Source organism: Quercus robur, chromosome 3 (assembly GCF_932294415.1).
Source record: "Quercus robur chromosome 3, dhQueRobu3.1, whole genome shotgun sequence".
Taxonomy (NCBI): domain Eukaryota; kingdom Viridiplantae; phylum Streptophyta; class Magnoliopsida; order Fagales; family Fagaceae; genus Quercus; species Quercus robur.
Genome location: NC_065536.1, coordinates 39,764,354 through 39,824,884, shown reverse-complemented (window position 1 = coordinate 39,824,884; position 60,531 = coordinate 39,764,354). Strand labels below are relative to the sequence as shown.

Sequence of the window (60,531 nt, the reverse complement as noted above, 5' to 3'; positions counted from 1 at the left end):
CTCCACTCAGACTCTGACTTTGGTACCACAAAATTATGTGAATATGTGAGAATGGCGTTGTTCAAACTGTAACATGGGTCAATATAGTTGGTCGCATTGAGATGCAGATCTTGAAGAACTTTAATTGCATGTGAACAAGGGATCTTCAAGTTTTGCCACTTTCTGCAACCACATGTTCTAGCAAATATGCGCACTTCATGACTGTGGTTTCCCCCTCCACCTCTATGGTCATTGTACGGGGTAACCACCTGATATACACGCTCTGCATGATTAAAATTCCTCACAGTGTGTCCTGCAATTTTCTGCTCATTTCTGCTATAGATCTCCATTGCATAATCACTCCACACCTTACCTCAAGAGAGATCAGAAGTAATTTGTTTATGTCGATCGTGGAAATATGCAACAAGTTTGCACCAAGTGAAATGAACCATTGCAGCAATGGGCAAACCGCGGGCACCTTTAAGTACCCCATTAAAGCACTCGGAGATATTGGTTGTCATTGCCCCATAACGTCTTCCACCATCATGTGACTGGGTCCATTTCTCCACATCCTCACTCACTAGATATGTGTATGGCATATAACGTTCAATCCGCGTATCAGTAGGGTCTACACCCCTCAGTAAATTAATCTCGGCCTCCTTAATGGTTTGCATTATGGACTTAAATTTAGCTTCATTACTCGCATATCCAGCTTTCAAGGCCAATGTCTTTAGAATCGGGTTATCAAAGTGTCTGTTGAAGTTGCTAGCAACATGTCGAAGGCAATATCGGTGATATACCTGTTCTCTTCCGTCCTCACGTCTAGGCCACTCTCGAATGGCACATTTGATACCTTTGTGTCGGTCAGAAATAATACAAATGCCATCGTTAGGTATGACATGCTCTATGGAAGTCCTGAGACACTCTAAAAACCACCCCCAACTAGCCCCTGACTCCTTGTTCACAACAGCGAAGGCGAGAGGCAAAACCTTTTGGTTAGCATCGGTTGCCATTGCAATCATCAATACCCCTTTGTATTTACCATACAGATGAGTCCCGTCAATACTAATCACTGGCCTGCAATATTGGAATGTAGCAATGCATGGAGCGAATGCCCAATATACATAGCGTAGTACCGCAGTACCTTCGTCTGGCCTAGGTATGGTGTGATAGCTGTACTGGGTACCTGAGTCCTCATCCAAGTATGCCAACAACAACTTTCGCAACTTTTGGTAAGACTCCTCCCAATCCCCAAATATCTTAGCAATTGCCTTTTGTTTTGCGTCCCATACTTTATAGTAAGAAAGCTCATGATTATACTTAGTACGTATGATCTCCCATAGGTCATCAATACGTGTAGTGTGATTTTTTTGCAATTTTCCCACAATTTCTGATGCAACAAAATGCGAATCCATCATTCTACCATCTCTTTTTAGGCCAAAGGGTATACAAGTGTGTGGACCCACATAAGACGTAACCATCCACATACCATTGAATTTAGTCTTCATGTATGCCCCAACATACCACATGCAGTTGTCATCAACACATGCGGCGCACAATTTCGTTTTGGTCGACCTCCGGATTATAAAATTTCTATTATCCTTTGCTGCGTATATTATCAATGCATGCTTCACCGCATCTTTATTTGCAAAAGTCAACCCTTTAGAAAAATGCATCCCATCTTCCCAAGTAGAGACAAATGGTATCTGAAGACGTGAAGGATCAACCATATCTTCCCACGTATTTGAGTAGAATGACTCAGCAGGAGGTCTGTAGCCAGTGGTCGTATTTCTATTATACTGGACACCAATATCATCATTTGCATCACCTTCATCATGGTCCTCCATATTTTCCTCTTCAAAATTGGGAACGACTTCATGTTCATCCACATCGTTCTCAAAGTCGCCTTGCTCAATCCTCTCTTCGTACTCATCCACAACCTCAACATTTTCACCATCATTCGCAACATGATCTTCGTCTTCGTCTTCCTCCTCTAAATGTGTCTCTTCACGATAGAGGGTTTCACTAGTATTAGCAACATGATCTTGAGATGGGAGCGTATAACCTCCCATCGTATACCCTTGTGCAGTATACCCTCCCATCGTATACCCTCCCATTGTAGTGCATCCATCATCTAGGGCTGTAAATTGTAAAGCCGTAGTTGTTTCTTGCACCACCTCAATAGTGTTATCTGCAGGCGCCTCCAAACTTACATACAACTCAACAGCATTTACTTGGGGCATTTTCTGGATCCTATTAAACATCATCTTTACATGTTTATCTTCTTTGATCGCCATATACCCATAATTTATCCGTTCATGAAGGACTTCTTGTGGGTAACGATAAATAATCTTGATGTCATACCAAGCAGGATTCAATTTCAATTCGTCCATTATTTTCCTCTTCAAATCATTCAACGTCTTCAACTTACGACATAACATCATGTAGTAGCATTCGATACCCTCCCCTCTAAATGGGAATCCGTCAATCCCTTCAGGATTGTGAAGGGGTCCACCGAAGTATACATTTATATCAATATTCTTCAAAGATTGTGAACCTATTAGAGAGCCAAGCCAAGGAAATTTATGTTAGTGACATATTTTATCTCTTTCATTTATGTTCGAATTACAAAACCTTTTCTATCTACTCAAAGTACAAAAATTACAAGGGATCTAAAAGTGTAACAATTGCATATACTCACCCCACATCACATACAAACACACTCAATCATTATAATTTCGTACTCAAACAAATAAAAAAACTAAAAACAAAACTCACCCCCATTACAAATTTTAAACTCAGCTCTAACAAAAATATAAATAAAAATATCATCATTCCAGTGCTACGGAAATTAATGGCATACCCTATTACACTACTATTAATGAAACAACATAGAGCAGGGTTCATCAGACAAAAGAAAAAAAAAAAAAAAACACTAATGTGAATATGATCATGATCAATCAAATTAGACATATCATCTAATTTGAAAATCAAGGCATTAATATACAGTGAAATATACTAGATGTGATATACAAACTCAAATTTTGACTCTGAATCATAAAAATCATACAATAAAAAATCCGTCATGACAGTAAATTTGTTTCGAATCTGCTAATATGTCATCAGCTTTATGTCATCCAGAAAATGGAAAAATGCTAGCTGCTTAATTAGGTGCAACTGGACCGGTGACCCAATTATTTTCATAGCTTTTACTGTATTCAATAATGTCTTTCTCATGGTTGGAATTTCATAAAAGTTGGAGGTTGCACAATTCTTTGAACCTGTTTCTTTTTTCTTTCCTTATGTGTCTATTATTTATATATTTATATAAATATATAAATATATAGTTGTATAAATATATAAATATAAATATATAGTTGTATAGATATATAAATATAAATATATAAATATAAATATATAGTTGTATAAATATATACATTTATTTATATTTCTATAAATATGTACATATATTTATATTTATATAAATATATAAATATAAATATATAAATATAAATATAAATATATAAATATATAAATATAAATCTATATATTTATATAACTATATATATATATAACTATATATATATATAACTATATATATATATATTTATATTTATATTTATATTTGCATTTAGTTGTATAAATATATAAATATATAGTTGTATAAATATATAAATATATTTCTATAAATATATAAATATATAGTTGTATAAATATATAAATATATTTCTATAAATATATAAATATATAAATATAAATCTATATATTTATATAAATATATATATATATATATATTTATATTTATATTTGCATTTAGTTGTATAAATATATAAATATATAGTTGTATAAATATATAAATATATTTCTATAAATATATAAATATATAAATATATTTCTATAAATATATAAATATAAATAAAAATATATATATAAATATTTAAACATATAGTTGTATAAATATAAATATATATACATATTTAAACAACCAACTAATATACATAAGGAGCCCTGCTTGGGCTTCCAGGCCGGTTACTCAAAAAAAAAAAACTAATATTATGAAACAAATATACATATTTAATACAAACAAATATCTTATTACGAAACAAATATAAATATTTAATACAAACAAATATTTTATCAAGAAATGGCATGACAAATTCAATGCAAGCAACACTTTTTAAAGCAGCTATATACACTAAACAACCAACTAGATAGTGAGGAGGAGACCCTTACTTGACATGAGGATGAGCAAATATACTGCTGAGATTGTATGAGACTGAGAGGAGCAATGTTTTGCTGCTGATGTATGAGAGTTTATGAGAGTTGTATGATGTTTTGTGAGAGTTGTTGAGAGAGGTTTTGTGAGAAGTTGTTGAAGGTGTGAGTTGTGTGAGGCAGTGAAAATATTTTCTGAGAGTTGTGTGAGAGGTTGTGTGAGAGTTTTTTATTACAGACCAATCACCCAAAAATAAAACACGGATATGACCAACGCCAAAACAGTGCTGGTCAGACTTTTCTTTATAAGCTTTGCACATTCAAAATGACATAACCCACTCAAAAACAAATACTTGATGGCACGCCCAAAGGAGACCAAAAATACAACACAGTAGCTGGTCAGCTTTGCACAAAAACACAGACTTGATGGACTTGATGGCACACCCAAAAGAGACCAAAAATACAACACATTAGCTGGTCAGCGTAAGGTTCAAAAACAGACTTCATGTCAGATATTCTCTGCATGGACTTGATGGCACGCAAGAGACCAAAAATACAACACAGTAGCTGACTTGATGGCACGCAATAGACCAAAAATAATACAATACAGTAGCTGGTCAGTTCAAAAACAGACTTCATGTCAGATATTCTCTGCACGCCTGCACGCCCAAGACAAAACATAGACACGACCAAGACGTGTGAGCTGGTTTGACTGTGTGAAAATCGAGTCTCTAAGACTCGATTTCTCTTTAAGTAAATCGAGTCTCATAGACTCGATTTCTACGTGTTCTCCACGTAGAAATCGAGTCTCAAACACTCGATTTCTACGTGGAGTACACGTGGAAATCGAGCCTCAGACACTCGAGTTCTGCGTGTACTCCACGTGGACTTTTCGCATAGGAAACCAGGTAAACCGAGCCTTAGAGGCTCGATTTACAGGTTCTAAATCGACCCTCTAAGGCTCGAGTTGTTACAATTACAAATTGTTTGCAAACGGGGCCAACTAACTGAATAGTTAGTTTTTAAATGCTAGTTTCCTACAATCTCCAAAAAAAAACCCGCTTCCCAGTTCCTTTCAAAAACACTTTGTTTCCAGTTACGCTAAAACGATCTTTTTGGGCCAAAATGGCCAACTGGCCCTAAAATCGCAACTATTTGGTTAGTAGGTTCCGTTTACAAACAATATCAGTTACTAGCATCTCGAGTCTTTGAGGCTCGATTTTCGCTTATAAATCGAGTCTCAAAGACTCGATTTCCATGTTCTGATCTGGCAAATGTTGCCCACCTGGAAATCGAGTCTCTAAGACTCGATTTATAAACCAAAAAAATTTGAAAAAATTCCAAGTCTCACAGTCTCTCGTACAAGCCAAATACCCAAAAAAAAAATTTAAGAAGTCCAGCAGGAGATCAGAGGGAGAAAGAAGACTCAGTCCAGCAGGAGATCAGAGGGAGAAAGAAGACTCAGATTAGAGGGAAAAAGAAGAATCAGATCAGATAGGAGCCGAAGCAGGCCTGGGCCGCGCGCGACCTGGGTCTCGCGCGGCCTGGGTCGCGCCCCGTCGCGACCTGGGTTGCGCACGATGCGCAGCCTCCGTCGCGCACCGTCGCGACCTGGTTCGCGCACGATGCGCAGCCTGCGCGCGACCCAGGTCGCGACGGGGCGCGACCCAGGCCGCGCGCGAGCTGGCGCTGGTTCGCTCACGGTGCGCGGCCTGGGTCTCGCGGCGGTGGTGTTTTTTTTTCTGTTTCCAATCCCGCTCTTCTCTCTTTCTATTTCTGGTGTTTTTTTTTTTTTTTTTTTTTTTTTCTGCTCTGATGAAGTTCTGGCTGGGCTGTGGGTTGTTGTGGTTATAAAAGTTAGAAATCGAGTCTTTAAGACTCGATTTCCATGTCATCGCCACGTCAAAAAATATGTCAGATCGGACCATGGAAATCGAGTCTTTGAGACTCGATTTATAAGCGAAAATCGAGCCTCAAAGACTCGAGATGCTAGTAACTGATATTGTTTGTAAACGGAACCTACTAACCAAATAGTTGCGATTTTAGGGCCAGTTGGCTATTTTGGCCATCTTTTTGCTTTTTGATTTTTCCAGAAAAAGAAGCAGAAGAAGAAGGAAGATGAAAAACAAAATCCAAAACTTAGATGAGAAAGAAGTAAGCGATCAGAGGTGCCATCTCCGATTCTCTCACACAATGGCCACCGATTCATCAGACCAACTCAATCTCAACCCTACTACTACTACAGAAGAAAACCCTAAACAAACCCTAGACGACGACACTACTACTGATGTCACGCCCATCAGATCGCCTCGAAGAAGAAGAAAAGGAAGAACCAATCGATGAGGCTTCCGATCAGCCTTCTGTAACCACCGTCGATTCTGATGCGAAGTACGGCGAGGATTCAAAGAGCACTATATCCGCTGCCTATAGCAGGGGATGTTGTTGATGTGGATCCAGCTTCCAATCGTTTCACTCCGCACTCCAAGTACAAATTTAGGTTTTTGTTTTAACTCTCTCTTGGATTCAGTTGTAGATTTCATTTGTCATTGATTGATTTCAATTTCGATCTGTTTAATAAAAAAGTAATGGGTTTTTCTTTAGCTTTTCTTTTTTTGGGTATGTAGATGGAAAGGCAAATCATTGGAAATTCTGTTCTTAATTTTAATTTCTTGGGTTTTGTTTTGTTGATTATTGTTTTTTGGTTAGAACTTTTTTTTCCCTATTTGGTAGATTTTTGTTAGATTTAGTTCCTGTTTGCACCTGAAATTTGAATTCATTAAATTGTAGCATAAAAAACGGTTAAGAATTATGCACCAATTTCTTTTCTTCATACCCTTTTCTTATTTACTTAATTTTCTGTTTTATTTCAGATTATGAGAGATTTAATTTTTCTGTATATAGGTTATGGTTTTATAATCTCTGAGCATCCTAAGACTCTTATATCAACATGAATTGCAAGTGTTGCAATATATGTGATTCTAAATTTGAACTTGGTTGTAAATGTAGATTGCAATTCATTTGCCTTAGATTGCCGTTCTGTTCAGTGCAGCCTTATTTTGGGAATACAAGATTGATGAAAATTGAGAATGCTATGAGTGTAATATCTGTTGAATGCTATTTACAGGGGACTGAGTGTAATATTTGTTGCTGTTTCTGTGATGTATGTCCATGGGCTGTATTTCTGTTGCTGCATATTTTGTTTTCTGCAGAACAGGTTCAGGATTTTCTGCATAATTTGTGCTTACAGGGGGTAATTCTAATATCTGTTGCTGTTTCTGTATTGTATGTCCATGGACTGTATTTATTTTGTTGCATATTTTGTTTTCTGCAGAACAAGTCTTTGTTCCCCTGTATTTATGCTTACAAGTTTGTTATGTGTTTTTACATGGATTTCCCTTTTATGAAATAAAATTTCTATCTTTATCTTTAAAAAAAAAAACTTTGCAAATACTGCAGACTGCAATCGTTGGCATCGTTTGGTTTTGTTGAACGTCTCATGGGTAGTTAGCATATCTTCTCAAACTTTCAAATGTCATTTATCTAAATCACTAATTTAAATTTTTTCCCTGCCAGAAAAGTTACTGGATTCTCTAATAGGAGAATTACCGTTGGTTTCTCTACAATAAAATGAAAGGTATGATAGCCTAAATTTTCCTCCTTATTTCATTGTTCAATGAAATCTCTTTTCCGTTTGCAATTGCTTTGATTTAGGACAAAGATTTCCTTAACAGCAACACAAATAAGACTATAAGTGCAAACGTTTTCTGGGAAAAGAAAATCTTAGAAAAGGAGATTTTAAGAACTTAACTGGAACTTAAAATAGATGGGTACATTTAAGGTTTTACTGTTAAGGTAGAAAACGTTGGAGGAACTATTGTCGGGAGAAAGGAAGGAATTGATCAAATGGGAAGTAAAACCAAACTTCAAAACATAGATTTATGACAAAGAAAAAAAAATTCAAAAACAAAAACAAAATGAAGATTATCAAATTAACACAGTTAGACTATTAATTTCAAATTAAGCATATGGGCCAACATCATAATGAAGATTATTTATTATGTGACTAATTAGTTAAGGTGAGGGAAGAGTACAAAAAATTAAAATGAAAACTTACTAGGAAATGAAAGAGCAGCCAGTTGTTGGCATGACAGCCCTTCTCTTTTTCTTATGTTTTTAGCACATATTTTCTTTCTGTATTTCTTTCTCTTTCTTTGCTTACTTTCCCATATTTTTTATAGTTTTTTTTTTTTTTTGGGCTAAATTTTAGTTGACTGTAGATTTTATTTTTAATTCTTTTGCTAAATGTTTTCCAATTGCAGTTTTTTTTTTTTTTTTTTTTTTTTTTTTTTTTTTTAGGATCTAACAGTAGATTGGTCATGAATAAATGTGTCATTTTATTGGGTTTGGGATGGTATCTAATCTGTTAGAAATTGACATGTCACATATATGTCTATTTTATAGAAAAGATTTAATAATCAATATATTGCTTGGCTTTAGGTCTGCTATTTATAAATAATGTCATGTTACATTATTGGATGACATTTTCCAGAAAAAAGTAGGTGAAGTATATTGAGCTAAGTGTAAATTTCTTTGAAAATATTTAAAAGACAAACAACTATATAAGTTTTGATTGTCTTCTAATACGTAAATGACTAATAATGTTATATAGACTCAACCTTTAGATGAATCAAAGGACTTTTTTAGAGAGTGAAGACAAATAAATGTACCGAATATTATGTAAAGGTTGCTTTAGTCATCTGGCTTAAATAGTAGAATTATTAATAAAAAAAAAAAAAAAATTCAGATAGTAAGGCAATGTGCGAACTTTGGCAATCATGCGTTGTCAAAGATTGGTTTGAAAATGTTGCTGATAAAAGGGGTTGGTATGTTACTAGGGATAGAGTTTAAAATTTCATTGATAGTATTCATCCTCCCCCTGGTACTAAGTCCACTTTTTAAGGCTTTTGCCACTGGAATAAGCATTAAGTTATGTTTTTATATTAAGGTATATTTTTATACTTTTTGGTATCATTTTGTTATTTAGCATTGGAGTATTTTTTGTTAAGATAGAAATGGGATTACTTTATGATTGTGTACGAAATTTGTGAGGACTTTCTTAGTGACTTCTCCTCCACTATAGAGTTATGTACATTTTTTGTATGTACCCTTGGTCTGTCTAATTGGAAGCCTTTTATTCTGGTTTTTCTTGGGTTTGAAAGGTTGATTGGTTTGGTAACAAACACATTGTTAATTGGCTTATAGTATGCATCTTAGAGTTTGATAGGTTTCGTATTTTGGATGATGTATGTTAGATTGTTGGGCTCTTCTACTTTAATGAAGATTTGGAATTTTCTTGAAGAGAATACTAAAAAAAATTAAGTATCTGCAATATTTCATTATGTAGCACTGATGCTTGATGTGGTAGATAATTTGCAGGTGGTTCATTGTGATAACTTTTTTTTCTCTCTCCAATCTTTCTCTTATCTATATTTTTTTTTCTTCCTCAGGTCAAAGCTGACTGGTTGTGTTATGTGGAATCTACAACTGTATAGGAACCTTGCTTTTTTATAGTTTTAGAGTTAAGATAAGGACAGGTTCCATGTGCTTTTCCATCTTGCAAGTTCCTAGATGTAGAATTCCCATTTTAGCTACTTTTTGGAGGGAAAGCTTCCACAGTTTGAGTAGGACTGACAAAAACAGTTTAGCTTTAGGCTACTTGGTTCTAATATCTATGGGCTTGAGAGAGGTTACAATAGAAAATGGACTCGAAGTCCTATATTTACAAAAAGTGATACATTTAGTGTAAATAAGACAGAGATTAGTCAATTCCACAATAATGAATATTGTGAATCATAAGATTCACTTCCTATAGATTATTGAAATAAAACAAAAAATATGTGACTACCTTCAAAAGAATAATCTACGGTATGATTGTTTTTATTGTGTATGTCTTAGTGTTTTGGATTTGAGTACTTATAGATGATTTACTTTTATTTATTTATTTTATGAATAGATGATTACATAATAATGGGTGAAAAGTTTCATGATTTCCATAACTTGGGTGTGTGTATAATCTAATATATCTATTTTGTTTATCACTACGAGGTTTGTTGTTAACAAATTTTCTCTATATCATTGCAGCTTTTTCGGGATTGTGAATTTTTTTTTTTTTTTTTTTTTTTTTTTTTTTTTTTTTTTTTTTTGCAATTGAAATTTAGGGTCAAGATTAAGATTCAATGTTGTTTTTATGGGTTATAACTTATGAATTGGTTTGGTTTTAGAATTTGAGATTCCCATCTACTATTGATTATGCATTTTATTTGTTGTAGGTGGAATTCTATTTTGTTTATATATTGTGGCTTGATTATGCACTACAACTTTTTTTCCTTTTGCAATGTCCCTTTTAAGGGTTATCTATTGGTTTGGTTTTAGAATTTGATATTCCAATGTACTATTGATTATGCATTATTATTTGACTAATATTTTTCTGACTTTCTGTTTCACAAACCAGTAGCCATTTTTCTCTTTTAAACTTTTCGGTTGTAAAATTCTCTAACCTCATGGTTTATTTCATTGTGGTTCCTAGGAATAGCAGACTTGCTATTTGAAATTGTCATGTAAGTTTTAATTGCTTATAGTCAGATTCTTTTTTTTTTTAATCTCTCATGACAGGGAAGTACACACGAGTGATTTGAAGAAACTAATTTCTAAAAATTTAGGAGATATTGGATACTATATGCTTAAATATACTATGTTATTTAATATGTAAAATGATCCTGCGCATTGCGCGGGTTAAACACTAGTTTATTTAAATTAAGAATATTTCCCACCAAAAAATGGGACCATTAATCCCACTCACCATTAAAAAGTGCAAATACGGCACATCAAGCTCCTAGATGGATTGAGCTATAAGATGTATTCCTCCCATCCACCCTCGTGTAAAAGTAAATTTCGATGGGGCTACTTTCAATTTTCTCAGGGTGCTGCTAGTCTTGGGATTGTTATCCGAGACTCCACAGGTGGTGTGCTCAGTGCTATGACAGAACGGGTTCCTCTTCCTTCATTCCCGGCTAGAGTATGGTCATGTAATACAAGATGTTTTTATGTTAGATGCAAGTTTTCATTCTTGTATTTTCTCTCATGTTAAACACAGACAATACTGTTGCCCATTTCTTAGCCAGAAAAGCTGTTTCTGGCAATGAGCTACAGGTATGGATTGGTTCCTCGCCTGCTGATATAGCTCCCTTTTTTTTTTACTGAAGAAGGTAGCTGATATAGCTCCCTTAGTCACACGTGACTCTTTATAATTTTTTCTTACTGCAATAATACTGATTCTCGGGTCTGGTTTCTCAAAAAAAAAAAAAAAAAAAAAAAAAAAGCTCCTAGATTAAATAATATATAATAATGGTAATAATAAATAGATAACCGGCTAGGAAGATCATAGCGGAGAACTAGCACGAAAGTCTGGTCTATTACAACCAGTGCAGTTCACATCATATTTCATCTTAACTATGTTTTCCATCATTCACACAAAGCCTTTAGTGTCTTAACGGCTACCTCGCTTAAAGGTGAGTTAATGAAAATGGAGACGAAACAACAATAACGTCCAAATTAGTTTTTGGAATGAGTGGAAAAGGGATATAGACATCAATAACATGTCTTGCAAAAGACTATCAAAGAAAAAAAATTATCACCCGAATCAATAGCACCAAATAATTCGATGGATGATATAAAATGACACCAATATGTCAATGACAATAAAGAAAAGAGCACAAGTGGGATTCAAAAATTTTAAGCTAATAAATTTCATGTGCTATCAAGACTCAAGAGGCAACTATATAAAGAACAAGAACATAAAAAATTTTGTGCTGATTTCATTTAGTCAATCCAATCCTTAAAAAGTAACATCATGTAGAGAGGAAGATTCACTGCAGCAATGATAGTAAGCATTCGGAATGTCCGCACCAATCTCTGAATCGCGATCTTTGTCTTTGATTTGCTTGTTCTAGTTGTCATTTTTAACATAGAATCAACATCTGCACCCAAGTCCACATTCATAGAGGCTTCTATATCCTGAGAGATATGTTTCTTAGCTGTTGGCCGCATTACAGCATTACCCCTGCTACAAAAAGTCAGACATTTTAATATGAAAAGGCAAATACAAAGAATGGTTATACAAATAAATGAATAACTACCTAAGTTTAACTTAAGGGGACTATAGGGTATGTCTGAAAATTGGAATGTCTAGGAACCCACTGCAGAAGCTCTTTAAGAGGTCCTTAAAGCTGAAAACAGATTTTAGGAAATTTGGAGCTTTTATGAAAAAGGTCTACGGGTGCATTTGGGTAAGCTGTTGCTAAACGGTGTTTTGGGTTTAAAATAAGCGTCTGTAAAAAAATTTGAGGAAATGTTGTTGCAAAATGGAATTTTGGGTTTTAAAACGCACTCTTAGGCTCCCAAAACGCCTAACCAAACAAACCCTATAATTCACTGTGCATGCAAATCAAAAACTTAAATGCACTATTCACTTTAATTTGACAAACACTCAAAACACCACAGTGCTTTTCAATTAAAGCTCTACTTTCTACCATAAAGCCAAACGGGCATTATAGATCCGTTATAACATACAATCAAATGACATAATTTGAGTGCCTACCATGTGCAATATATATTTCTACCAAAAATAATAAGAAATTAGAGCAGAAAGCACCTTTCAACCAAACCCCTTTCACTTAAATTAGCAATTGGGGCATTCAAAGCTTTCTTCACAAGATGCATCGATCCTTCTGCATCCCAAATCATTTCATATTCGCAGTTCTCATCTTCATTTTTCTCCTTTGTTCCACCTCCAAAAATGTTGCAACTTACTATTAAATTGCTACAATGGTTCCAAACACTCAAGCCACTTGTAGGCCAAAGAAGGAGGGCAAGAAGGGTCAGAACAAATAGTGAAAGATACCTGACATTTTCAGCAACGGAGATTTAAGAACAAATGTCAACTGACAAGTTCTATTATGTATTTATTACTCTCAAGTCAACTCAGAGTTACCATATGTAGATGTGTGTTTGCATTGGAAGAAAGCACAGATGAGTTGAGATTGCTTCTTCTGGATGGGATGCATTTGGAAGTGTAAAGTTACTAGCAGATAATAGCATGAAAGACGGGTATAAGTTTCCCATCTGCCAACTTATGGTCCCTACAGTTTGCTGCATAGTATCATCAAATAAATGTCATACCATGGGTAAAAATAACAAAAGATTAAACATCAATACTTGCCTCTTTTATGGACCCAAATTTTGAGTTGTGGCTGACTGTGCACTGATCATGATCGTGACCAGATAAAATGAGTACCTGAAATGGCCTCACAGTATGAGCAAAAGTTTTTTGATAAGTAGAGTATAAGCACAAGTGAAATTAACTCCCCTAAATATCTCCTTTTTTTTCAAAAAATTGTTTTTCTGCCATATATCTTCTTTCTTAATCTTTACTTCTTTTGTCTTATATAATTTGTCCTTTCCAGTCAATCCAATAGCAATGACATTTCAATGATGGAGTCATCTGAATTGTTCCAAAACACAGAAAGTACTTTGAAACTTTCCAGGAACGGGCCTGACACACTTGGGCCAACATGGAGCTGGCAGAAATAAACATGCACAGGGGGCATCAAGGAGAGGTTTGGCAAGTGTATCCATCTCACCTCTGTATCATTATGTCCAATACGCAACAAGGAGGGGGAAGAAACTTACAGGCTTTATTAATTCCAGCAGGTGGTTTGATGACTCTTCAAAGACATAATTTTGGTACCTGTATTATTGGGCCAACCATCAAGTGGGACTCCTCAATTATGAATACCCAACTTTACAACTTCAAATAATTCTTATTGTGTCCATTTCAGAGAAGCGAGACAAGAATCTTACACTACTTCTTGACTATCAACAGCACGCAAGACCCGCTGGACATGAAAAATCAGACTCATATTATAAGGTCAAGAACCAACAGGAATATATCAGCATTTTAATCTTGAAGCTATGATATTATAATGATATTTACTATAATGCCACAAAATTTTTACTAACAGCGACTATAAGTGGAGTAAAAATTGGTAGAACTTTTTACCCTATCACTGTTGTTTCCACAAAAATTGTACTAATCATAGTTGTTATTATCGTATGAACTATAAAAGTATTGTATCATAGATACATTGACCATGCTCATGAATCGAACAATACATAGATGCATATCATACGAATCTTATGCATATCAGACCATTACATATGAAATAGAAGAACAAGAGATAGTAGATGTTTGAAATGATGAAGAAGAAGATGGACCAAAAGATGTCAATGAATAAATTATTTTGCAAATTGATGAAAATGATGATAACATTAACTTGAACTATGGAGATGAAATTGATTAGGCCAAATGATGAGAAAAAAAATATTATTTTTTTGGCTTATTTATCATGTATTATCACTTTTAAGTTTGACCAATTTTAATGCAAATATTAAAGATATATTCTAAATTGAATTATTTATCAGCTTTGTTAAATATTATTACATAAGTGATGATTAAATTAGTCATTAGTTGAATGTGTTCCAAATTTATAATAATTATGCCTTAATTTTAAAGTGTTTATGTATCTTATCGTACAAAATATGATATGATTAAAAAAATAAAAGATCATTCTACGATTCACGTTTTTACAATTATGTTTACTTATTATGGGAATAAAGCTAGGGGCAAAACAGTAAACTCATGTATACCTATATATATATATATATATGTATCAATAATATGTTTCATGTAAGGGTTAATTGGAAATAACCCTACATATGTTTTATCAACAACATGGAATCAGAGCCATAGCCACCACCATTAACCCCACCTGCCACAGCCCATCCCTTTTCCGCTGCCGGTCACCTTCATCGTCGACGCTGATCAACACTACAACCTCAGACGACTGACTCATTGGTCTCATGGCACCATATTGCCATCACTTGACCAAGATTCAGTCCTGGTTCAGGTCGCCTCCCTCCGGCAACACATACTAGCCACCAGCCGTCGCTTCTATCCTTGCTCTGCCGCTGGATTTGTCAGTCTAGGGCTCTGTTACTTTTTCTCTGGCGTATCATTTCCTCTGCCTATTATGAGTTTATAAGCTTCTTTTTTTTCTGGTTGCTATCGATAGTCATGGTTGTTGGTTGTTGGCTGTTCTCAATGGTTGCTGGGATTGTTGAGTGTTGATGGTTGAGTTGTTTAATTGTATTGTTGATTCTCTGGTTTAGTTGCTCTCCACAGGCCCGTTGGCTTTATTTTATTCACTGTTTGTTGGTTCTTTTACCTAAGTTTCTTTTGTTATGGATTTGAAAGGTGCTGCTCAACAGCATTTTATGTTATCTCCTGATATGCTTTCGATTACCTCCATTCGCCTTGATGGGAGTAATCATGCACAATGGGCTCAAGCAATTGCAGTGTTTCTTCTTGGTAGAAAGAAATTCGATTATGTGATTCAAGAACCCCCTGTGTCTATAGACTCTAACTATGCTGATTGGAGACCCAAAGATGCACAAATTAGGAGTTGCTTGTGGAATAGCATGGAGTCTAAGATTAGTTGTAGTTTGGTTTTCTTACCAACTACTAAACTTGTTTGGGAAAAAGCCAAGGAACTTTACTCTGGTATTAACAATTTGAAGCGGATTTATGATCTTCATCAAAATTATTTCAATTTGAGCTTGAGTGATTTGTCTTTGGAGGACTATTATAACAAGTTTAAGAGTGTATGTGAAGAACTCAATATTTATCAGCTCATCTCCTCCGATGTTTAAACTTTGAAGAAACAACGAGATTCTATGCATGTTGCTCGCTTCCTCTTTGGATTGCCTAAAAGTTTGAATCTAGTAAAATCACAAATTTTAGCAAGTCCAGACCTCCCTTCATTGAGTGAAATTTCTGGTAGACTTCGACAGGCCACATTATCTGACTCTAGTACTGTCTCTTCCTCCAATACTGATGCATTACCTTCTAATGATAAATCTTTCTTTGCCACTTATAAGAGGAGTAATAGAGGTGGTCGTGGAGGTGGAGGTGGAGGTGGAGGTGGAGGTGGAGGTGGAGGTCGTGGGGGCCGAGGCCATGGAGGTTGTGACCAAGGGGGTCGTGGAAGTGAACAAGGGGGTCGTGGTAGAGGACATGGTCTTCGTAAGTGCACTAATTGTCATGGTGAGAATCATACAGTAGAATTTTGTTGGGAGTTGTATGGTGAACCTTTGGCTCACCAAGCTAGTTTTCAAGTTGAAGAACCACCTTCACAGTCACTTCCACCAACATCTAGAGTAGTCTCTATTCTTGAGGAAGAGTACAATCACCTCCTGTCTCTGCATTCCAACCCTGTTGGGTTTGATTCTATTGCTACTTTGGCCCAACAAGCTACTTCCACTGCTTGTCTTGCCACTCAGGACCCTTGGGTCATTGACTCAGGTGCTAATGATCATATGACAGGTACCTCAAGCTTAGTCTCTAACCTTGAGCAATCTAGTAGTCTTCCCAATATTACATTGGCAGATAACTCAGCCACTACAGTTTCTGGTTTGGGCATTACCAATCTCAATCCTAATCTTTCTCTCTCTTCTGTCTTATATATTCCTAGTTTTACTTTTAATCTTTTGTCAATTAGTAAGCTTACTAAGCTTTTGAATTGCGCTGCCATTTTTTTATCCACTCATTGTATCTTTCAGGATCTCAAGACAAGGAAGATTATTGGAGGGCATGAAACCGGTGGACTTTATTACCTGGATTGGCGTGGTTCTTCCACTTTAGTGGCTTCTCATTTGTCTATCTCGCCTCTTCAGCATCATTTGTCGCCTTGGTCATCCATCTCTCCAGAATTTGAAGTCATTAGTTTCGTCGTGTCGTCAAATTGAGTCCTTACAATGTAAAGCATATCAATTGGGTAAACACCATAGGGTGTCTTTTGCCTCTAGGCATGAGAGTCGTGTTAGTAGTCATTGTCATTTAGTTCATTCTGATATTTGGGGTCCAATAAACACTCCCTCATTGTTAGGATTTAGATATTTTGTCATTTTTGTTGATGATTATTCTAAAGTCACCTATCCTTATCTTATGAAAGAAAGGTTTGAATTGTACTCAATTTTCAAATCATTTTATATGGAAATAAAGACTCAGTTTAATGCTTCACTTCATAATTTTCGGTCTGAGAATGCTCATGAATATTTTCATACATCTTTGTCTCAATTTTTTTATGATCATGGTATAATTCACCAATCTTCATGTCCTAATACTCCGCAACAACATAGTGTTGCTAAACGCAAAATGCATCATTTGTTAGAGGTCACTCGTGCCTTAAAGCTTCATATGCGCGTTCCCAAATCATATTGGAGTGATGCTATTCTCACTACCTGTCACCTGATTAGTCATATGCCTTCCACTATTCTAGGTGGTCAGATCCCTTATATTGTGCTCTCTCCTGATGCACCTTTGCTTCATCTACCTCCTAATATTTCTGGTTGTGTGCTATGTTCATATCTTAGGTCCAAGAAGTAACAAACTTGATCCTAGATCCATTAAACATGTTTTTCTTGGGTATTCTCATACTCAAAAGGGATACCGATGTTACTCACCTACTCTTCGTCGTCATTTCATTAGTGCTGATGTCACATTTGATGAATCTCAATCTTATTTCTCTCCTTCGGTTGCTAGTGACAGTTCTCCTCCTTGTCTTCCTCTCCTACCACATATGTCTCCCACTAAATCTCCTCAAAAACCACTCCAGGTATATTGTCATCGGCAAAAACCTCCAACACAGACTTCTTCCCCACCTAGTGATCCGCCTCTTGATCTTGGCTCTCTTCCAATTGCTTTGGGCAAAGTTAAGCATTCTTGTACCTCTCATCCTATCTCTCAATTTGTCTCTTATGGTCACTTGTCTTCATCTCTCCATGCTTTTACCTCATCCTTGAATTCTACTGTTGTTCCAAAGTTTGTCAGGAGGCTATGTCCATCTCTAGTTGGAAGTCAGCTATGGAGGCAAACATGTCTGCCCTATCTAAAAATGCTACTTGGTTTTTAGTTACTCATCCTCCAGGGAAAACTATTGTTGGTTGTCTTTGGGTGTATACTATGAAGTATTTGCCTGATGGTTCTATTGAGCGTTTGAAGGCTCGCTTGGTTGCCAAAGGGTATACCTAGACATACGATGTCGACTACGCTAAGACATTATAACCTGTTGCTAAAATTTCTTCTGTCCAGATTTTGATCTCGTTGGCTGCTAATTTGGGCTGGCCATTATTTCAGTTAGATGTTAAAAATGCCTTCTTGAATGGCGATTTGAAGGAAGAGCTGTATATGGAGCAACCACCTAGGTTTGTTGCTCAAGGGGAGTCTGGAAAAGTGTATAGGTTGCATAAGGCCATCTATGGTCTTAAACAATCTCCAAAAGCTTGGTTTGGTAAATTTAGTGAAGTAGTGTTAAAGTTTGGATTGCGACGTTGCCACTCAGATCACTTTGTGTTTTCTCGTATCGTACCTTTGCAAGAGGAAAGATTTTATTGATAGTATATGTTGATGATATTATAATTACTGGTGATAACAAGAAGGGTATTGATGATTTGAAAAGATACCTTCAAAATTCCTTTCAAACTAAGGATCTGGGTAAACTTCGTTATTTCTTGGGTATTGAGGTAGCACGATCTAAAGAAGGCATCAGTTTATTACAAAGGAAGTATGTGTTGGATATTTTGGAAGAAACTAGCTTGTTAGGATCTAAACCAATGGAGACTCCTATGGATCCTAATGTCAAATTGTATGAAGATCAGGGGGAGCTATTATCTAATCCTAAGAGATATCGTCGTCTAGTTGGCAAACTGAATTATCTCACAATTACTCACCCAGATATATCATTTGCAGTTAGTGTTTTGAGCTAGTATATGAAAGATCCTCACCTTCCATATTGGGAGGCAATTATTCGAATTGTGAGGTATCTTAAAGCACATCCAGGCCGTGGTCTTTTGTATAAAGCCAATAGTCACCTACGAGTAGAAGCCTACTGGGTAATTGGGCTAGATCACCGTCAGATAGAAAATCCACTACTGGGTATTGTACTTTTCTGGGAGGAAACCTAATTACTTGGAGAAGTAAGAAACAAACTGTTGTTGCCAAATCTAGAGCAAAGGTTGAGTATAGAGCCATGGCACACACATCATGTGAGCTTATGTGGATTAAGCATTTACTTGAGGAATTAAGATTTGTTGTGAAGATGCCTATGACTATGCATTGTGATAATCAAGCAGCAATTTACATTGCCTCCAATCTTGTGTTCCATGAGTGAACCAAGCATATAGAAGTAGATTGTCATATTACTTAGGAGAAAGTAGAAGATAGTGTAATTGCTACTCCATATGTTTGTACAAGAGTGCAAATTGCTGATATGTTTACTAAAGCTCTATGTAAAACTCGTTTGAGTTTATTATGTAACAAGCTTGGATTGTATGATAAATACTCTCCAGCTTGAGGGGGAGTGTTATGGGTATAAAGCTAAGGGCAAAACAGTAAACTCATGTATACCTATATATAACAATAATATGTTTTAAGTAAGGGTTAATTGGAAATAACCCTAAGTATGTTTTATCAACAACACTAACAATAACAATAACTATTAGTGAAGAGTAAATTTCACTGAGACTTCTTACTCCAAATGTGACAAAACAATACCTGGTTGATGACTGGGGAACCACGGAGTCGACCACAAGAAGTCCAATCCTGCCGGTACAATGGAATATGGGTCAATAAAACCCTTGGATTCAATTGAACATCTACAAAATATCAAAATATATATGATTTAATTCTATATTGGAAATTCCAACTTATCAATAAAAAAGGATAAGTCAATATCATATACATACCCATGGAGACATTTTTGACAAAATTCCATGTTAGGGAAGCCAAATCTTCTTGTGGACGCCCTGTAAAATTATATTTTCATTTCCCTTAGTACTTAAATACCTTGAGTAAAAGAAATACTACAAACAAATCTAATATTGTCATAATCCCATTATTATTCTGCATGCAATATAAAGCAGAATGCCCCAGTTACACAAGGTTCCAATGCCATTTTTAAGAGCTTATTAATCAAATCATACTTTGGCGTGCTATGCTAAGTACTATGCTAATAGTGTGATCAACAACAGGCACGGTGATAAAAAGACTTTAAATTTCACGCAGTCAACAAATGTGTATTTACCCGAAATATGCAAGGGAAATACCAAATAGGCATCTTGATATGTCTAGTCTTGAGACAACCAATCCCATTCAATGTTTAAAATATATATTTTGAGCACAAATTCATTTTTCAGACCAACTCTCAAACCAGTCAGAAAGACACACTCATTGAAACCAGTGTCCTACATGTCCAAAATCTATTATCCTATGAGTTTCAGTATGGCAGAAGATCAACTTTGTGAAATTTTTTTTTTTAAATGGGGAAAAATAAAAAATAAGAAATAAAAGAATAGGAAGAGAATATGAATAAAGAAGGAAGAAGATTGATTGAACAAATGCATAGGTAACATTCTAGTCAGTGCTAAGCATACTTAAACTGATAACATTAAGGGGGTGGGGAAGAACTATGCAACATTAGATTAATAATATTCTCTTTCTGCAGCAAGACTATTAGATGTGCCCATTTACACATCAAGGTTTATAGTGATAGAAAAAAAGAGTATATGTCACTAATGAATGGGACATTTTGGAAAACCATTGACACATCAATATGAGAGGAATTTTTAAAAACAAATGCACACGCCCACCCTTTTTTCTTTTCTATTCTTTTTTGGTTCCTGTGATAGTGTGGAGAGGGCGTTGGTGGGAGAAGTAGAAAAAGATTTTCAATTCCAAGGTAGTTTACTCTTATAAGATTTGGACAGGCAAGTCCAAAGTTTCCAACATTCTTCTATTTTTGCATGTCCAAATATTTGACACTATTAAAATTGATTGGGAAGATAATAAGACCATTTCAAAACTATCTACACTTCCATAGACTAAAACTATTATTGTTATGCTAATCTCATAACATTTTTAAATCAAAATTTATGGGGACAACATAACTGAGGGACCCATGTTGCACCATGGTCGTAAAATTATTTACAATAAATGTCGGTTTTCAAGCATGCCTCCTAGGCATGAGGATAAATAGCCCCTGGATTACCCGGTAACTAGTTCTAGCGTTAGTTGCCCGTAGAAGCTTGATTAACAGTGAAAATTGTTGTACAGTATGCTCTGCGATTTGCAACTAATTTGAGTGAAATTCTCCTACGTCATCAAAAAAAAAAAAAAATTCAAGCACACTCTTACCTATGCAACAATGTTTTGAAAATATGACAACTTGCAACCATTATTTTTTTTTTTTTGATAAGTAAGAAAGATATATATTAAAAGCTACCTCATGAAAACACAAGGCAGAACAAAGAATACAGAGAAGGAAACAAACAAAAAGAGAGGAGAAGAAGAAAAAAAGAAAACAAACGGAGACAACAAAAAGCAAATTAATTACAGAGAAGAGAACTAAGGAACATAGGGATAGAATCACTAGAGGTGAGTCCCCAAGCCCTAGACCAATCAAAAAGAGAGCCACTAAAGTAAGCGAGCAGCTGGTCATCAGACTTGTCCCTATCCTCAAAAGTACGCCAATTACGCTCCCTCCAAATACACCACATTAGGCACAACGGAGCTAGATTCCAAACGCCAGAAGAATGCTTTCCAAACCAACTCCACCAACCTAAAAGCATATCTACAACCGATCTTGGCAAAACCCAAGAAATCCCAAAGGATCTAAAAACCATGCTCCACAACAGATAAGCTTTGTCACAATGGAGAAGCAAATGATTCACCGACTCCCCATTACAATGGCACAAAATGCACCAATCTACAAAATCGAATCCTCTATACCGCAAAATATCCCCTGTAAGAATCTTCTCCCAAGCCACAGTCCAAACGAAGAAGGAGACGTGAGTAGGAGCCTTAACCTTCCAAATACCTTTCCAAGGAAAGGTAATAGGCAGGGAGCTTCGGAGCTTATTGTAGAACGAGCGGATGTCAAAAACCCCTTTCTTCGTCAATTTCCAAACCATGCGGTCTCCTTGCTCAGATTGAGGTAAGTTAGAACCCATGATTTGAAGGAAATCATCCACCACACCCGTCTCCCAATCATTTGGATTCCTAAGTAAAAGAACCTTCCAACTTCTCCGAGCCTCGGTCCCCAAATGTTCAAGAGACGAGGCCACCGAAGCCTCTCTATTAGAAGCAATCCCGTACACTACCGGGAAAGAAAGATGGAGTGGTGAGTCCCCACACCACTGGTCCGTCCAAAGCTTCACTCTATCCCCCACCCCTACCTCAAACCGGATGTGTTTGCTAAACACCTCTCATCCTTTTCGGATACTTCTCCATAAGCCACACCCATGAACACCCCTGCCCAGTTTGGAAGACCAACCCCCCCACTCTTCCCCAAACTTCAGAGCCACCACCCTCCTCCAAAGACGAGTCTCCTCAACCCCAAACCGCCATAGCCATTTTCCTAGTAAAGCTTTGTTAAACGTAGATAACTTCCTTATACCCAAACCACCATTAACCTTAGGAGCACACACCTTATCCCATCCCACCAAATGAAGCTTGGATTCCCCCCACAAGAAGTCCCTCTGAATCTTCTCAATCTTATTAGCCACATGCGAAGGAATGGTAAAAAGGGATAAAAGTAAGTAGGAAGGTTGGAGAGCGTACTCTTAATCAGCGTCAATCTACCACCTTTAGACAAATACAACTTCTTCCACCCGGCCAACTTCCGACTAATTTTTTCCAAAATAGGATTCCAAATAGAAGGGGACTTATGGGCAGCCCCCAACGGCATACCAAGATAGGTCATAGGCAAAGACCCAAACCGGCAACCCAGGATCTCTGCCAAGGCATGAATATTGTTAACCTCCCCTACAGGAACCAACTCACTCTTTAAGACATTAACCTTCAAACCTGTGACAGCCTGGAAACAAAGGAGAAGCATACGCACATGAAGGATCTGCTCCACATCCGCATCACAGAAAAGGATAGTATCATCCGCAAACAAAAGATGCGAGACACACTCCCCTACACCTCGTCTGCCTATAGCCTGAAAACCCCTGATCAATCCAGCACCTTCAACTCTTTTCATCATCCTACTTAAGACCTCCATCATAACTAAAAACAACATAGGAGATAGCGGATCCCCTTGTCTTAGGCCCCTCGTGCTCCCAAAAAAGTCAGCTGGAGCCCCATTAATCAAAATAGAGAACTGGACAGTTGAAATACAAGTGCGAATCCAACTACACCACTTCTCCCCAAAGCCCATTCTCTTTAAAAGATCCAGAAGAGCCTCCCAATTCACATGATCGTAAGCTTTCTCAATGTTTAGCTTACAAATAATCCCCGGGATCTTACTCTTCACACGACTATCAACACACTCATTAGCAATAAGAACTGAGTCAAGAATCTGTCTGCCTCCCACAAAACTATTCTGAGACTCAGAAATTAATTGATCTAAGACCCGTTTCATACGGTTTGCCAAAACCTTAGACAAGATCTTATACAAGCTCCCCACCAGGCTGATGGGACGGAAATCTCTAATATTAGAAGCATCGATTTTCTTGGGGATAAGAGCTATAAAGGTAGCGTTCAAAGATCTCTCAAACTTACTGTGCTGATAAAATTCCTCAAAAACTGCTAGAACATCCCTTTCCACCACTCTCCAGCAATGGTGGAAAAAAGCCATAGAGAAGCCATCAAGACCTGGAGCTTTATCTCCAGCCAGCTCATTAACGGCTAGAAGAATCTCCTCCTGCTCAAACCTCCTTTCAAGCCAACCCCTCTCCAACCCATCAAGCTGATCAAACTCCAAACCTTCCACAAAAGGCCTCCACTCCTCTGACTCCTGGTACAAATTTTTATAAAAATTTACTACCTGAGCAGCCAACTCGGATTCCTCCTCATAAATCGCCCCATCCACCTCCACAAAACTCAAATGATTAAACCGTCTACGGGAATTAGCCACCTTATGGAAAAATCTAGTATTTTTATCTCCTTCCTTAAGCCATAGCATCCTTGATTTCTGTCTCCAAGAGATTTCTTCCATAGAGAGAAGATTTTCCACTTCCGATTTCATCACAGCTCTCTCACAAATCTCTGCCTCTGAGAGGCCAATCTCCCCTTCCTTGACATCTAACGATTTCAAAGTCTCTAATAAATGAGTCTTTTTGCGACCAACATGACCAAACTCCAATCGGTTCCACTGAATGATGTCCTCTTTCAAAGCCTTCAACTTTTTGGCAAAAACAAAACTAGGAGTGCCAAAGAAAGAATGCCGACTCCACCAAGACTGAACTCTATCGGTAAACCCATCTGTCTTAAGCCACATATTCTCAAACCTAAACGGACTTTTCCCCCACGCCATTCCCCCTACCTCCACTAGAAATGGGAAATGGTCAGAAACAGGACGAGGGAGAATCCGTTGGGTCACATCCGGATATTGCTCCTCCCAATCATGAGACACCAAAACTCTATCAATCCTGGACATCGAAGGCCTCTCTGACCCGCTAGACCAAGTAAAGCTCCCTCCCTCCAAAGGCAAATCTAACAAATTAAGATCCTCAATGAACTCCGAAAAAAGTTCCATAGCCGGAGTAAGACGGGAATTACCCAACCATTCACTAGGGAAGCGGACAATATTGAAATCCCCAATGCAACACCAAGGGACATTCCAGTAATGCTGAACACCTGCCAACTCGTCCCACATTAACCCCCTCGCATTGTTATCTATTGGGCCATAAACCCCCGAACACGCCCAACTGAAACCGTTCCCCACCCCTTGCCACCGAATAGACACAGAGAAAGAGCCCACCAAAACCTCCGTCCTCTCTAAAACCCTTCTATCCCACATCATCACAACCCCTCCGGCCGTCTGGACAGCATCCAAGGCCACCCAATCCACATAGGGACAGCTCCACAAATTACCTACCATCTGTCTATCCATACCAGAAAGTTTAGTTTCTTGAAGGCATATTACATCACACTTCCACTCACGCAAACAATTCTTCACTACCAAACGTTTCCGACAGTCATTCAGCCCCCTAACATTCCAAGAGAGAATTTTTAAATGCATAAAGACATGAAGTCCCCGGCTGAAAAGAATCTCAGCAACCAGCCACTACCCATCGTAGTTAACCGAAGACTGCAAGTTCCTCAGCTCTCTCTTTCCCTTGTCCTTATAGATAACCACTTTTCTAGATTCTGTAACTTTCCTGTTTAGCACTTTGGCAGCCTCCGTCTCCCTCTTAATCTTCTGTAACAAAGCAATGCATAACTTTTCATGACGGCACAAAGGCAGCCCCACCAATTTACTAAAACCAGGGAGCCTATTCTTCACCCATCTAGAAGTATCCTGAGTATCCACACACTCCACTGCCTGGTTATCACGGTTCAGCTCATCTAACAGAGGTAACCCACCGGGAGTGATAGCCAGCAGAGGAATAGGTGAACTAACTTCACCACCCAAACCCATATCAGAAAAATTCACCCCTTCCTCCACCAAAGAACACACCCCAGGGACAACACTCAATGCCATTGTGGGTAACTCCGCTGATCTAGGTTGCTCAAATACAAGGGCCGCTTTCGGCGGGACAGCACTATTGTCCAAGCCACCTTCATCCCCCTCATTGTCACCCAGAACCAAAAGACCAGCCCGCGATAAGCTCAGAAGAAAATCAGATAAAAAACCTTCAACCAGTGACCACGGAAGCAAGATATCTGACTTACCCAGTGACGAGGTGGACTCATCGGAGCTAGTTCCGACAAGGAAGGAGTCGACGGCCTTGCCCATTAAAAACGAAGGCAGGACAGGGCTGATTCCGGCGAAGAAATGGCCATCGGCCTTTACCTGGGCCACCGCGAGCTCGTCGGAGCATGTGCCGGCGGAGAAAGGGCCATCAGCCATCACCTGAGCCACCGTGAGCTCGTCGGAGCATGCGCCAGCGGAGAAAGGGCCATCGGCCACCACCTGAGCCACCGCGAGCTCGTCGGAGCATGTGCCGGCGCAGGAAGGACCGTCGTCCTTACCCTGTAACGGCGTGGGCTCGCCGGAACTGGTACCGGTAAAGCCATCGGCCTCACCAGATGCTAGCAAGGGCATGACGGAGGACGACGTGCACCGACCCGACACCCCTGACTCTAAATCTGCTTCCAACGGGACCTGGGCTAAAGCTCCTTCACCAGCCCAAGAGCTCTCTCCCACTTCAACAAGACTTGGGCCTGAAAAAAGACCCTCTCTAGTGTCTGGGCTTGTTCCAAGGCCCATAAAAGGCTTAACTACAGCCTGATTAGAGCTCCATTGAATCCATTTAAAAGCCTTAGAAGTCTCTCTACCAGATTCACGTGAATCCTCTCTGCACTTCGTATCTCCCCCTTTCTTTCTATCCCAGAAAACCCGTCTCCTCCCCATCACATCAACCTCCACGACAAGACCTCTCCTAGACCAGCAAGATCTCCTAGCATCACTCTTCTTCCCCATAACAAAATCTTTTGAATTCAAATTAATACTAGGGAAACGTAGCCTAGTGTCTGCCAGGTTTTGCTCACCAACCTCTGCCACCTCATGAGAGCAAAGCTCCCTCCTAGCTCCTCCCACCACCTCCATCCTGTCAGAATTCACTACCGGTAAATCCCCCTCTTTAACACCAGAGATTCTCAGATTCACTCCCATCTTCTCCTCCCCTATCTGTGGTAACTTCCTTTTGGCAATGGTTCCTAGTTGCTTTGGTTGCTTCCTTTCCTCTATTCTTCCATGTAAACCTTGCACAACTTCAGCAAAAGTTCTAGAACCTACAGCCTCCAAGTTAGACCTACGCACCTGAGGAATGAATTTGGGAAATCCATTTCCTCCCACTGCATATTGAGAAGGGTTCAGTAGTTTTCTAACTTCAAGGCCAAAAGCCCTCCAAACAAGACTCTCTTTGCCTTCCGGAATGATAATCGACCTCCTAGACCCACCAGCTTTGAGCTCAGACAATAGCAAGAACTGACCAGCAAAGTTGTAACTCCATTGGAGAGTAAAAGCTGTGTCACCTTCTCTAAAAATAAAAAACTGTTTGGAACTCACCCCAATAACAAGGTGTTCTATGCTAGACATCAGCCATTGTGCTGCATTCCTACCCATAAAGACTGATCTCATAAAGAATTTGCCCCTCTCAAAAATCCTTAACATGAAATAACGACCCCCTTCCTCTAAAACTAAATGAAAAAATTTTGACTCAATGAAGAATTTACGAACTCCCCCCATGTAAACTGCTCTGTAGTTCTACCCAGCAAGAAGAGATTTTTGTTAAATTAATGATATCTACTTGCAACCATTATTGGATCTAAAATGTAAACTAAAAACGGAGCTACAAGAACGTAACTGCTCGATACAAATATGAAGATCAGCCAAGAAATATCTTGAAATTTTTTTTTTTTTTTTTGCCATCATTGTATAAGCTTTTCTCATTTTCTTTGCAAATACTTAAGAGTTAGAGATATTTACATACTCATGTAGCAAAGCATTAAAATCCAAATACAAGTTCATATTTGTAAACTTCAATCTATTTACAAAATCATTTAGCAAATCATGATTCTTATTATCTAATAGCTTATATTTGACACTATTAAAATTGATTGGGAAGCTAATAAGACCATTTCAAAACTATCTACACTTCCATAGACTAAAATTATATTGTTATGCTAATCTCATAACATTTTTAAATCAAAATTTATGGGGACAAAACAGTAGAAATATGACTTTTGACAAATCACTAACCGCTTCTTTGTTTATCATCAAGAGTTTGGGCATCAATAGCAATAAAATCCACTTTTCCAACTGTAAATTGGTAGTTTCTCATCCCAAATTCATTTTCATAGCGCTTGATAACCTGTATATGCATAATAGTCAACACAAATAAACAAAAAGGAAACCATTTTTTAATAAAGTTTTGACATTACCAGCAAGTGCATTGATAGCTTTCAGAATTTGTGATAGTTTCTATTATAATAATTAAGAGAACATAATAAATACAATGGAGCTCATCAAATCTTTGAACCAAACTACATAGACAAACTCAAATGCAAAATTTGTAGATAGCCACATAGTGATCGAGTTCCAGAAATCCCTACCAGAAATTATCAACATATGAGATACAATTATACATGAATGGGACACACAGGCCAACTCCAATTCATGATAAAGAGCTATATATTGTACTTGTTAAATGGAGTCATACTCCAAGTATTAATGTTATGTACTACCCCACTGATGAAAATCTACTTTTCCATATGTTGTCAAATCTCTTCATAATAAATCAGATCCCATTGCAGTCACATTCTCAATCTAGATCTTTTGTATTGTGGGGATCTACTTTTATAATTCACACAAGCACACTGGATGAATGCTTGCTTAGTTCTAGAAAATAGAGCAGTCTATGCCTAGTGATAACCCACTAAAAATACCTCTGGCCTTTGATAGTGAAGACTTGCATAGCCAATATCATGGTTTCCAGGAAGGTAATAAACTGGGATATTTTTATATCTTCCTTGTGCATTCAGACCAAATATGTGCTTAAAGCGGCTTAAAGATTCCTGCCATCTGATCAACCAAAGAATGTTAAGGGCATACCATGTCAGAAAACTAACATCAAATGTTGCAGGAAATAGCATAAAAACTCTGCCACTCTAAGATAAAGAAATATCTTAAACCAAATATTTGTGTAAATACAATGAGGCCAGCAAATACCAAGTCGATGTTTGGGCATAAAGAAAAGGAAGAATAAGCAAATTAAAGCAATTTGCAGAGTACTTAATATTCATAGAATAATTTATTCCAACAGAAACACTATGCATAAGTGTACAAACAATAAACTACATGTCCAATAAACTCGTTATCATAAAAGTCCAAAGCAGGCATTCAAACCACCAAAAAATCTCATGTTCTTTGCCCTATTTTTGTTATAACCCTCTAGATGAATTTTGAACGTTGAATGGTAAAATCATCTCCTAAGGTAATTTATCTAAATGATATCTTATTTAAGTATGGAGCCAATCTAATTTTCAAATAGACAAAAAAATTCCAAATCTTACTCTTCATCCGACAAATAAGGTCCGCCATCAAAATAATCACCCAAAAACAAAATTACATCAGGTTTGAAAGGCATGATAGATGAGAAAAAAGCTCTGCGCATGAACAAATCGGCATAGAATTGTGCAATCTCAAGAGCAAGAGATTTTGGAGCAAGACCCAGCGAGGTTTTATCCATAAGCTGTTGATGGTAACAAATATACATTAGGATATAATGTACAAGAATAACATAAACGTACTTACACGTGTGTTGATAAGCAGACAAGCAATTGACATCAATGTTTTAAAAAGCAAACCCATAAGTGAACCAAAAAGGTGAGCACTTCACCATATCAACCACCAACTGAAACAATGACTTCATATTATATTTATTAAATTTTAATACAATTACAAGTGCCATAACTATACCAAATGAATAAATAAATTATTTGATGCCAAATATAACGAATATATTTGTTACCTTCATGAGACTAAAAGAATACAAGAATTATTAAAGCATTTGGGGAAATTTTAAAATATATGAATTTTTATATTTTTTGGAATAAAATTGGAACCAGTTCATTGGTTTACTGGTTGAACCAGTGAACCAACCAGTGATAGAACATTTAAGGGAATCAATTGTACCAGTTCACATTTCAGCCGATTAAACAAGTCAGTCCAATCTGGTTTTCATATAATGGTTTTCTTGTGTATTGCAGGATGATCAATAACATTAATGTAACTCAAGAAATTTGAAATACTTCTTTTATTCCTGTCAAGTTGATGGGAGAAATAAAATTTCAGACTTTAAAAGTACTTGTAGGACTAATAAGAGATTAATGAATGATGAAGCCACTTGCCCTTTCACATCAATATATGTGTTTTTTCTTTTTTGAAAATGGTCACTTTTATTGATGAGGAGATCCATCATGGACAAAGATGTGTACACAAACTACTCCTAAGAAATTACATTGAAGAATTATTCTAAAAGACAGATTAAAAAATCTACAATCAAATAGGCGTGTGTGTGTGTTTGCACGCACACACGCATAAACGTGTTTCTGTATCTCTACACACAAATGTATGTAAATTTGCACGGATAGAAAACATTCACCTGTGGATCAGTAAGAACAACAACTTTTATGTAGTCAGTAGAATATCCTACTTCGTCCATCTGAACTCACAAGTAGAAAGAGTGTTAGTATTTTGGCAGACCTAACCCAAAACATACCTGTATGCCATTGCTTATATGTTATGTACTTATGTATTCATATATGTATAATTTAGATGTTCACGTTCATATTTGAAGGATAGGGTTGCAGTCTCACTTGATGAAGAATATTAAGATATTAGATCAAAGATTCTTATCCAAAACGTAAATTTTTACTAGCATTTCTTAATAGAGTTAGAAAAAAGAAGCCCCTAGAGGAAAGACTCAAAGAAAGAATTCTGTCATCCCTTATAAATGAATAAAATATCTTCCTTCCATTGCTTAGTGATTAAAATATAGTCAATGCATCTGTGATATCAAATTATGTGGATTGATTGGATAAGTGTGTGGTAAGCAGGTGAGTGTTGAGTCCCAAATTGGATGTTTTCTAGGTGAAACTAAGTAATCCAAGTGATTACAAGGAGCCCTAATTGTACTTTGACTAGCCTTTTAGGGTAAGCACAAATGTGGCTATCACTTCCTCAAGTCATGACAAATGGTATTAAAGACAACCCAGTAACACCATGTGGCTCAAGGGTACAAACAACAGTGTGATACCCCGAATTATGTGGATTGATTGGGTAAATATGTGTTGTACAGCTGTGCATAGAATCCCATATCGAGTGTTTACTTGATCGAACTCTAATATAAGCAATTAAAAAATTGAGCTCTAATTGTAAATTTACTAGTCCTTTTGAGTTATTGTGCAAATGTGACTAGCACCTCCTCAACCAACCTAGTAGCCCATGTGACTCGAGGGCATTGCAGCACAAGGTTACAACACAGACCCTAGTTCTCCTTATAAAGGAGAACATGCAATATCACTAAGCTCCAAGGCTCTTGTCATAATTGACCCATATTTGTATCTTATTTGCTTTAGTATAAAATTTTTACTCCTACCCATAATCGGAAAACTTGGAATGGAAATTGGGAATGCATGGGCAAACAGACTTATTAACTAAGCAAATTAATATATATATATATATATATTTTATAAATTAATTAACATTTCCTGATGTAGAGTGCGTTACGTGTGCCAAGATTGGAAATTAAACTCTTCAATGAAATTTAAGGAAGTGGGACAAATTATGGATGCTCTTAAACTTCCAAATATATATATATTCCATAAATAACAGAGGCCAGATTCCCTAATTTATCCATGGAAACAGAGTTTCTTGAATCTTGCTCCCTCTTCTTCCCATCTCATATGTTTCAAGAGGAGAGAGAAACAACCAAATAGAGATCCCACACCAAAAAGGCATGTAGCTATAACGCTTCCATGTTATGTCGTTTTAAAATTACAAATTAAACATACATAGCTACTAGCTAGATGGGTTTAACTCAGATCAGATAAAAACAAATTCGGGGCTTTCTTTTTCGACTTGCACATTCACAATACAACACAGAGAAAGAAAGAAAGAAAAAAAGTGATAGAAGAAGCAGTTGTACTAGTACCCTGGATTTGGAGTTGAGATGATGATTAGGCCAGGAACAAGCCCAGAGAGATGGCACCCAATATGCAAACATCTCGCCATAAAGAAGGCTCACTGCCCATATTATGCACAATACCACCGTCAACTCTCGCTGCTTCATCGCTCCTCCCACTCCTTCAACCAAAAAAATAAAAATACACTGCAGTTTGAAGATGCTATCTTTTTTTTTTTTTTTGAGAAACCTGAAGATGCTATCTTTAGGTTCCTTTTAGATGGTTCAGTTCCAAAGATAGTATATTAAGTTAACAATTAAATATAACCACGTAGTTACATTCACTAACAAAACACAGTTGACCCTTATTATTATTATTTTTTTTAAAGAGAGCATAGTTTTTATTGCACTTTTTAGAAACAACGTATAAAAAGATGTTCCTAAATTTTGTTCCCCTTTTAGACACATTACGATTATATGGTTGAATTTAAGTGGACAAGCTAATATACCGCGCCTAAAGTTATGTAGTTAAATTTTATTCAATTAGAAAAATAGCATTTTTCATAAAATTGTCTTTGTTTAAACAAGTTTAAAGACCTAAAATCACCTCTCCAAGAGCTAGTTTATCATCCAAGTTGTTGACTTGGCAATACTAAGTAGATAGTGAGCCAAAGTGGAATGCAAATCATCTGTACTACTTTTTGTGTACCATTCTATATTCCACCAATCACTATTTACCATCTGTATGATTGCTTTCTATTTTAAATTTCAGTTATTTTATAAGGAAAGTAAAATCAAAACATGGCAAGTAGTGATTGGTGGAACATAGAGTGGTTCACAAAAAGTGATACAAAAGATTTGTATTCGCCAAAGTGGAACTTGTGAAAAAGGAATTTAAAATCATCTTTTGTAGAGACAAGTTCAAAGGGAAATTTTCACACCCTTTTAAAAGTATATTTGTTGCAAACATGCTCGAACTTGTTCACAAACTAATTGATTAACTTGTTAATACAATGACTAAAATTTTTTACCATTTCACAAACATATGTTAATAATTAATAAATAAATTATAGTTGAATTTATATTATTTTAATTGATTACATTGAATAAATTTTGTAGGGGGCAAAAACTGCTGGCAATAGGCCCGACCCAATGATTTGAGGGTCCTGCTATTAGTATAAGCCAAATACAACTAATTTGGAAGAGGTGGATGGTCAAGGTCAACAACCCAAGCTTAAGTAGAGATACCTTAGCAAGGCTAATGAAAGGATAAGTAAGACCAAGAATATATTTTAAGAAAATGCTAAGGAACGAAGTTTTGGTATTAAAAGATCTTTCTAAGTTAGTCCAAGGAACTCGAATTACAACACAATTATTCAACAATTACTGTACTTCACTCTCTATCTCTTTCTAGAAACTTCTTCTCCAATGTTTTTTTCCTCTCTCCCCAGATAAGGAGACTTGTTTCTTTATATATAGTAGGAGGGAGTGCATCCTGGCCTTCCACTTGGACGTCCCTCAAATTTGGCTTTGGATACTTGTCCCATCACTACCTTGCTGGTGGTGGTAGAGCAAGCTATGAAAGCTGTGCAGGTACTGTTCAAGGATTATTCTCCATTTAATGCAGTAGGGTGGTTTGGCAAGGAGTATTGAATGCGAATGTGATGAGCACTTCTCCAGGAAGATAAATCCTGCTTTCACTTACTCCATTCTACTTCCTTCCTCAACAATTGCCTTAGGGGCTCTGGAGTTGGACCCCGATCTCTCGAGAAGGGCATGCTCCTAGGGCTCCTCGAGCGAACCATTCCCTACTCAGTCCCTGGTTTTTTGGCTATCTTACCTTGAATGGGCCTAAACTGATGAACAACAGGGCACATCTGACATCTCAGGTAGCCCATCCAATACGTCCTCCTACCCTCAAGTTACTCCCTCCCACAATTTTCTTTTATGAAATAATAAAAATTATATTCACAATCACTATATTATTTAAAATTTTATATTTCTTTTTAATTAGAAGTGGACTATTTAGATTATCAATAATTAAAAATAAAATTTTAATATCTTATGAATTTATTTACATACGTAATCCAATCTCAAGTCTATAAAAGTATAAAACCTAAAGTAGCAAGATAGTCTACATCTTGTATGTCCCCATCTCTCTAGTGAAGCCCCTTTGAAGGTGTCACCTCAAAGTGAGTCAAGTATAAAACCCAAAGTAGCAAGATAGTCTACATCTTGTATGTCTCCATCTCTCTAGTGAAGCCCCTTTGAAGGTGTCACCTCAAAGTGAGTCATTCTTCCTCTATCACAAGGCTTTTACCCCTCGCTATACTGGCTACCACCTATGTATTTGCCCTCCAATATTACCAAAACTCAACTTTATTTGTATGTCCCCATCTCTCTAGTGAAGCCCCTTTGAAGTTGTCACCTCAAAGTGAGTCAAGTATAAAACCCAAAGTAGCAAGATAGTCTACATCTTGTATGTCTCCATCTCTCTAGTGAAGCCCCTTTGAAGGTGTCACCTCAAAGTGAGTCATTCTTCCTCTATCACAAGGCTTTTACCCCTCGCTATACTGGCTACCACCTATGTATTTGCCCTCCAATATTACCAAAACTCAACTTTATTTGTATGTCCCCATCTCTCTAGTGAAGCCCCTTTGAAGTTGTCACCTCAAAGTGAGTCAAGTATAAAACCCAAAGTAGCAAGATAGTCTACATCTTGTATGTCTCCATCTCTCTAGTGAAGCCCCTTTGAAGGTGTCACCTCAAAGTGAGTCATTCTTCCTCTATCACAAGGCTTTTACCCCTCGCTATACTGGCTACCACCTATGTATTTGCCCTCCAATATTACCAAAACTCAACTTTATTTGTATGTCCCCATCTCTCTAGTGAAGCCCCTTTGAAGTTGTCACCTCAAAGTGAGTCAAGTATAAAACCCAAAGTAGCAAGATAGTCTACATCTTGTATGTCTCCATCTCTCTAGTGAAGCCCCTTTGAAGGTGTCACCTCAAAGTGAGTCATTCTTCCTCTATCACAAGGCTTTTACCCCTTGCTATACTGGCTACCACCTATGTATTTGCCCTCCAATATTACCAAAACTCAACTTTATCCAGTCCCACTACAAATACATAAACCACCATCGCAAGATAATGACCTAACCACCCCCCCCCCCCTTACTCAGGTGAGACACCACAAGCAAATATTAACCAACTTGCTCAAGAAAATTCAAAATTGTAGTTGCTCAAAGGAAATTGCTAATAGATAAGCTTATTTTCGACAAATTTTTAGCAAAAGCCTCGTTTAAGAAATCATTGCTAAGGTTTAGAATTAGAGATTTGAAGTAGGGGTAAGATCTCTAGAAAACAACATCTTAATTTTTTTTTTCAACATGAATTGGATCAAAAGAAGGTTTTCAACCTCCACCCTAGTCAATCAAGAGATCCTAATTGATTTTGAAAGAATGAAGCGTAAATCTTAAACTACAAGAGTTAGAATTCTCCTCGACACCTTTTTATATCCAAGCTCATGGCCTCCTATCAAACTACTAGGCGAGGGCCAACCTAGCCAAAATAGGAAATTTAGGTGGTCAATTCATAGAGGTTGATTTTTCCTCAATCAAAGCCATGATTTGGAGAAGATTCATTAGGGAAAGAGTGGAAGTGGACATCATTAGATCCATGAAATCAAGCTTCTTTGTACCAAGAAGCAACATGACAAATTAACCTATACCTATTGATAAGGGAAAAAATTGTAGTAATAGTATTTGCCCTTGAAGAGGTATAAAGCAACACCCCAGTTAAGCCCGTCAGGATCCATTGAAGGCGAGGACCTTAAGAAGATCACGTAGCGTGCCTTAGAGCTGACAGGATGACCTTAGGAAAAGGGCATGGGTGGCTGACGACGGAAAAACTGAAGAGATCAAGTGGAGCTGACGACCCTGACAAAGTTTAGCTTGACCTCCACATTTGCATATATAAGGAAATATATTGCGCTTCACGTTTAGTGTTGATCAAAAGGACTCCTACAAGGAAAGGACTCCGCAATATACACTTTGCAAGGATTCCTATAAGGAAAGACTTTTACAACAAGGAAAAGATGTCAACCCTCTACTACTATAAAAGCCCCAATACCCTCATTAACCAAGGTACGCATAATTTACCCGCTCTAATACTCTAGAGTTGTGAGAAATTCTAACTTGACCTTCGGAGGGTATTTGGCCGGTACCACACCGGTGCTTTCAGCGAGGTCTTCTCTTTTTATGTTGTGCAGGCATTGTTTCAAGCACATGAGGGCCATGTAGCTCACTGTTGATTTTTCGGCATCCTCAGTTGGCATCGTCTATGGGAATTTAGTGCACTTTAGCCTATTGCTTGCCGGACAAAGAGTTGCATGGTACTTACTCGCTCGATGGCAACTACCAACAACATTCAAGGAGACGAGCTGCGACCCACTGCCCTGGAAAGGCAGGTCCAAACCCTCATGGCAGTAGTGGAACGTCTCACCAAACAGAATCAAGACCTTGAAGAACAGTTACGGCAGAAGAACGCCGCTATGGGTACCCAAGAGAAAGATCAAGAAGGTATCAGTGCTGAACGAAGAGACCAAGAGGGGCAGGAAGGGAGTAATGCCCCAAGCATACTTGAGAGACAAGACATGAGTCGTCCATTAACCGTTGATACAGCTCCACCCCACATTGTTGCGGAGATGCAGATGATGAGAGAACAGATGGACTTCATGATGAATGCGCTCAAGGGGCGGGTGTCCAGTGATCTCGACGATCTGGTCCATCGAACCGATTCACCGTTCACCATGTCCATCAACTCTTTCCCCCTTCCACAAAAGTTTTGTATGCCACAGGTGGAAAGCTACGATAGAAACAAAGACCCACTGGATCACTTAGAGTCTTTCAAGACCCTCACGCACCTTTAGGGGGTACCGGACGAGATCATGTGCAGAGCCTTCCCCACCACGCTGAAGGGCCCCGCAAGGATTTGGTTCAGCAAGTTGACGCCCAACTCCATTAATTCCTTCAAGGAGTTAAGCACCGAATTCGCATCGCACTTCATCGGGGGACACAAGTATAAGAAATCTACTGCATGCTTAATGAACATTAAGCAATGGGAAGATAAGACGCTGAGGTCCTACATCACCCGCTTTAACAAGGAAATGCTCTCGATTGATGAAGCTGACGACAAAATACTTGTAACAACCTTCACAAATGGGTTGCGGAAGGGTAAGTTTTTGTTTTCTTTATACAAGAATGACCCAAAAACCATGTCGGATGTACTTTATAAGGCCACCAAGTACATGAATGCCGAGAATGCACTACTGGCTCGAAAGGAAAAGCCTAGGAAGAGAGAGAGGCAAGAAGACCTGCGACAAGACAGGGGGCGAAATATGGCAAGGACCGAATAGCGAAAAGATGACAGGCGCTCTAAGCCCCCGGCAAGGAGGTTCACAAGTTTCACCCCGCTAACCACCCTAATCGACCAAGTCCTAATGCAAATAAAAGACGAAGGAGCCTTAACCTTCTTTGGAAAGCTGAAGGGGGATCCCAACAAACGGCCTAGAGACAGGTACTGCTGCTTCCACCGTGATTACGGTCATGACACAGCTGACTGCTATGACTTGAAGCAGCAAATTGAAGCTCTTATTAGGCAAGAGAAGTTAAAAAAGTTCGTCAGCAGGGAGAGAACAAATCCGCCTACTCAAGAACAAGCCCCCCAACGGGACAACGAGCGTCCCAAACCACCCCTGGGAGACATAAGGATGATTGTGGAAGGCACGACGACTACTGGCTCGTCCAAAAAGGCCCGAAAGACTTACCTCAGAATGGTTCAAAATGTTCAGATGACAGGTGTTGTCCTGAAGATGCCACAGGTTGATAACCCAATTATTGGTTTCTCAGAAAAAGGTGTTGACTCCTTCACCACCCACATGACGACGCACTAGTCGTTAGCATCCGAGTAAGAGACTACATCACATACCGGGTGTTGGTCGACAACGGTAGTTCCACAAACATTCTCTACTACCCTGCGTTCTAACAGATGCGGATCGACAGAGAACGTCTGGTCCCAACCAACGCTCCACTCGTTGGGTTTGGAGGAACAAAAGTATACCCCCTAGGTACAGTCACATTACCTGTAACAATAGGGGATTATCCTCAACAGATTACTAGGGATATCACATTCCTTATTATCGATTGCTCCTCTACATACAATGCCATCATAGGGCGACCAACCCTTAACTCATGGAAGGCCATAACCTCAACCTACCACCTGATGATTAAATTCCCCACGGAGTACGGAGTGGGGGAATTGCAATGAGATCAAGTAGCTGCGAGCGAGTGCTACATTGCGATACTAGAGATGGACGACTATCTACAGACCATGAGCATAGAGGAACAACGAATGGGGGCAGAACCCGTAGAAAGGCTCGAAGAGATACCTCTCGATAGCTCCAAATTGGACAGAACCACAAGGGTTGGCACTCTCGCCAGCCCAACGGTTCGCCAAGTGCTCGTAGCCTTCCTTAAGGAGAATCAACACATGTTTGCCTTGAGTCATGAAGACATGCCAGGAATTGACCTGTCAGTCATGGTACACAAACTAAATGTGTCACCCTCTTTTCCACCCATCCAACAGAAGAAACGAGTATTCGCCCCAGAACGAGACCGAGCAATAGCAGAAGAAGTCGGCAAGTTACAAGAGGCGGGCTTCATCAAGGAAGTATACTATCTCGACTGGCTAGCAAACGTGGTAATGGTCAAGAAAGCCAACGGGAAATGGAGGATGTGCGTAGATTTTATGGATCAGAACAAAGCATGCCCCAAGGATAGCTACCTCCTTCCTCGAGTCGACGTACTGGTAGACTTTACAGCTCAGCACCAGCTACTAAACTTCATGGACACCTTCTCAGGGTACAATCAGATCTAGATGGATGAAGCAGATCAGGAGAAGACTTCATTGTTACCAGCCAAGGTTTTTTTTGTTACAAAGTAATGCCATTCGGCCTTAAGAACGCAGGCGTGATGTATCAAAGGCTCATAAATAAGATGTTTACAAACCAAATCGGGAGGAACGTTCAGGTCTACGTCGACGACATGTTGGTAAAAAGCTAAAGGGAAGAAGACCATTTGAAGGATCTCGAGGATGCATTCGGCACCCTTGCTCCTACAACATGAAGCTTAATCCAAGTAAGTGTGCCTTCGGAGTGATAGCGGGAAAGTTTTTGGGTTTTATGGTGTCCCAAAGAGGCATCAAGGCCAACCCAGACAAGATCAGAGCCATAGTAGAGATGGCCCCCCCGAAGAACGTAAAAGAAGTGCAGAGTCTAAACGGTAAAGTAACCACCCTGAACAGGTTCATATCAAGAGCGACGGATAAGTGTAAACCCTTCTTCCGTACGCTAAAGAAATCCTTTGAATGGACTGTCGAGTGTCAGCAAGCATTCGAGGAGTTAAAGGCCTACCTTTCTTCCCCACCACTGTTAAGTCCTTCGCAACTGGGGAAAAAGCTCTTCCTGTATTTGGCCATCTCCCCTGCAACTGTCAGCGAGGCCTTGATCAGAGAAGAAGACAAGGTTCAAAAACCCATATACTACGCCAGCCGGGCATTTCGTGGTGTAGAAAAAAGGTATCCACCCATGGAAAAGCTCGCATTCGCTTTAGTTATGGCAACTCGCAAACTCAAGCTGTACTTCCAAGCCCACACGGTAATTGTCCTAACCGAACCTCTACGGCAGGCAATGAGCAACCCCGAAGCTATTGGACGGCTGGCACTATGGGCAATAGAGTTGAGCGAGTTTGACATTTAATACCGCCCCCGCACCGCTATCAAAGGACAAGTCGTTGCTAACTTCATAGCAAAGTTCACCAACGGGGAAGACAAGGGAGCAGATGAATGTCCGCAGTGAAGGATATATACAGACGGGTCGTCCAACAGGTAGACTGGGGGTGCAAGTGTCGTACTTCTCTCTCTTGAAGGAAACCAGATCGAATGCATGGTTCACCTCGACTTCCCTACCACCAACAATGAAACAGAGTATGAAACTTTAGTAGCAGGGCTTGATCTCGCCAAAGCAGCAGAAGCTGCAAGAGTGGTTCTTTACTGCGACTCTCAGGTCGTCACTAACCAAGTAAACGGGGATTATGAATGTAGAGGCAAAAGAATGAGGAGGCAAAAGAATGAGGAGATACCTGGATCAAGTAAAGAGAAGGGTAACGAGCTGAAGGCCAAAATTATCTAGATCCCCAGAAGAGAGAACGAGCAAGCTGACCGCTTCGCCAAAGCCGCTTCAGCCGCACAGATTACTACCCTTAATAACGTACTCTCTTTTGTATAGCTTTCTCCGCTAATTGATACCGTCGATGTGTAGGAGATAGGTTCCGAAAGCAATTGGACCACGCCGTTAATCTCTTATTTGAAAAATGGCGTCTTACCAGACGGAAGGGAGGCCACAAGAAAGCTGAAGGTCCAAGCAGTGTGATTCATCTTGATAAAGGACGTCTTATATAAGAGGGGCTTCTCCCGCCCATACCTAAGGTGTTTGGGTCCCAAAAAAGCAGACTACGTCATGAGAGAAGTCCACAAAGGGATCTACGAAAACCACTCAGGGTTGCGATCGTTGGCACACAAGCTAATTCGAGCAGGGTACTACTGACCCACCATGCAAAAAGACGCTTAGACTTATGTCAAAGCCTGCGACAAATGCCAAAAATTCAGCAACATCATCCAACAGCCGTCTGAAGAGTTGACCCCTATGACAGCCCCATGACCATTCGCTCAGTGGGGGTTAGACATCATAGGGTCATTCCTAATAGCAATGCGACAGCTGAAGTTCCTGATAGTAGGCATAGACTACTTCACAAAATGGGTGGAAGCTGAAGCCTTGGGCACCATCATGGAGAAAAACATATAAAGCTTCGTTTTGAAATCCATCATATGCAGGTTTGGGATCCCAAGAGTCTTAGTCTCAGATAATGGGAAGCAATTCGACAACGACTCTTTTCAGGATTTTTGCTCGCAGTTAGGAATCAGAAATCACTACTCCTCCCCCGCCCACCCTCAAGCAAACGGACAGGTTGAAGTCACAAACCGATCCTTGCTCAAAATTCTCAAGACTCAGCTTGAGGGAGCAAAGGGCATATGGCATGAAGAGTTGCCAAGCATACTATGAGCGTATAGGACAACAGCGAGGACGCCCACAGGAGAAACACCATTTCAGCTAATATACGAAAGCAAAGACATCATTCCAGCCGAAGCCGGGCTCACAAGCTACAGGGTGGACAACCATAATGAAGGAAAAAACAACGAAGCTATGCGTCTACAGCTTGATCTAGTTGACGAAGTCAGGAAGACAGCAAAACAAAGGCTCGCACAATACCAGGACCGCATGACTAAGCACTACAACTCCCAGGTCCGACATAAAGACTTTCAGGTCGAAGATCTCATTTTGAGAAAGGTCATGGGCGCTGCTAAAGACCCAACCTAAGAAAAGGTTGTCCCCAATTGGGAAGGACCTTACCGAGTCACGTCATGGCTAAGGAAAGGCACCTACCACTTGGAGACGATGGACAGACGGAAGCTACACCACCTATGGAACATCAAGCACCTGTAGAAGTACTACCAGTAAGGAGGATAGCGTGAAGAGCGGCACCCCCTTTATTTTTAGCACACCTTAGTTAAATTCCTCAGTTTTGCTATTTTTAGATTTTGCTACAATTACTCTTTTTAAGCCCAAAAGGCAGGTTTTCTTCTTTTCAAGAACTACTTATTCTACGAATGCATGGTTTATTATAATAAGAGGAGTTTATTCAAATATGGCTAGTGTTTATCTACAGAAAGTAGTCCACAAAGTAGACGACCCTAATACCAAGTCCATAAAAATGGACGAGCTTATTGTCTCTAAAAGTAGACGAGTTTATCAAAGTCCATAAAGTGGACGACTTCATCCCAGAGGGGTGAAATATTATCAAGTCCATAAAGTGGACGAGCCTATTGTTTAAAGAGTAGACGAGTTTATCAAAGTCGATAAAGTGGACGCCTTCATCTAAGAAGGATGAAATATTATTGTCCATAAAGTGGACGAGCCTATTGTCCAAAAAGTAGACAAGTTTATCAAAGTCCATAAAGTGGACGACTTCATCTTAGAAGGATGAAATATTATCAAGTCCATAAAGTGGACGAGTTTATTAAAGTCCATAAAGTGGACGACTTCATCCCAGAAGGGTGAAATATTATCAAGTCCATAAAGTGGACGAGTTTATTAAAAGTCCATAAAGTGGATGAGTTTATTAAAAGTCCATAAAGTGGACGACTTCATCCCAGAAGGGTGAAATATTATCAAGTCCATAAAGTGGACGAGCCTATTGTCCAAAAAGTGGACGAGTTTATCAAAGTCTATAAACCAAAGGATGAAATATTATTAAATCCATGAAGTAGACGAATTTATTAAAATCCATAAAGGGGACGGGTTCGATAAATGAAATCCATTACTCAATAAAGTGGATAAAATCATTACAGCTGACGGCTTTATAAAATTGTCATCACTTAAAAATGGTCATTGAAGCTGATGACCTCAGGAAAATATCATTACTTAACAGTGGATGAGTTTCCCAAGTCCATAAGTCAAACATCCATAAAAGTGGACAAGGTTATAAAGTAGACGGATTTATCAGTCCCTTAAATGGGCAAGATCTTTCCAGTAGAACAAAATATAGTCTACAAGATAGTGGACGGACCTATAACAAAGCAGACGGGTCCATAATTATGCATGAAAGTATACGGATCTAACTAAACTGACGGGCTCAACAAAAAGCCAAGGAATGAAGGCAAGTCTACACAGTAGACGTCTACAGACGAGTAGGCCTATCATGTAGGGAAGATGGGTTCATATTCAACTCATGAAAATAGCATAGAAGTGTACAAATGGAAAAAGCTAGACGACGTTAAAAGCAACGAGCATAAGATACCGAACATAAAATGAAGTTTTTACAAACGAAGCCCAAAAACGCTAGGGCATTTAAACATTGTTTGAAAATTAAACGAAATATAAAAATTGCAAAGAATAAAGGCTATGGCTGAACAGCGGAAGTATCATGGGGGGTCTTATTGTCTGTTGAGGTCTAAAAAAAAACCACAATACCCAAGCCCAAAGGAATAAGTGCAAGGGGGCCACGAAAGAGAAGAAATGGCAGGCCCAAAAGGCTTGAAGCCCAGAAGCTTATGAGAAAAGAAGAAAGAAAAGAAAAAGAAGCCCATATCAAAGGATTGAAGAAGAAAGCTGACCTGGGATCCTTAAAGACCACCAAAAGGCTCGGATCCTCCTAGGCGTGTAAGAACAGTCAACAAAAGATTAAGATAGTTCGAAAGGAAAGAACAAAAAAAGAAACACAAGAAACAGAAGGGAAGCCACGTCCCTCTCAAGCGCCAAACGACCCAGCAAGAAAAGAGGAAAGAATCAGCGACCTCTCATGGCGCAAGTGGGAAGCACCTCGGGGAACCAGAATGAAGAAGTATAAAAAAGGGAATAGCAGCGGAAAACTTTCAAACCGGCAGAATGGGATTCCGCCCGTCTAAGAAAAAAAGATAAAGAAGAAGAGTTGCCAAAAGTGGGATCGAGAAAGGCGTGACCTCAGCATGTTCCGGAATAGGTAGTCAGTCATAGACTTTCAAAGAAATCAAAACTAAAGGAAGGAAAGGACGAAGAACAGGGAAACGAAACCTGCTGAGCGATGGGCATAATACATGCCCTGTTGACCGAAGGACAAAACAGGGGAACCAATGGTTCCCTTGGGACTTCAGAATATCACTATAAAAAGGGGGGAATGATTGCGAAGAAGGGCAGAGAGAATTTAGGAGTGAAAGAACTATTGATAAAATTCTGAAAAGAAGAGAAAACTCAAGGAAAATTAGTAACACTACTTCCCGGTATCCTAGAAAAGCCACTATAGCACATACTCGGATTAAAAAAGAATCAAACTTTGCAAGTCTTGAAGGTTAGAATAACCATTCAAGACTGTAATTTTTTAGCTTACTTGAATCTTGTATTACGTCTTAGTGAGCGTACTGTAATCATAATAAAGAAAAATTCAATGAAATACTTTCCACTGATTTAAGGATCTCTAAAACGTTGCTTTGTGCTTTTATTATTTTGTTCTCTGCATTTACTTTGCTGTTTTGATTTGTCATTCAATACAAATATCCTTATTTGTTAGTTTATGTGTATTGTAGGAAGCATGCCCTGTGCACTATTTGATTCTTAAATAGCCTATTAGCTGTGGTGAATCAAAGCCCGGTCCACCAAACTACAACTATGCGGCCCGGGATCCTTGGGCCTGAGTGTTACAGAAAAAGGCACTCTCACATTTTGGCTACTCCGTTGGGGACTAGGTAAAGAAGAGGGAAGAAGTAATCCCTTCGCAGAGCATGCCTTCAAGACAAAGAAACAACAAAGGAACTAATGTCCCACCTACAACCTCTAAGCCTGTGGGAGAAAATGAGGTAGCTTCCAGACAGAGAGGCGAGATACCCCTGGTAGAGCAGGAGGTTGTGTTAGGACAAAGGCACACAAGGCAGGAGCCAGACCCTATGGCTCGGATGACAGCAATGTTGAAGGATTTGAAGCAAGAAGTTCGCCTTCTCAAAGAAGGCAGGACACAGGAAATTAGGGACAATGTTCCCCTTGTTGGTAACCAAGACAGAACGCAACCAGAAGAAGGGTCAGCAGTGGGAAGGAGAGCCAACCCCCAATACTTAACACTGGCAAATGTCAGTGCCCTCCTGAAGCAAGAAAGGGAAAAACTCTCGGGGATCCCTAAGCAATTCTCTTGGGATCCCCCGTTCCCTCCAGAACTTCTTGGCAAACCATACCCCAAGGGGTATGAACCCCCAAAGTTTCATCCTTTCGATGGAAGAAATGGAAGTACTGTGAAACATGTGAGTAGGTTCATTCACACTATGGACCCTATGCAGGAGACAGAGAACTATGTCTAAGGGAATTTGCTAAATCCTTAGTGGATAGAGCATACACTTAGTACACCACGCTGAGACCCGGGTCCATTAAAACCTGGGATGAAATGATGGAAAGATTTTGTGCCAAGTATTACCCCGGTGAGAACAAGATCACTTTCCAGAACCTTTAGATGGTAAGGCAGAGACCTAGAGAGGATCCCGTCTAGTTCATTAAAAGATTCGAAGATGTGTCCCTAGATTGCTATGGAGACCACGAAGAGAAGAAGATCGTAGAAACTTGTATAGCCAACATGCTTTTTGATTACAGGCTCAACCTTGAAAATTTATGTATCACGCAGTTTGTTGACCTGTTACAGAGAACTAGAAGGACAGCACAGACTATGAGGACAAAAAGGATGCCAGTGTCCCAAGCTATGACAGCATTAGTGGGAGAGAAAAGGAAGAGGCCTGACGGGAAGGTGTTTGAGGAACCACTGGTGATCCCATGTACAGCTGAGGAATTAAACCATGTCTTAGACAAATAGATCGGAGATGGAGTTGTTAGGCCATTTACTGTGTCCAGGCCGCCAACTGAAGAAGAAAGGAAGAATCTTTTGTTTTGCAGGATCCATAATTATGTCAAGCATTCCACTAAGGATTGCTGGACCCTTCGTAGACTCTTCCACAAAAAGCTAAGGGAAGGAACCCTGGAACTCACTCAGAAGGAGCCAGAAGTGCAGAGGAACCCCTTGCCTAACCACAAAGGGAAAGGGATGGTAGCAGTAATAATCCATGGGAATCCAACAGAGGCAGGAGAATCTGAAGGATCCTTTCACCCAAGCACAGTCAGGACCCTCCAGAAGAATCCCAAGTTTAGGTCACTATTCAACCAACTGGGATTTGGACCAGAAGTAAGAAGGGTGGCCACAGAGTCTCTCATGAGCATAACAGCAGATTCAGGAATGGAATGCTTCACAGCAGAGTCACATGCTAGTCGAGCTTTCCTAGAGACAACCAATGCAATAACCTTCACTGGCGAGGACATAGGGATTGAGCACCTGGACCACCATAGGCCCCTTTATCTAATGGCCACCATAAATGATGTCCAAATCAGAAGAGCACTGGTGGACACAGGGGCATCACTCAATCTCATAGCCTTTAGTACCGTGGAAGCTGTGAGCCTGGTTGACAGAAGGATCCTGGGGGCTCCCATAGAGATAACAGGATTTGGGGGGTCGGTGGAATCAACAGAGGGTACATACAGCTAGCCTTAAGGGTAGGGCCAATAGTAGCCTTGACAAGGTTTCATGTGATTAATGCAGAATTATCTTACCATGTGTTGTTGGGACGCCCATGGCTCCATAAACACCGCCTTATCCCATCTACGTTCCATTAGTGCATTAAAGGGAGACTGAATGGGAGGCCCGTGAGAATCTCTGCCAACTGTAACCCTTTTAGCTAGGGAGAAGTAAACTTTGCAGAAACAATGTTTTATGATAAGTTAGAGCCAGATGATGAAAGCCCCGTCCCAGGTACTCCAGGGGCACCTATCCTAGAAGAAGAAGAAGGAGGAAGAGGCACCCGTGACCTGAGAAACCTTCTTGAAAGAAAAAGGCAAAAAAGGGAGCTCAGCTCTTCAGGATCCCGAGAATGTGTGGTGGTGCGAGAACCCGGAAGGAGGTTAATTTATTGTTTGTGAAGGTGCGCGGGACCTAAATGCATTATGCAGAAAAGTCCCGGACCACCAAGTTGCATGATGGCCCAAGAAGAAATCCCAGAAGAACCAGTCAAGGAAGCCCAAATTCAGCCTAAGGAAGAATTAAAGGAAATAAATTTGGGAACCAAGCCAGGATCCCGGAAGCCTGTCTTTATTAGCAGTCAACTAATGGCACAAGAAAGGGAACAATTGGTAGCCTTACTCCAAAAATACAGAAATGTGTTCGCATGGACCTATGATGAAATGCCCGGTTTAGACCTGGGATTGGTAGTTCATTCTCTTAATGTGGACCTAGGAATGAGGCTAGTAGTTCAGCCGGCTAAGGTCTTTCACATCGAGGTAGAAGCTCAGATAATTCAAGAAATCAAAAAGTTGCTAACAGCTGGTTTTATCAAACCCATCCAACACCTAAAATGGCTTTCCAACATTATACCTGTGAAGAAGAAAAATGGTCCGATCCGTTGCTGTGTGGATTTTCGCAACCTGAACAAGGCGTGTCCAAAAGATGAGTTCCCCCTACCCAATATCGACCTCCTTGTAGATTCAGCCGTAGGAAGCTTAATGTTCTCATTTATGGATGGGTACAGTGGGTACAACCAAATCCACATGGCTGCCAAAGATGCAGAGAAAACGACATTTAGAACTCCAATCGAGAACTTTTACTACACTGTAATGCCCTTTGGCCTCAAAAATGCGGAGGCTACGTACCAGCGAACCATGAAAGCTATTTTCATGACATGATACATGAGGAGATGGAAGATTATGTAGATGACATTGTGGTCAAATCAAATACTAGAACAGGACACTTCCGAGTACTTGAGCAAGTTTTTGAAAGATGCAGGAAGTACAAACTACACATGAACCCCATGAAATGTGCCTTCAGGGTGTCTGCTGGAAAGTTCCTTGGGTTTCTGGTACATCACAAAGGCATAAGTGTAGATCCAGCCAAGGCCACAGCCATCGCCACAATGAAAAGACCGACTACTATAAGGGAGCTCAAAAGCTTCCTAGGAAGGGTCTCCTATATTAGGAGATTTGTGCCTGGGTTAGCTTCAGTTATGACAGGTTTATCCAAACTGTTGAAAAAGGGAATTGAGTTTACCTGGGGAACAGAACAACAGGAGGCTTTCCAAAGAATTCAGTACATCATGAATCATTTGCCCACCCTCTAGGCACCAGTACGTGGGCGACCTCTGTTATTATACTTAGCATCAAATTCTCAGGCAATAGGAGCTTTGCTAGCACAGGAAGATGACCAAGGGAATGAGCAACCTGTCATCTACGCGTCCTAGAGGTTGAAAAGGTACTTCTCAGCTCACCAAATCCTTTTGGTGACTAAGTCCCACCTCATAAAGGCACTCCTACACCAACCCCTTCTCACGAGAAGAATAGCACAATGGCTAGTATTGCTCTCTCAATATGACATAGGTATCAGAACTCCCAAAGCTATCAAAAGCCAAGCCATAGCGAATCTGCTGGCTCAGTTCCCAGGAAAGGAGGAAAGTCCACTGAGTGAAGAAATCCCTGGTGAGGTGGCAGTAACAGAGATCCCAGGAAAGAAATGGACCATGAGATTCGACGGGTCAGCTACAACAACTTCAAATGGGGTAGGAATTGTATTAAGCTGTAAGAATGGGGACACCATACCCTTGTCTTTCAAGCTCAGTTTCTCGTGCTCTAATAATGCAACTAAATATAAGGCATGCTTAACCAGGTTGACTATAGCACTCAGTATAGGAGTAAAGCATATAAGAGTGTTGGAAGACTCCAATTTTGTAGTTTCCCAAGTGAAAGGTGACTTTGCGTTACGGGAACAAAGTTTAGCAACCTACAGAACTTGGGCACAAAGGCTGGAGTTGGAATTCTAGACCTTTAGCATAGAGTATACTCAAAGAAGTGAAAACATGTTTGCTGATGCGCTCGCCACTCTAGGATCCCAAATACCATTCAAAGGAAGGGACACGCTGGTAAAAATAGGAAGGCAAGGACATTCTATTGTAAGAATCCTCCAAGGCATGTACCCTGGAGAGTCCAAACAGTGGGATTGGAGGAGCGAAGTCAAAGAAAAGATGAAAAGGGCAGGACCCAGAGGGAACATCAAAGAACTAAAAGATTACACTCAGATAGAAGGGGAATTGTATAGAAGGTTGCCAGGGGGAATTTTGTCCAGGTGTATCAACGAGAAGGAAGGAAAGCTGAAGCTAGAAGAATTACATGCCTAAGCCTATGGAATTACAGAAAAGATCAGCCTATATAGAAGAATGCAACGCATGGGATATTACTGGCCAAATATGAATAAAGAGGCAGCAACTATACAGGAAAAATGTCAGGAGTGTCAGCTGGCGATAGATAAGGAAGAAAGTTATGCTGTGTTTGTTATAGAAGATTGGCGAGTTCCCTTCATAGAATATTTGGCTCAAGCGATCCTGCCAACTAACAGGACACTAGCCCGCCAGCTCAAGAAACTTGCAGACAGGTATTTCTTGCAGAACGGTATCTTATTCAAAAAGGGATACAGTAGGGATCCCCTAAGGTGCCTAGGGCCAAAGAAAGCTAGAGAAGTAGTCAAGGAAGTTCATTCCGGTGATTGTGGGAGTCACCCGGGAAAAAGAAGGCTCTATAAGCAATTATTATTGTTGGGATATTACTGGCCAACGATGAAAAAGGACTCTGAGGAGCTAGTCAAAACCTGCCACGCCTGCCAAGTCCTGAGAGATGTGATTCACACTCACCCAAATGTTTTACAGGATATGACGACACCATGACCTTTTCACACTTGGGGGCTCAATCTCATAGGGCCTATAAACCCTCTATCCAACGGTTACATATGGATCTTGGCAGCCACCGAGTACTTTACAAAATAGGTAGAGGCCATCCCTTTGAAAAAAGCTACTGGAGCAGCAGTAGCAAACTTTATTCGAGACCACATCATTACAAGGTTCGAGATCCCCAAAAGATTGATTAGTGACAACGGGACCCTATTCATAAACAAAGACATGAAGGGGTTAACTGAGGCATATCACATCAAACATGGGGGGTCTACCCCATACTACCCACAAGGAAACGGTCAAGCTGAGGCCACCAATAGGGTGATGTTGAAGATCCTTAAAAAGATGAAGCATGAATATGGAGGGAAATAGAGTGATCATTTGGCAGATGTACTCTAGACATGTAGGAGCTCTGTAAAGACAGCCACAGGATTCTCGTCATTTTCCCTAGTCTATGGAACGAAAGCTAATAGCCCTGTGAAATTAGTTATTCCTATACCAAGGGTGGTTCTTGAAGAAAGCCAAGAAGAAAATGAGGACGCAAACAATGAAAGGAGATTGTCAGATCTGGAAGGGGTAGAAGAAGAAAGAGGACTAGCCAAGAAAAGAAGCCAAAGGTACTAGCAAAGAATGACTAGAGCATATGCATAAGCAGTACGCCCAAGGACTTTCACTGAAGGGCAATTGGTACTAAGGATGACGGAACACGTAAGGAGGAACCTACCAGGGCCCTCCAAATTCACCCCAAAATGGGAAGGACCCTACATCATCAGGACAACCCATGAAAGTGGGTATTACCACCTTACAAAAAAAGATGGGACAGTCCTAACAGAACCCATAAACGGGAAATGGCTGAAACAATACTATGCATAAGGAAGAAGGAATCTCAGCATGCCAGGATCCTTTTGCTGACTTCAAGACCCGCTAAGTGTTTTTTTTTCTTTTATCGTTTTCTTAGCTTTTGTCATGAATTCTTGTCTAAATGATTTTGTTTAGGAACCTATGGTAGATTGACACTCTGTGGTCCGTACTATATTAAATGATTTTTCTATGTTCCTTAAATGATGACCATATTTTAATGAAGTTCCTCTTTCCTTCAATCTTTGAGTTTTAAATATTGCAAAGTCCAGGTTTGGACAGAATTAAGAGAGTATATCTGGGTAAAAAAAAAAAAAGGTATATATAATACCCTTTTACACATGACCCAGGATCCACCTCACAGATGATTCCAAATACCCCACAGACAGTTTCAAGCGCATAGGTCTAGGATCACAGGCAAAAGTAAAGTGCCCAAGATACCTAGCCTAGCACTTGACAAAAAGGGGGACTTGTCAAGTTCATGAACTGGGACCGTATCTAAAAAAAAAAAAATATATATATATATATATACAAAAAAAAGGGGGAAAAGATACCCAGTGTACACAATTCAGTACTTGCACAACAAAGTAACCATTGGGTACCCGGTCCAGGACCTACAGTGAAGCTTGTAGGAACCATGGTCCAGGACTCAGGAAAGAAAAGAGAAAAGCCATGTATCAAAAAAAAAAAAGAACAATGTATCAAAGAGAAAAGCAAATCTACATGCTATTAAAAGAAATTAGGAGCAGTCTTGAAACACAAACACAGAGCTAAAAAAAAAAAAAAAAAAAGAGCAATGTTCAAAACAAAAATAGAAACTTATACAACCCCAAATTGTTTATACGGATCTAAAAAGGGAGAAGAAAAAGCTAAGAAATGAGGCCGGCTAATAAGGAGCCATCTGGAGGAATGACAGGCACAGTTGAAGAAGAAAGAATTTTCTGCCTTTTAACCTTCAAATCTTGCAAAGCTTTGTGAGCACGAGCCAAAGTTTCCTCAGCAACAGCAATCTCAGCATCTATGCTCTTGGAGGTTTGCCTCTGAAACAGCATGCGGGTCAATAGGCGCAAATGATCCAGCAAAAAGGACAGATTGAACTTGGCCTCTAGAAGGTCTTGGACCACCCCTCTCCATTCCAAAAGCTTTTCTTCAGATAAAGAGTCCACAGAAGAATCTCTCAACGAAACCAGCACAGCACATAGCAATTCCATCAAAATATTACCAAAAAAACCACCTCCCCTAAAATCGCTGGTGAAATCTCCATGACTCTTGAGCAAACTTTCTAACAGCGGCAGACCTTTAACAGGCACAAAGAAGTGCAGGAAGCTGCCATAAGAAGACCCAAAAGAATAAAAGTGGCTGGCGGGAAGGCTGTTGAACTCTATAAGATCAAAACGAGCTAAGAAGGAAGAAAGCCTTGAATCAAGATCTGAGGCAGCCACTCCTGGAACATCTCCCATCACTGTGTCCCCGCCTGCAGAAACTGGAAAACTTGCAGCCTTTTGTTTTGTCTGAAGATCAGCAATTTGAACAGATCTCACAACTCCCTCAGGAATAGCAGGCTCAGAATCTCTAACGCCTGTATCAACACTCGCAAAAAAAAAAAAGAGAAAGGAAGAACAGATTTAGTCTTAAAAAAAAAAAAAAAAAAAAAAAGGGAGGAGTGACAAGAAAAAAGGAGAGCAAACCAATACCAGCTTCTTGAGGCAGAGCCTCTTCCTCCTGCTCCTCTGATTTCTTTGAAGATTCTGGGAAAGGACATAAAGCAAGTTGAAGAAAGGGTGAGGAAACTGTGGCGAAACGGCTAAAGGAAGGAAGAGATGCAGGGGACTTTGCCATGGAAGAAGAAAAAGAAAAGGGTGTAGGGAAAGAAAGGAAGAAAAAGGAAACACAGTGGGAATAATCTACACTCACCTTTTGAATTTTCTGATTCCAAGGAGGAGGCAACACTGGGAACAGACCTCACATTGGCTTGAAAAGGAGAAAGGAAAGAAGAAACTCAAAAAAAAAAGGGGAGAGTGGAGAAAAAAGGGGAACAAAAAAAGAAATAGAGACGAAATACTATTTTAAAGGGAAATACGGCTCACCTGTTTGTTTGGATAAAGATGTGCCTCCCAAAGTCTCTTTACTTGACAATGTTTGGGGAAACATGGTTCTGATGGGACTGGGAGTTCGCTCAAGTTGAGGACTTTGAGATGCAGGGATCTTGGAAGCTTCGGGATCCTGAGTAGTTTGGACACCTGCATCGGTTGCCCGGTCTCCTTAGCCATACCACCACTAGAGGGCTCCTCCTCCATAACGGGAAATGCAATAGAAAGGGCTGTAACCGTTTCTTCCTCTAGAACTCTACCAGCCATAGGAGGGGACACCTCCACCTAAAAAAGAAAGAAGGGGAAAGGCAAACATTAATAAGTGAAGACAACAGGGTGATACAAGCAACACAGTACCAGAGCAAGCAGAGAGGCATGAACAAGGAAAATCCATACCACATCATCACCGGACGACTGACTTTTGCCCTTCTTGAAGTCCAGCTTGCGTTTGGACTGCAATGGAAACAATCGCTCATTAGCTAAAAAAGAGAGGAAGTAACTGCAACAATATTAACAAATGAAAAAGAGAGAAGAAGGAAAGAGGTCTTGCCCTTCTCTCCCTCTCTACAGATTCTTTGGAGATCTTTTGCTTACTACGAGTACGCCCAGAGGGTCCTAAGGGGGGCTGGGATACAAAATCAGAGGATCCTAAAGGACCATGAACTGAAGAAGTCACAGGAACCTGGGAAAAAGAAGACTCTACCTTGGTCTTCTTCTGGGTCCTTGAAGCCAAAGGTTGCCCGACTTCCTTGTCTTCCTGAGATACCAAATGTGTCTGAGATTTCCCAGTCTTTCTCCTTTTCGCCTCGGGACCAGCCTTCACGCCTTCTGTACTTTCCTCAACATCAATTGTTTTCTTCTTTTCCGGCCTAACCTCCTTGCCTTTACCCGCAAGGGTAGCAACACCTATTGTCTCCACTGCACCTTTCTTAATTGGTACCCCGGAGGAAGTACCAATAATAAGACCGCAACCCAACCAAGTTCCGGGAAAATCTTGTGCATATGTCACCCAACCTCCCCTGGAGGCATGCCATTCTGCAAACCCCGTCTTACTACTTATGGCAGCGGAAACAATCCCAGCAGTGGGCAGGGATAAGCGTCTGTTGTATGTTGGAGCAGAGGAAATACTAAGATTAGGGGTTTCCCTAACTGTACCAGAGCCAACATAATCAACAAAAGACTTATGTATTCTCCTCCAGTAACCAGTATAGCCGTTAGAAGTAAAAACTCCTTTCTGGGAGTTAGGCACTGTAAACTGGGGGCTCCTTCGTAACCAATAGGAGAAAGCCTGCAACCTCAAGAAAGGATCCAAAGAAGGGAGAGACGGCACAATATCCTTAAAAATTGGGGGAATATCCTGGTCAAAACTGAACTGCCGAAGCACCTGGTGTGATGAATAATGGGTATATCTTGGGCCACTCAAAGAAGGCACAGGAAGCCAAGAAGGGCTAATGCAAGCAAGATAAGCCAAACTGCCCTCATCACCACGACGCAGATCAAAAGTATTACCTGTAGAAGTTAAAAAGGAAGACAACACAGAGTCGCAGGCAAAGCCAGGACCAAACTCACGAAGAGATCTCCAACGTAAATTTCCTGCTTGATCAAATAGCTCAACAAGGTTGAGGCCACCACCTTTCAAACTAATCCAACGAAAGATAATGGGGAAAGTATTAGTCAAATTACCACAAAGACCCTTCACTATATCGGGGGATCCTTGGAATTTATCCTTCACAAACTTCAAATTCCTACACTTAGCCAAAGTGGCTGAAGAACGGTCCCACATGAAAATCTGAAGAATAGCACAGTGAAGGGATGAAGTAATCACATAACAAGAGTCACCCTCGGCCTCATCTCCATGAAGCTAATCCAATTGAGAATAAACATGGCCTAAAAATAGAGGGGCTACAGGGTATTGAGTGCCTCGAGCCAACTTAATCGCTAACGGAAAGAAGGAAGACTTAATCCTGTACCCAGGGAACTCACTGAACAGAAATTTGCTAAGCCAGAATGCTAGGAAACCAGCCCACCTAACTTCTTTATTCTTCTCATGGGAAAGGGTCATGACCCATCTCCCCATTCTGGCCGGCTTACCGCCAGGAGAGGAAGTGCGACCACCAAAATGGCTAAACAACTTATCTTCCACCACAAGATCCTATTCAGAAAGGCTAATATCAAAAGGACTCTCATCACCAAATACCGGGAGAAGGAAGTTATTAACCACATCCTCTAGGGTAATTGTCAACTCACCAACAAAAAAGAAAAAAGTATGAAGAGAAGGGCACCAACGGCGTACCAGATGCCTGAGCCCCTTGGCGTCTTTGAAACCCTCGAGATTTCTAGAAATCGCCACTGCTTTTAGGATACCAGCGCGCTCCAGGCGACCCACGAACTCCCCATCGGATAGTTCCTTATCTACCCAAATGGGCCAACCTTGGATTTTCCCCGAAAAAAAATCAAAAAAGATAGGCACCGCCTCTCGAAGTCCTTGCTTAATCTGAAGGTCAAAAATCTCTCTAGGGTCTGGAACCTGGGCGGAACCAGCAAAACCCGCCTGACCAGAAAACATCCAAGCATGAGGGGACGGAGGAGCCTCGCCATGAGACACCTGAGGAAAAAATAGACTGGGAGAGTACCAGAGGTCTTATAAAGGAAAAGCCGGACGCTCAATGACTTCATGAGATTCACTCGGAGCAGAACCAGAAGAACCTTCGCCCTTAGAAGGGCTTGGGGTGCGCTCTCTTCTTTTTCCGGAAGAAGAAGAAGCCATTGAAACAATGGAAATAATGAGAAGAAAAGGGGATTGGAAGAATGGAAAAGGGAAGACGGGAATAACAGACTGTCTGATAAAAGAGAAAAGAGACCTAAGAATGAAATACTCAGGGAAGCAAAGAGATAATGTGAAACGACCGCAATAAAAGCGCAAAGGGCAGTTGGAGAAGACAGTGTATGGAAAGATGCGCCAGTTGCCAAAAAAAATTAATTTTGAAGAAGAGATTAATTAGCAGTTATTAATGGAAGTTACAGGGAACGAAAAATGTGGGTAAAGGAAATTTTACTCCAAATGCTCAGCTGCCACGTCCCGTGCAAAAGGGAAATTGTAAAATGAGGGAACATGACACACAGAAAAGACTAAGATAACCAAAAAAAAAAGGCAGCAAGAAAGGCCCGGATCTTGAGTAAGAAAGAAGGGAACTCAGAGGTAATTAAAAGAAGATCCTACAGAATCTAAGAAACCCTGAATTACTCACGCGTGGGCTTCAGGCAACCCACAAGCTCGGGGGGCTAAATGTTGAGGTCTAAAAAAAAACCACAGTACCCAAGCCCAAAGGAATAAGTGCAAGGGGCCACGAAAGAGAAGAAATGGCAGGCCCAAGAGGCTTGAAGCCCAAAAGAAGCATCAAAAAGGAAAAAGGGAAGCCCAGAAGCTTATGAGAAAAGAAGAAAGAAAAGGAAAAGAAGCCCATATCAGAGGATTAAAGAAGAAAGTTGAGTCGGGATCCTCAGAGACCACCAAAAGGCTCAGATCCTCTTAGGCGTGTAAGCACAGTCAACAAAAGATTAAGACAGTTCGAAAGGAAAGGACAAAAAAAGAAACACAAGAAACAGAGGGGAAGCCACGTCCCTCTCAAGCGCCAAATGACCCAGCAAGAAAAGAGGAAAGAATCAACGACCACTCATGGCGCATGTGGGAAGCGCCTTGGGGAACCAGAATGAAGAAGTATAAAAAAGGGAATAGCAGCGGAAGACTTTCAAACTGGCAGAATGTGATTCCGCCCATTTGAGAAAAAAAGATAAAGAAGAAGAGCTGCCAAAAGTGGGATCAAGAAAGGTGTGACCTCAGCATGTTCCGAAATAGGTAGTCAGTCATAGACTTTCAAAGAAATCAAAACTAAAGGAAGGAAAGGATGAAGAATAGGAAAACAGAACCTGCTGAGCGATGGGCACAATACATGCCCTGTTGACCAAAGGACAAAATAGAGGAACTAATGGTTCCCTTGGGACTTTAGAATATCACTATAAAAAGGGGGGAAGGATTGCGAAGAAGGGCAGAGAGAATTTAGGAATGAAAGAACTATTGATAAAATTCTTAAAAGAAGAGAAAACTCAGGGAAAATTAGTAACGCTACTTCCCAATATCCTAGAAAAGCCACTATAGCACATACTGAGATTCAAAAAGAATCAAACTTTGCAAGTCTTGAAGGTTAGAATAACCATTCAAGACTGTAATTTTTGAGCTTGCTTGAACTTTGTATCACGTCTTAGTGAGCGTACTGTAATCATAATAAAGAAAAATTCAATAAAATACTTTCCACTGATTTAAGGATCTCTAAAACATTGCTTTGTGCTTTTATTATTTTGTTCTCTGCATTTACTTTGCTGTTTTGATTTGTCGTTCAATACAAACATGCTTGTTTGTTAGTTTATATGTATTGTAGGAAGTATGCCCTATGCACTACTTGATTCTTAAACAGTCTGTTAGCTGCAGTGAATTAAAGCCTGGTCCACCAAACTACAACTATTCGGCCCGAGATCCTTAGGCCTAAGTGTTACGGAAAAAGGCACTCTCACATTGTCTTTATCATGAACAGAAGGGTTTTCCACGTCTAAGAGCTCGATGGAGGGGTTGGAAGTGGCGACGGGAGGATTCGCAGCAGGTTGAGCAAGGACGACGCCATCATCCTTGGGTGGGAGATCTAGTTCAGTAGAGTCGTCACTCTTATCAACAACGACGTCACCAGCAGGGGTCGACGAGATGGGGGCATCCATGGTAATCCCGGATAGATCCAAGTCTAGGAAGGAGAGCACAACCTGTTTAAGGTAGTCCTCAAACCCAGTACCATAATACTCAGCACAAGAGTTGACGAATGATTAAGACGCCTTGAATTCCGTAACAGCGTCGGCCCCAGCCTTCTCCATCTCCCCGCACAAGGTCAACAGCTCTTCCTGCAGCGTCTCCTTCTCACAACTTGCCTCCCCTAACTTTTCTTTTACCTCCTTCAACTCACTATTTAGGGTTCGGAGAGCCTCCTTATACTGCGCTTATGCGTCCAGTAAATTTTTATTACTCTTCCTAACCTTGTTGATGACCCCCTCTCTGGAAATTAGCAATGGTGAAATAGGAGAAATAAGGGGAGGAGGCGAATTATATATAGGGGGAAAGTGCACGGAAGACGAAGCAACGCCCTCGTCTAGAAGCGGAACCAACCAAAATGTGCCACGTGTCCGAGCAATGAAAGTCTAACTCCATAACCCGTCAGTTTAAGCAAACAAGGATATGGAGTAGGGGGCAGCTGATAAGGGAAAAAATTGTAGTAATAGTATTCGCCCTTGAAGAGGTATAAAGCAACACCCCAGTTAAGCCCATCGGGATCCATTGAAGGCGACGACCTTAAGAAGATCACGTAGCGTGCCTTAGAGCTGACGGGATGACCTTAGGAAAAGGGCATGGGTGGCTGACGACGGAAAAGCTGAAGAGATCAAGTGGAGCTGACGACCCTCACAAAGCTTAACTTGACCTCCACGTTTGCATATATAAGGAAATATCTTGCGCTTCACGTTTAGTGTTGATCAAAAGGACTCCTACAAGGAAAGGACTTCGCAATATACACTTTGCAAAGATTCCTATAAGGAAAAGACTTTTACAGCAAGGAAAAGATGTTAATCCTCTACTACTATAAAAGCCCCAATACCCTTATTAACCAAGTTACGTATAATTTACCCGCTTTGGCACTCTAGAGTTGTGAGAAATTCTAACTTGACCTTCGGAGGGTATTTGCTTGGCACCACACCAGTGCTCTCTGCGAGGTCTTCTCTTTTTGTGTTGTGCAGGCGTTGTTTCAAGCACGTGAGGGTTGTGTAGCTCACTATTGATTTTTTGGCATCATCACCTATGGTTGTTTAGGACACAATGAATAAGGATGTGATGAACTTCACATTTTGCACTTAAATGCTTATGGGAAAAAACTCATATTGCTTGGAAAATGTGAGGATAAATAATGGTGATTTACCACTAGGCATCTACAAAAGAGGAGATAGTATACCAAAGGTTTCAATTATAGTATGATAGCCAAGATTCTTGTAGCTTAATTGGTCACCATCTCTTGGGTTGTTTATGATATTTAGGTTCCAAATCCCTCCTCCTCCAGTGTAACTAATGAGATATAAAATATTCAAAAAAAAATTATGTTATAACATGTCTTAAATTTTTTTTCCTAATTTAAAATTTGGTTTTATTTTATAAGTAAAAAAGAATACATGAAAAATTATGATTGATGAAGTATAAAGTGATTTGTATTCATATCAATGTGTTTATCTACAAAATTATCATTATATTCAAACTTAAGTCCTAACGAACAGGTTTCTCAAAAAAAAAAAAAAAAAGTCCTAATGAATAGTAGCTCGACTAACCTATCTTTGAAACCTCTTCCCACCTTCCCCCGCCTAAACACACATTCAAAGAAGCCAATTGTTTGTGTGGATGTTTTATCTAAACTTGGAAACTCTAATACTATAACTTCTTTTTTTTAATGATCCATTGCCTAAGGTGGAAAAATTTCTAACCCTAGATGAGGAAGGAGTTTGTTGCAATAGAATTGTTACTTGTAGCTATTTTATGATGTGCTCTTTTCTACCCAAAAAAAAAAAAAAATAGTTTAAACTTTTTTTTTTCCTTTAAGAAGATTTTTGGACTCAACTATTTTATTTTTTATTTTTTATAAAAGGCTAAAAAACTTTGGGGGAAAAAAGTTTAGAGTTGGGGACAATTTTTTTTTTTTTTTATATTTTTTTTTATGTATTACCCACGTGAGAAATTATTTGCTCCTCCCCGATGGAGGAGTGACGTGGTCCTCCTAGTGATATGTACCAATAGAAAGCAGCCACGTATTAAAACAAAAGTTGAGTTAGCGACCACACCTGCTGCAATACTCCAGCCTTTTAAAAACAAATACTGAAATACACTTTCACTTCTAATTCTACTTAGCCGCTTCACCAAAAATTCTAAAACCCAAAAATTTCCAAATCGCCCAACTCTCTTCTCTCTCCCTCCCTGCATCATTGAAGAAATTTTTCTTTGCATGAACAAGCTCTATGAGATTTTGAACTAACTTTGTTCTTGGGTCTAACTTGTTTAGGCTTGTTTCCCTCTTTTCCCCTATGACTGAAGTGGTTGCCGGAATCTAATGCTTACCGTTACAACTAACCATGACTGATCAAGGTATGTTACAAAGTCTCATTTCACTCTTCAAAGTATTATTTTCTTGCTCTATTCTGTCTCTATGTAGTTGATAATACAGTGCCTTCTATATGTTCTGCTCAGAAATTTTTTTTTTTTTTTTTTTGAAATTGAATGTTGCTGTTGCTGATGCATTTGAATGTTGTGCTGTTTTTAATCATAGATATTCAAGTCAATGAGGAAGGTGTTGAAGATATTGAAACTGATGATGTGCTAAAATCGTCAGTAAGTTGTAGGCTCCAAGTCACGCCAATGAGTACCTGTGGAATAAAAACACAATGCCTAAACAAAAGGCACCAGTGTGGTACCGGCCAAGAACCCTCCGAAAGTCAAGTTAACGAATGAGAAATCTCTAAGAACTCCATAGTGAGAGAGTTAGGGATTTTCTGTGTATCTGAGAAAAGAGGAGGTCTGGTGTTTATATAGTGATGAGTGGCGAATTAGGATCCCTTCAAAGTAGGGATCTGTCCTAGTAGGGGAGATTTGATACTTAGAGTTTCCAAGATTTTTGGGTGTCTTTCCATATGAGGGAGATATGGATCAGTAGTGAGTTTTCGTGTGTGTTACGCAAGATATTTCCTTATATGAGTAATCGTGAGGATCACGCAAGGCCACGCTGGACCCATCAACTTTTTCTTCCATTGGTCTAAGGTCGTCTATTGCTTCAAAGGTCTCCGTTGGTCAGTGCAGGGGTCGCACCCGTCGGTTCCTAGAGAGAGAGATGCCCGTCACTTGAAAGGTCTGTCCATCTTTCCGGAGCCGACGGCTCCTCAGGGTCGTCAGCTTACATAGGCATTTATTTTGCCAAAAACATCCCTATGCTTGGAATGGTGGTGCATAGTAAGGATGAAGCATATAAATTGTACAATGACTATACCATACGAATTGGGTTTAGTGTTCAGAAACAAAA

At 39.6% G+C, this 60,531-nt stretch overlaps 2 protein-coding genes and 1 long non-coding RNA gene across 5 annotated transcripts; 1 reads left to right on the top strand and 2 right to left on the bottom strand.

Moving 5' to 3' along the window:
* Positions 1–353: 353 nt before the first annotated feature.
* On the bottom strand, positions 354–2,372 carry LOC126719610 (uncharacterized). Its single transcript, XM_050422145.1, has one exon. The coding sequence runs from the start codon at positions 2,370–2,372 to the stop codon at positions 354–356; it is 2,019 nt and encodes a 672-aa protein (XP_050278102.1).
* A 3,865-nt stretch (positions 2,373–6,237) lies between these two features.
* LOC126718002 (uncharacterized) lies at positions 6,238–10,134 on the top strand. Its single transcript, XR_007652802.1, has 3 exons — positions 6,238–6,691; positions 7,768–7,828; positions 9,702–10,134. It is a non-coding gene; the product is annotated as an uncharacterized LOC126718002 (long non-coding RNA).
* A 1,763-nt stretch (positions 10,135–11,897) lies between these two features.
* Positions 11,898–32,293, bottom strand: LOC126718001 (uncharacterized protein C630.12). Of its 3 annotated transcripts, none has more exons than XM_050420020.1 (13): positions 32,032–32,292; positions 30,481–30,540; positions 29,390–29,568; positions 28,763–28,898; positions 28,077–28,188; positions 20,113–20,172; positions 19,922–20,022; positions 14,113–14,147; positions 13,942–13,999; positions 13,472–13,546; positions 13,244–13,401; positions 12,905–13,153; positions 11,898–12,316 (listed from the first exon to the last, which is right to left on the bottom strand). In XM_050420020.1, exons 1-13 carry the CDS (start codon positions 32,167–32,169, stop codon positions 12,073–12,075), a joined length of 1,605 nt encoding a protein of 534 aa, XP_050275977.1. In that variant the 5' UTR covers positions 32,170–32,292; the 3' UTR covers positions 11,898–12,072. The 3 variants fall into 3 exon arrangements, with proteins under 3 accessions (XP_050275977.1, XP_050275978.1, XP_050275979.1); XM_050420021.1 differs by having other exon boundaries at positions 11,898–12,313; positions 32,032–32,291; XM_050420022.1 differs by lacking the exon at positions 30,481–30,540 and having other exon boundaries at positions 32,032–32,293.
* Between the last annotated feature and the right edge of the window lie 28,238 nt (positions 32,294–60,531).

Bases quoted from the DNA above. Each gene is read 5' to 3' on its own strand.
- LOC126719610 (XM_050422145.1), bottom strand. From the start codon at position 2,372: ATGGACGAATTGAAATTGAATCCTGCTTGGTATGACATCAAGATTATT.
- LOC126718001 (XM_050420020.1), bottom strand. From the start codon at position 32,169: ATGAAGCAGCGAGAGTTGACGGTGGTATTGTGCATAATATGGGCAGTG. The intron at 28,899-29,389 runs GTAAGATTTGGA...TTGGTTGATCAG, and splicing joins CCTTATTTGTCGGATGAAGA to ATGGCAGGAATCTTTAAGCC. The intron at 14,000-14,112 runs GTAAGATTCTTG...CCAATAATACAG, and splicing joins GTTGATAGTCAAGAAGTAGT to GTACCAAAATTATGTCTTTG.